Source organism: Glycine soja, chromosome 16 (genome assembly GCF_004193775.1).
Source record: "Glycine soja cultivar W05 chromosome 16, ASM419377v2, whole genome shotgun sequence".
In the NCBI taxonomy this organism is placed as follows: Eukaryota; Viridiplantae; Streptophyta; class Magnoliopsida; order Fabales; family Fabaceae; genus Glycine; species Glycine soja.
In genome coordinates this window covers 3785131-3849523 of record NC_041017.1, presented here as the reverse complement: position 1 = coordinate 3849523, position 64393 = coordinate 3785131, and the positions used below count along the sequence as shown (strand labels likewise).

The 64393-nt window shown below is 30.9% G+C and overlaps 6 protein-coding genes across 12 annotated transcripts; 4 read left to right on the top strand and 2 right to left on the bottom strand.

The window, feature by feature from the left end:
* Positions 1-4600: 4600 nt before the first annotated feature.
* Positions 4601-12427, top strand: LOC114389312 (casein kinase 1-like protein HD16). 2 transcript variants are annotated; one of them, XM_028349951.1, is made up of 17 exons: positions 4601-4733; positions 5754-6229; positions 6638-6763; positions 6865-6938; positions 7056-7125; positions 7206-7261; positions 7368-7439; positions 7552-7646; positions 7764-7830; positions 7909-8038; positions 8162-8380; positions 8478-8608; positions 9944-10118; positions 10233-10323; positions 10922-11079; positions 11169-11357; positions 11980-12427. In XM_028349951.1, the coding sequence occupies exons 2-17, from the start codon at positions 5813-5815 to the stop codon at positions 12037-12039; spliced, it is 2130 nt and encodes a 709-aa protein (XP_028205752.1). In that variant the 5' UTR covers positions 4601-4733; positions 5754-5812; the 3' UTR covers positions 12040-12427. The 2 variants fall into 2 exon arrangements, with proteins under 2 accessions (XP_028205752.1, XP_028205751.1); XM_028349950.1 differs by having other exon boundaries at positions 4620-5004.
* A 6478-nt stretch (positions 12428-18905) lies between these two features.
* On the top strand, positions 18906-21061 carry LOC114389633 (putative H/ACA ribonucleoprotein complex subunit 1-like protein 1). Its single transcript, XM_028350346.1, has 4 exons — positions 18906-19062; positions 19317-19465; positions 19586-19701; positions 20684-21061. The coding sequence occupies exons 1-4, from the start codon at positions 18906-18908 to the stop codon at positions 20847-20849; spliced, it is 588 nt and encodes a 195-aa protein (XP_028206147.1). The 3' UTR covers positions 20850-21061.
* A 10640-nt stretch (positions 21062-31701) lies between these two features.
* On the bottom strand, positions 31702-39534 carry LOC114389015 (glutamate dehydrogenase 1). Of its 2 annotated transcripts, none has more exons than XM_028349595.1 (10): positions 38964-39534; positions 35885-36007; positions 35643-35756; positions 34790-35011; positions 34501-34575; positions 34292-34408; positions 33369-33619; positions 33006-33081; positions 32835-32921; positions 31702-32139 (listed from the first exon to the last, which is right to left on the bottom strand). In XM_028349595.1, exons 2-10 carry the CDS (start codon positions 35990-35992, stop codon positions 31954-31956), a joined length of 1236 nt encoding a protein of 411 aa, XP_028205396.1. In that variant the 5' UTR covers positions 35993-36007; positions 38964-39534; the 3' UTR covers positions 31702-31953. The 2 variants fall into 2 exon arrangements, with proteins under 2 accessions (XP_028205396.1, XP_028205397.1); XM_028349596.1 differs by having other exon boundaries at positions 35885-36004.
* A 4309-nt stretch (positions 39535-43843) lies between these two features.
* On the top strand, positions 43844-44656 carry LOC114389112. The gene is made up of 2 exons (XM_028349708.1): positions 43844-44254; positions 44346-44656. The coding sequence occupies exons 1-2, from the start codon at positions 44099-44101 to the stop codon at positions 44451-44453; spliced, it is 264 nt and encodes an 87-aa protein (XP_028205509.1). The 5' UTR covers positions 43844-44098; the 3' UTR covers positions 44454-44656.
* Positions 44657-44750: 94 nt separating this feature from the next.
* LOC114389111 lies at positions 44751-49437 on the bottom strand. Its single transcript, XM_028349707.1, is given in 4 exon segments — positions 44751-45362; positions 45364-45498; positions 46003-46071; positions 48652-49437. Coding segments are annotated over 4 exon segments (906 nt in total). The 5' UTR covers positions 48892-49437; the 3' UTR covers positions 44751-44900.
* A 7639-nt stretch (positions 49438-57076) lies between these two features.
* LOC114389203 (adenylyl-sulfate kinase 3-like) lies at positions 57077-62159 on the top strand. Of its 5 annotated transcripts, none has more exons than XM_028349829.1 (7): positions 57077-57326; positions 58514-58703; positions 59734-59883; positions 60746-60864; positions 60943-61027; positions 61735-61781; positions 61884-62154. In XM_028349829.1, the coding sequence occupies exons 2-7, from the start codon at positions 58580-58582 to the stop codon at positions 61980-61982; spliced, it is 624 nt and encodes a 207-aa protein (XP_028205630.1). In that variant the 5' UTR covers positions 57077-57326; positions 58514-58579; the 3' UTR covers positions 61983-62154. The 5 variants fall into 5 exon arrangements, with proteins under 5 accessions (XP_028205630.1, XP_028205631.1, XP_028205633.1 ...); XM_028349830.1 differs by lacking the exon at positions 57077-57326 and adding an exon at positions 58135-58268; XM_028349832.1 differs by lacking the exon at positions 57077-57326 and adding an exon at positions 58308-58324.
* Positions 62160-64393: the final 2234 nt, after the last annotated feature.

Below are 64393 nucleotides of genomic sequence, written 5' to 3'. Positions count from 1 at the left end.
GATTTGGGGAAAAAAAGTTATTTATTATAATTTTTTTGGTATTCTATTTATTATAATTTTAATTATAGTGTAATTTATGTATTTGGAAGTATTTATTTATTATAAATTTTATTTGTATAAAATAAATATTTATTTTATGTAATACACATAAAAAATAACCGGTATCAAGTGATTCAAAACTTGCAAACACGTGAATTGCACCAATGTTAAATGGGTTTGATCCAGTTACCAAAATCTAACTAACTATTTTTAAATTCTTATACCAATGTGTCTAGCTCAATTTGTTAAGCATGAGTTGTTGTACATTATGTAAAAAAATACTAAAAAATCCAATATTAAGGTAATATTAGTTTTTCATTCAAAATTGTGTTGCTTAAGAAAATTCCTAGCAACTAATAAACTAATGACAAACAATAACAAGACTATCGCTTAACCTTTTTTTTGTGTTAACTACCACTCAACCTTATTTTATACAAGTGCCTAGTAGTAGTTATAATGACATATAAAAGAAGCCACATAAAAGCATATATTTTTAGTAAAAAATTAAAGGCGTTTAATTCAGTTATTTAGTAAGATGAATGAATTGTTGTATTTTTATACTTGTTTTTTATTCTAGTTATTACAAAAAAAAAAGTAGAAATCATATACACACTAGTGAAAGAGAATAACAATCCATCTATTGATAAAAAAAATCGTTTGAACTTTTAAATATGAAGTTTGAGAGTGTTTTTTTTTAGCTTAGATTTAAGATTTGATGCATCTATCTTTAACGAAAAACAATATCTCTTAAACATAATCATTATAATGTTTTGTTATATTTTAAATGTTTGGCAATTTTTTTTGAAAAACCATCATAAATAGAAAAAGGGAAGTCAATTGAAACACAACCTAGGTCTTACAAAAATTGTTTTGCTTTGTGAATCCCTACACCATAGCACCCGGCCCATACTTAGTCCATTACTATTTCTAGATCCCATACGTGTCAAACAAATAGAAGCATGGCGTTGGGCTGTCACAATTTGTCTGTCCTTAAATAATTTATTTTCAACTTAATCACGTTAGATATTAGATATAGTTGTACACTTGTACGTCTTTTACATTTTTAGTTTATTGCCATTTACACCGTTTAGAAGAACTATATGTGAACAATTACTATACTATCGTAATCATAATGTATAATTGTACACGCACCATTTATTTCTTTTTCTCTTGTGCTTGAAAGGTGCATATATACATGAAGAGACGTATTAAGTTTCTCCTTTGGTTTAGACAGTTTGCTTAACAAATCAAAGTCAACCTCTTTTGATTTGATAGTCCTAATCTTAGTCCATGGCCAAAAAGGAAAAGTGATTATTAATGTCAGGCTGGGTTTTATAATTCTACGATAGTATCTGACGAAAAATTCTTTTATGATAATGTTTTAGGATGTTCACACATTTTTAAAAAGTTGTTTTCGTTCAGTATGTGTCAATAATATTCATACAATGTGGTGTGGGGTACGTTAGATGTTTTTGGAATTCCCCTAGTTTTCCTTTTAAACATGATGGGTTTTTTTGTTTTGAAATTGTGGGATAGTTGTATATAAGAATTTGAATTTCAAATTTGTGTTATATTTATATTTTAAACTGTTTTATTAAATGCTCTGTAAAAAGAACTATTTTATTAAACGCAATATATTAAAAAAATCAATGTTTAAAAACACAAATATTCCTCGCAATTAAGGATGGAGTAAGGAGTAAGGAGTTTTACTTTGAGGGTCAATGACTAATTTACTTTAACTTTGACTGGGCCAAATAAAATTAATGACAACTAATTAGTAGGTTGAATCCACAACTCTTTCATCTTAAATAATTGCATATATAATTTACTGTTTACAAATTTAAAATTGTATAAGTCAATGAATAATTATATATATAAATTTAATTAGAAGATATTGATAATGTAAAATAAAATTCTAAAAAAATTAAAAAACTGTTATGTGTAGTAAGTCAATTAATTTCTGTAATAATTGTTTCAAAAGTAATATCTTTATTAATTTCTAATTCATTGACCATATGTTAATATTTAAGCTGATATTATATAAAAATTTAGCTATAAATATATTTTGAATGAAAATAAATTCTTAATTTCTTTGAATTATATAATAATAAAATAAATAAAATATATTTAAAGATAATAATTTTAAAGATAATATTACTAGTATATCTAACTCTTTGACCAAATAATCATATTTAGGGTGCTAATATATCAGAATTCAACTCTAAATATATTAACAATCAAATATTTTCTATTAATCCCTTTGAATGTTATAATAATATAATTTATTTAGGGATAATTTTTTAAAAAATTAATATCTATATTGATTTCAAATTTATTGACCATATAATAATATTTAGACTGGTAATATATCAAAACTCAACTCTAAATATATTATGAATTAAATATTTCCTTTTATTTTTTTTTGAATGCATATAATAATAATAATAATAAATAATAAACTATATTTAAGTCTAATAGTTTTAAAAGTAATATATATAAATTTCTAAGCCCTTTACCATATAATAATATATCAAAATTCAACACTAAATATATTATGAATAAAATATTTTGTTTTAATCTTTTTGAATGGGTATAGTAATAAAATAAGACAATGTATTTATTGATAATTGTTTTAAAAGTAGTATACATATTGAATTTCTAATTCATTGACCACATACTCATGTTTAGGCTGAAAATTTATCAAAATTCAACCCTGAATATGTTATGAATTAAATATTTTATTTTAATTTCTTTGAATGTATATAATAATGAAATAATAAAAATGTATTTAAAGGTTTAGTAAGGATTTTTATCTTAAGTCAATGACTATTTTTTCCTTTCATGTGTGGGTTGTTATAAATTTGGTATTTGAGACAATGGCTAATTTACTTTAATTTTGACCATACCAAATGAAATTAATTTTATTCTATTTTATTGACAAAATATATGTTAGATTGTAAAGAGATAAGTATCTCTTTTACCATCCTAAAAAACATATATATTTTAACCAGGTAAATAGGAATTATATTCAAAGTAATTAATGATTAGATTAAAAAGATGAGGAACAATTAAAATAAAGTATCATACTAATTACTTTTTTTTCTTTTTTATGTTTTTTTTTTGCTTGAGTGTATCATACTAATTACTGAATATAACAAATTTAGTATTCTATAAAAAACTGTTTTTTTTAGAGAGTGTAAAATAATATTCAAAAAGAAATGTAATTAATAACCGTAGCCTTTATTGCGTGAGTGAATGTAAATATTAGGTTAAAATGTAATATTCTTCTTCTTATTTTTTAAAATTTGTGATTTGAGTTTTTTTTAATTGAGATATTTTATTTATTAATTTTTTAAAAATATCATTTTTAATTCTTCTATTTTTCAATTAAACATTTTGTCTCTATTTTTTTAAAATTTACAATTGTAATTCCTCTTTATCAATTTCATACTTGATTATGTGTTTTTTTAATTATCTTTTTAATAAATTAAGCTTATTAACAATTAAATAATTTTAAAAAATATTGTCATATGAATAATAAATAGATTTGTGTTAGTTAAAGCTTAAAAATACATAAATTAATGTTTGAAATTATTCATAAGAACTCAAATTACAAATTAAAAAAAAATAAGAGATTAAATGTATCAATTAAAAAAAAATAAAAAAATAAAAGTGTAAATTTTTTAAATGTAAAGATAAAATGTCTTAATAAAAAATAAAAAAAACTAAAATTACATGTTTTAAAAAATAAAAGGATGAAAAATTAATTTAAACCTAAATATTATTACCCAAACGGTTTTTAAATTTTGTAAAACAAAATCCACGAAAACAGGTACCGTATAAAATTTAATAACAAAACGTACAAAATGAAAACAATTCTCACAAAATCTACCCCCCTAACTTTCCTTTTTATTTCATACTTTTGAACAAATTATTACTAATTGACTAAAGTTCAAAAACACAAGCAACATTAATTCACATCCTACAAATTTAATTACATCCAATTTATGATATTTACTCCTTCCATCCCAAAATAATTAGCATACTTTATATAAATCAGACAAAAACATTAAACAAATAAAAAAATAATCATTTTATAAAATTAATTTTATATTATCATTAATTTATTTACATATTTTATAATTTATTATTAATATTATAAAAGATATAAATAAAAAAATAATAAATGTTACAATTAAAAATTTAAGTATAATAATATTGTCAATTACCCAATCAGCTATCGTAACTACAATTCCAAGAAAAGTCAAATGAAAAAACAAGGAAAATCATTGACACCCTTTGTTTTTTTGTTTTTTTTTTCAAAGTAAAAAAATTAATAAAAAGTTCAAGTTAGATGGAGGATAAATAAATAAACAAAGAAAGATTACTATGAAAAATAAACAAAAAATATGTTTTTTTTACTGGAAATAAAAAAAAATTAGAAAAAAAAAAAATATAATATCCTTTTGGTTATTACGAAGCCACAGTTGCATGGTGCATATAGATAAACAGTGTCTCTCTCACACACACACATTGAAACAACACATTCACAGCACACCCCCCCACCCCCCACACGTACACAACAACCAACAACAATAAACTCACACCATTACCGCATTCTCTCTTTCATTTCAAAAAAGAAAAAAAAGAAAGAAAGAAAAAAAGAGGAACAGAGAGCGATAACCAAAGGAAGGGTAATAACCCACCCCATATCTCTTTTCTCTTCTTCTTCGGAACCCTAAATTTCTCTCTTTCCGATGACGACCATGATGCTTTCGCCTTAGTTTCGTTTCTTTGCTCTCTCTCTCTCCCTCTCTCTCTCTCTCTCTCACTGTTTCCAACGTCTTTTTCCTCTTTCCACCACTACGCATTCTCCGCGCTTTCCACTCACGATCTTCACTTCGATCGCGATTCACCTCCCTGATCCCTTTCTATTTTCCGCAGCTTGCCGGATCGATCTGTGAGGTTGTTTATTTTTCCTTCTTTTTTTTTTTGTGTTTGGATTATCTGTGTTTTTTTCATTCTAAAACTTTGTGGATTTTTTTTTGTGTGAATCGGTTTGAGATGAGTGTGTGAGATGGTGGCTGCTGGAATTTTTTCAACGAAAATGTTGAATTTTGAATATTTGTGGTTTTCGGATGATCGGATTGAAGATTGGTTGGTTTTGTTCGTTGAGTGTTCAATCTGGTTTTGATTTTTTTTTTTTTTGGTTTTTGTGGTGGTGGTGTTTCGGATGAAGCAATCGGTGGAGTTTGTTGGAATTTGTGTAATCTGTTTTAGTTATTATGGAGGATTAGGATAGGAACTTGGTAGTTTTTGTTTTCGATTTTTTTTGTGTGTATGTATTATTGGTTTTCTGCAAAATAGTTTAAGCTATTGACCGACAATGAGGATGATTTTAGAAGTGTGCGGTAAATTTGGAATGCAGAAAATGACGGTTTTCTATCTATGCTTTAAAGGACATTCTTTTTGGTTGTGGAGTATATTTTGCTGAAAGTAGAATCTTTTTTTTTCATGGTATCTACTGCTTTTTCAGTACGCTACTTTCTTTATGTTGTTATCTGAGGGCTAACTGAGGTTGGCTCCTTAGATATTTTTCTCGTGTTTAGATATTTTATTTCAGTTCAAGGTTTATGTTCTTGTTGCTGAAAAGGCTTATTGGTGAATGCTTTGAGCTCATTTTTGTGTTGACTTTGGTTTTTTTGTCATTACAGAGGAATTTTGCCATTATTTGGGGGTGACTGAAGTGGGCTATGATTTGAATGGAGAGAGGATGCCAGAGTTGAGAAGTGGAGCTAGAAGGTCGAAACGGCTTGGAGATCTTCAGCCTGGTCCACTGCCTGTTGATCAAGGAGAGAATTGGCAACAACCTGCTGCTCCGAATCGAACTAGGAGGAGAGTTGGAGGTGGTAGAGGAAGAGGTGGTAATGCCACAGCTGTAGGCAAAGGGCCATCACCAGCTGTACCCACAAGGCGAACTGCAGCTGGTAGAGGCCGCGGAGCAAGATTGATTGATCTGGACCCTGAACCTTGCGAAGTCTTGCCAGAACCTGTTGCTTTAGGGGCTCCGGAACCAGTTTACAATAACGTAGAGGTAGTGGCCAATAATAATATTGTGATGGAGGGTGGAAGTGGAGATAAGGTGGCGGGAGCTGAAGAAGAACCAAGCACAACTCCTGTCCCTGAGAGGGTATGCCCAAATTGCACATGACTTCTCTTGGATTGCATTATTGCCTTTCCCAAACATAACTGCAATTTCAATAATTATGATTGCTATCTTCGTTAATTTTCAATAAGTAACGATAATTATGACTGCTATCTTCTTTAATTTTCAAAAAGTATGCTGGGGTTGGGTATAATAGTTATACTATTTATTGCACTTATTGTCTTTTTTGTTTCTGTTAATGTGTTGGGTTTGGCTGTTCAGGAAATTTGAGTTTGTGATGGAGAATGTTTTAATTCATAATTTTAGAATAACGTTTATTATGTTCCACACTTATTCCAGACTGCATTGTAGTTGTTGTTTTTAGTTAATATAGATAGATTTGGCAGTACCTTACTTACCTTATCTGTGGTGTATATTTTCTCATTGATGCAGGTACAAGTAGGTAACTCTCCTATATATAAGATAGAGAGGAAATTGGGTAAGGGTGGTTTTGGTCAAGTTTATGTTGGCCGGAGGTTAAGTGGTGGCTCTGATCGAACAGGTCCTGATGCGGTTGAGGTATTATTAAGGATTCCAGTTTCTCATTAAGGTTGAATGAAGTATTAATGAACCTATACTGTATGATACATTGTTTTTTCTTATTTTAACTTTGTTTACAGGTTGCACTTAAGTTTGAGCACAGAAACAGCAAAGGTTGCAACTATGGGCCTCCTTATGAGTGGCAAGTATACAGGTAGGTAATCTGTTCTTTGTATTTAAACAACATTATCAAGAATACATGTTTTTTTTAATCTTCAGATGTTCTAATATTATTATCTAATTCTCACATTTGTAATTTGACATTGATAAGCACTCTGAATGGCTGTTATGGCATTCCCTGGGTTCATTACAAGGGTCGGCAAGGAGATTTCTACATTTTGGTGAGATATGGTTTGAACTTTACCATATCAGCATATGTTGATTTGCTCTTTGTTGTCTAAAGGAAAACAATATATTTCAGGTCATGGACATGCTTGGGCCCAGTCTTTGGGATGTATGGAATTCTGTTGGTCAACAGTAAGATTTGTACCCTCCCTTTTGTTAGTATAGGTTCACTTTTAATAGCTGCAATTTATTTAAACTCTTCCTATATAAGCCCCATTAACATTTTAGTTCTGGACAGAATGTCACCAAATATGGTTGCGTGCATTGCAGTAGAGGCAATATCAATTCTTGAGAAGCTCCACTTGAAAGGGTAAACCCTTGTGATAGTTTTTTCAATCCTGTCAACCTTTAACATTACCATTTATTTTGGCATGGTTGTGACTGACTAATTTTTATTAATGAAACTCGTATCATTGAATTAGGTTTGTGCATGGAGATGTGAAACCTGAAAACTTTTTGCTTGGTCAACCTGGATCAGCTGAAGATAAGAAGTTATATCTTATTGATCTTGGTCTGGGTATGTTGTCCATTCAAACCAGTTGTTGTTTATGTTGCGTTTAACTTTCTGCCTCACCACTTGGTACATGATATTTTCATGACTTATTAATGTCCATATGGCATGCATTGTCTTCAGCTTCTAGATGGAAGGATGCATCATCTGGTCTACATGTTGATTATGATCAGAGACCTGATATATTCAGGTTTGTATATTTTATGACTTGTTTGTCATGGCTATATTTTGCTTTTACATATTGATGATAATATGCCTTTTTGTGCAGGGGAACAATAAGGTATGCTAGTGTACATGCACATTTAGGTAGGACTGGAAGTCGAAGGGATGACCTTGAGTCACTGGCATACACACTAGTATTTCTCATAAAAGGGAGATTACCTTGGCAGGGTTATCAGGTATTTTTGTAGCATCTTGTTTTATATTGATTCCTTTTTTTTTTAACAGGTTTTATAGTGATTCTTGCTTCTTAGAAATTTTTTTTTATGACAATTTCTCCCTTCTTTTGGCCATATCTACAGGGTGACAATAAAAGTTTTCTTGTTTGTAAGAAGAAAATGGCCACTTCCCCGGAGTTGATGTGCTGCTTTGTTCCTGCTCCATTTAAGCAGTTTCTTGAAGCTGTTACTAATATGAGATTTGATGAGGAGCCCAATTATGCCAAGCTTATATCACTTTTTGAAAGCTTGATTGAACCATGCACTCCGTTGAGACCTATTAGAATAGATGGAGCTTTAAAGGTTGCTATGGTGTTTTTATTTTAGGATGTTAAGGTGTTATCTATTTTGTTTGATTACATTGTGTATAATAAGAATGCTAAATCTTTTTTACAAACAGGTTGGCCAAAAGCGAGGAAGGATGCTTATAAATCTGGAAGAAGATGAGCAACCTAAGAAGAAAGTGCGATTGGGGAGTCCTGCTACTCAGTGGATATCAGTGTATAATGCTCGCCGTCCCATGAAGCAGAGGTAATTAATACATCATTCTCTGTCTAGCTTGTTCTTAATAATGTTGCAGATTATTTGTTAAATCATAAACTTTTCTTGCTTTGATGCAAAAGCAGTTGAATGTTGTTGCTTGATTGAGGTGTTCTTTCTTTTTGCATGAAAAATGTGTTATAGCTCAGGAACTTTTAGCATTCCTGACTAGTGGGTTCGGGCTTTTCCCTGATTAGACTCACCTGTGAAGCCATAGGAAGTCAGCCATATAACAATGCACGTTGCAGCCTCAAATTCCTTCATCATGAAATTAGTCATCCTGCTTTACCTGACAATAGAAGGAAATGATATTGTTGCTTAGTTGGCCAATGTCATTAATTCAAAATAAAAAGCAAATATAGGAGTAAAAAGAGCATGCTGAGATGTCCGTGATAACTCATAGGTCTAACCTGACTTTTTTTTTTTTGGAAAGTTCAATAATCTAGTATTTAAGAACAAGTTGGAAGGAAATTTTGCAAATTAATGCTTCAAAATTTTTCTCCCTGAATTTTCATGATCATAAAATATGATTCTGTTACTAACCCCCATTATAATTTAAATGTTTAGAAACCTTTAATTCTTTAAATGAATTTACTTATTTTCAAACTACCTGATTTTGGGTTTGTGGATTTTTTTCCATCTGTATATATTGCTTTTATACTTATTGCACGACAATGCTCATTAAATACTAGTTTTAAAGAAAGCAGTAATGCTTTGTGATTACTAGTACGTGTTGTCGAAGTTGTCTTAAAAGGAGTACATGTATACAAAAGTGATTGCCTACTAGTATTTTTAGCCTGTGCATTGCACAAAATAAATGTTATTTTATACTACCAAAATTTATAATTTATAATAAATAAATAAATAACTTTAATATAATTAAAATTTGTAATAAATAAATATTTTTGAACATATAAATTATATTTTTAATTTATGATAAATAATTTATATTGTGATATATTGTTATTATCAATTATTGATAATTTCTTTTAAAAAATATTCAAATTAAAGTTAGAACTAAACATTCTGAAAATGATAGATTGATATTAAAAGCATAAGATCATATCTCAAATGCATATTAGTTGCATATTTGAAATTGATTTTTGATATTTTGTTATAGCTTGTTAAACAGTTCAATTGATATTAAAAACATGAGAATGGAGGGTGATGTTCACACTTCATGTGAGGAGTATTAAAATGAGAGCAATAGTGGAGCAATGATAGACTTAGACCTTTATATATAAGGGGATTGTATGCATTGGCTTATTCATTTAGAAACAAGTGTTTATTTTGCTTGGTCTTAAATAACAATTTCTCTGGTTGCAGATATCACTATAATGTTGCAGACACTAGGCTACGGCAGCATGTAGACAAGGGTATTGAGGATGGGTTGTATATAAGCTGTGTGGCCTCTGCAGCAAATCTGTGGGCTCTAATCATGGATGCAGGAACAGGTTTTTCTTCACAAGTTTATGAGTTATCCCCGGCCTTCCTGCACAAGGTGGGTTTTTTCTTCCTTGATTTATATAATTCATCTTTTGTTAAATAAATACGTATGAGTTAAATTAAATAATTGATGTCTTGGTGCTGGGCTGCTGGCATTTTGATCTCTCAGGACTGGATTATGGAGCAGTGGGAGAAAAATTACTATATCAGTTCAATAGCTGGCGCAGTTAATGGAAGTTCCTTGGTTGTCATGTCCAAAGGTATATAATATCTATAATTTTATGACCTACTCCTCCTTCACATACTATTGATTAATTTATTTTTGAAATGCCTTTGCAAAATCTCCTTGCTATTTTACTTGTCAATTGTCATTGCCACCATCACCTTCGGCACCCGTGTCTGATTTATAAAAATTTTATGTCCCTTTTTAGAATCTTTTATGCATAGGTGGTTTGAACTTTGAATAGATAATTTTTTTGTTCTCGTGGTGGTTGTCATGCCATTGGTTTTGTGCCTGAGAAAGTACAACTTGTAAGAGTACATCATTTACTGCAATTTGTTATTTTTAATGTCATTTTAAATTAAACTTGGCATTATGGATTATAGATGAAAAATTGATATTCTCCTTGTTCAATCTTTTTCATCCTTTATGCAATTCAATTGCTACCTAATGATAATGAAATTTTGTTGCGAACAATAGTTATAGCTGATAAAGCAAACTTTTTAAATTATTTTCCAGAGAGTTGCTTTTGTCCTATTATTTTAGCTCGTTTAACTTCTGTGATGAAAGGAACATCAACTGTTCTTCAGAATTTATGACTTTATATTTATCTCATGTTTGAATCCTTTACTTTATAGGAACTCCTTACACGCAGCAGTCCTACAAAGTGAGTGAATCATTTCCTTTCAAATGGATAAACAAGAAGTGGAAAGAAGGATTCCATGTTACCTCAATGACTACTGCTGGCAGTCGCTGGGGTGTTGTTATGTCCAGGAATGCTGGGTATTCTGATCAGGTATCTATATCTTTTCACCTTTGATTTTTGGTTATGTATGAATTTTTAAAATCCACATTGTTGAATTTGTTTTTGTTTGATGATGCAAGGTTGTGGAGCTTGACTTTTTGTATCCCAGTGAAGGAATCCATCGTCGATGGGAGAATGGTTACCGGATTACTTCTATGGCTGCTACTAGTGATCAGGCAGCCTTCATACTGAGCATACCAAAACGCAAATTACTTGATGAAACTCAGGAGACACTGCGTACATCTGCTTTCCCTAGCACCCATGTTAAGGTATTTCCATGTCTTTTGTCCTGTTAATCTACTATTGTTATGTTGGGAAGTATGCAGTTTTATCATGCATGTTGGTGTTTGCAAACCCATATTTTGGTTGGTTATTTGTTAAATTAATTAGTCAATCTTAATTGAGAATATTGTGAGGACTGATGGCATCTGGTTAAAAATTAGATTGAAACTTGAAAACGAATAAAAATATCTTAAATTACTATGATGTAAATCCTTTTTTTTTATGGCAAAAAGGGAAATAAAATCTTTGATAGTTTTCTATAGTATGCTACTGCTGATATTTGTTATCCTCTCGAAGTATTTAATATCTCTGATATATTTTGGTTCCTTTTCCATATTTTTTTTATTAATTTAATTGGAGAATCTTAGTTGATGATCTGATGAGTACTGATAGCTTCTTGTTTAGAATAATCTGTGTCATACCTTGAGAAGGATTTGTTAAAATAATACCAAAATTTCTGTAATTTGCAAATCGTGTCTGTTTTCATGGCTAGAAGTAAAGGAAAAGATAAAAATAAAATCCTGATTTTTCTGAGGTGTGCTACTGCTGTTGATGCTCTCCAGAGTTTTCCCTCCCTAGGTATTAATATATTCTTTGATGCCTTTGCAGGAAAAATGGGCCAAGAATCTCTACATTGCCTCTATATGTTATGGGCGAACTGTTTGCTAGCTTCTGTAGTGAACATTTGCTGTATCATGAAAAATGAAGCAAAATTATAGTGATGAGAATATTTCATGATTATTAAAGTTGAATGGGTAGGTTTGCTTTTGACCCCAGATCCCGTCAAAAAAATCCCCCCCTCATAAAAATTTCGTTATAATTGTATAAAGAAATCAAAAGGTAAAGGAGGAAAGGCAGAGTGAGTTATGCTGGTGGAAGCGATGATGATCTATTGAAGAGTATTAACGTCACAGCGTTGGCTATTTTGGCCATGTTTTCATGGTTGTGCTTTAAACAATTTGAGAATTTTGTATGTAATGGTATAAATTTTTACCTACATCAAACTTAAACAATGAATTCTAAGATATAATGATTTCTAGATTTGCAAGAGCAATTATCTGCGATCCTGGACCTTAGTGGTGTGGTCGGTACGCACTCTAAACGACATAATAATCAATGGGGGGTCATATAGTGCTCCAAAGGGCATTTTCTTCTTGAGTAGTCAGCGTGTGCTGTCGTCTGTGATTGTGTTTAAAACTGTTTATTATTGAATGTCCTTTTCCAACAGCTACCCTCTTCATTTCTTTTGACCGTGCTAGAGTAATGGACTATGGTGTGTGGAGAGGGTTAGGTGGAACCTACCTACGTTTGAAGTATAGTTTTATGACTACATTTAGTAACATAATGATAGGGTCCTTAATTATCCAATCTTGAAGGTGAATGTCGTCAGTTTAGCAGTTTTGTTGGAGTATTTGGTCTAGTATAAGCTACTTTGGAAGTTTTTCTCTACTAAATCATTTCCTTGTACGAAGATAGCTGGACCAATACTGAAATTGCAGTACAGCAGATAGACATAAAGAGAAAGTATGAGATCCCCAAGGGTTTCCTCACTCCCTTGGGATCCCTCCTCACTCACGCTGCAAGAGCAGACCTATTAGAATCTCAGTTCTCAGGATAACAACTTAACAGTAGTGAATTAATAGGTATATATAGATAGTTCTGTCATAATGACAAATGCCGCAACTAGACTATCTACATGAGGTTGCAGTTGGAGATCTGCATCTCTTACAATACTCTAATACCCCCTCAAACTCAAGGCGGGTGAGTGCTTGTTAAGGGCTCAAACACGTTGAGTTTGCCTCTTAAGTATAAAAACCTGGTTGGAGAGAGAAGTTTAGTTAGGGGCATATGTCCACTAATCAAGAGTAGAAATGTGCTAAACCACCAAGTGCTTTGCTAAAACCTTTTCTCAAACAAAAAACCATCAATTTCCATATTCTTGTTCTTGCATGGAGAATCGGGTTGTGAGCAAGAGCAACAACACCTTGGTTGTCGTAGAGTTCTATTGGAGTGGTGAAAGGAACACCCAATTTAGTCAACAGGGATTTATGCAATGACTTGGGCGAGGCTACTATATTTTGCCTATGTGTTGGACCTAGCCACAACTTGTTGTTTGAGGGATCACCAGGGAATTATGTTTGGACCAAAAAATATAGCAGCAGCCAAGGTGGACTTTCGGTCATCAATATTTGAGGCCCAATCAACATCACAAAGGCCTCTTATAGTGAAGGGTTGATCAGGAACACTGGTTTCAAATGCAAACCATGATGAGCGGATCCCTTTAGATACCTTAAAATCCTCATGATTGCTACCCCTTTAGACTCCAAGGGATTTGCCATGAATTGGCAATTTTTGTTGACAACAAAACTGATCTTAGGTCGAGCTATAGTGGTGTACTACATGGAATTAGAAAACATATCTGAACCCGACTTAGTTAATTTGGAGCTTGATGTCATGGGTAAAGAAATTGATTGAGCCTTGATCGTCTTTGTTTTATGAAGTAAATCCTGTATGTATTTGCTTTGAGCAAGAAGCATAGAATTATCTGGTAGAGTCTTAACCTCAATGCCCAAAAGTAGTCTAATTTCCCAAGTTGCTTGAGAGAGAAGGTGGTGACCAAAAGAGGTCAAAAAAGAATTGCTAACTACAATCATTGTTGGATCTTAGTGAGCTTTGACACCATGTTAGAATCTCAGAGTTCTCAGGATAACAAATAGAGGGAATTGAAAAATGATAAGAGGTTTTTTCATTAACCACTTACCAATAGTGAACAAATAGGTATATATAGACAGTTCTATCTTAATGACAATTGTCACAACTAAGTTGGAGAACTGCATCTCTTACAATAAGACCTATTTGACAAAAGGGTGTAAAATACCCAAGTTTAATACTACACAACTTAAGGAGATGCAAGATATGGTGGTGTATTGGTGTTAGAGACTACTGAATAACTTCGATGGATATAAATGAAACTTACAACATGGTCACACTTGAGCTTAAATGCTATAAAAAGGCATCAAAGCAAGAAGTGTATAGGGGTCAACGAAATGATAGAAGAAATTAAAATGATTGAAAAGAATAATACTTGGAAGCTTGTAGATTTCTCACAAGGAAAAGGAGTAAAATAGGTGTATTAAACAAAGCTCACCCTAATAGCTGAAGGCTACTCACAACAACCTGGAGTTGACTATAATGAAACATTTACCCTAGTTGCTCGCCTAGGCACAATCAAAACATTAATAATTCTCGTAGAACAAAAATGGTGGAGCATCTACCAATGTAAAAAACAAGACAATACATCAAATATATCCTATATAGTGTAAGAAAAAGGAATGAATTGTTGGTACTCAATCACATAATGAGTTTGTGCCTATTGAGCAAAGACTTTTGTTACATTATATAAGAAATGTATCAACTATTAAAGGAACAATCATAAAGTTCATGGTTAATATTGGTATAAAAGTTACAAAGATCTTAAGTTATTTAAAAGAGTAAGTTGGTTGATTCAGTAAACTTGGTCTGAGTGTGAAAGATATGCAAAATTATGTCTACTTTAATGGTTGAAATTGAGGTAACTTAGTCATTAGTGAATCTCATGAAGAGTAAATTTATACAAGATTCGATGTTCTCCTATAGTGTGTAGTTAAACCAAGAATCATGCTTGACTAATGTCTTTTGGAGAGAAGGAAATCTAAAGTTGATTATGATTTGCTTTGGGGATGTAGTGGTTTTTTACTCCACTTACCATACTAATAAATACAAAGTGACTTGTGCCCTTTTATTAGTGTAAATCATCATTGGCAAAATAGATGGTTGTTACTTTTGAATTTCAGTCGAGCTTATATATTGAGACATTGTTCCACACATTAAACTCCAATCTCAAGTATCGCTGATAAAAAAAAAACTCCAATCTCAAGCAAATTCCACGTTACTTCTTGAGCTTCTCTGTCTTGAGTTTCCAGAACAAGATTATAGAAACATTACGGTAAAGAAGCTAACAATTGTTCATTAAATTATTGTTATAGGTAGAGTATTCTTCCAAGGCCCCATTCATGTGCTCATAAATCTTGGACCTTGCATTTTTTTACCATCTTTTCAAGAAGTATTGGTCGGGTATTCTCTAAATGTGTATGAATGAGGAAATTTAAAATTCTGAAAAATTTTAAATTTCAAGAATTTTAAATACTTCAATTGAAATTCTTTTATTTTTAAAATTTTATGTTTGGATAAAAAAAATTAAATTCGAGAATTTTTAACATTTTAAGGATTTCAGGAACTTTCAAGTAGAAGAGATGATAAAATTAGTAAGGAAATACGCGAACATTTTAGAAGATCTTTTTGTAAGAAGAAAATCTCAATTTCCCACGTTTTAGAAGGAATTGAATTTTCACATTTTTAATTGTTTAAAATTTTGTTTTAAAATTCTAAAAATTTAAATTCTTGAAAAAAAACATCCAAACAATGAATTTTAGATTACAGAAATTCAAATTCTCTAATAAATTATTTTCTTCAATTAAAATTCTCTATCTAAACACATTCTTAATGTTGTAAATTCACAAAACTATAAAGAATGCCTATATAATCAAACTTAAAGGCACGTGGTTGGTAATTGGTATAAGTTATAAGCTTAATATTTGTTATGCATAACTTTACCAAGAAAAGTGTCTTTGAGCTCATTAATTTCAAATGACTAACATTTATTAGGCTTCGTATTTTCCTAACACATATAAAATTATTATAATTTTTTCCTATAAAAGTGACAAATGAGGGGAAATTAGTGCCAAACCATTATTTAGAAAGGATAATCATATTGTTATAAAACAACAACAATTAATAATTCGAGAAGAAAGACAAATTATAGAAATGTGAAAAAATGGATGTATAACACATTAAGAAGATAAAGAAAAGTAAAATAAGCAAAGGAATAATGGGTTGTCATCATATACATAAATGCTTTGATGAGGAGGTAACAATGGTTGTGTTGATGTGGAGAGGCAACAAAGAGATTTTTTTCCCCCAAATGGTCAATACTTGTTTCGTTTTGGGGTGGTTAGCATATAATGTTGTTTAGAAACACTGGTGAGGGAACAAAATTGATGATGGCTTACCACAACTCTGTTCCTAATGTTTCTAGCATTTAATTGTAGGATGTTTTGCTTTGGAGGACAAGTAGTCAATCTGGTTATCTAAGTAATATTTAGAAACTTGTCCTTTTTTATTGAATCAATCATTTTCTTTTATTTTAATTTAATATTATTCTATTATTTATTACTATTGTTATTTGAATAAGGTATCCAATTTTTATTAGATGTGTCCAACACCTAAGATTTAAGGTAGTGTCTATAGAAGTGTTACTCTTGTTTTCCAATACACATTTTAAGCGGTGCTCTGTTTAAGTTTTGTTACTTTTCTTAAACATATTTTAATGAGTAAATCAAATTTAAATCTTAAGTTTTAAAACAATTTAAAATCCAGTCTAAGCAGCCAATTTCTATCATAGTTTGTGCTGAAAGCAATGACGTAATTCTCACGTTGAAGAATTTGCTCTACAAATAAAAAATTAATTTTTATTCCAAATAATATCCAATACACCAAGCTTGTTTTTTCTCCGTTGTGAGTGGATTAATGACATTATTTTTTATCTATTACACATATATATTATTTTTTATCTATTACACATATATTTTATAGAAGGCAAATCTTTTTATTGCTTCAACTCATACTCTCCAAAATGTAGATTCAAATCTAATAGCTCCGAATAAATAAATATATGCATTAAAATATGAAGACTTTTTATTCCACAATGATGTAAATACTTTTTCATTATTTCATATACTAGGGATTTCATTTGAAAAAAAAAAGCTCTATATTAATGAATTTGAGTCCCCAACAATGGTTCACATGAACAAGATCTTGTAGCATTTATGAACGAGGCCCATATTTTGTCATTGATAAGAGATTTTTTTTTACCAAAATATAAATTGAATTGCAGTTTGAAGAAGGGGAGAGTTCTCAATTTGTGATAGATAGAAGAGAAATTTTTCAATCACATATTTGTCCTACTAAAATATAATTTCCTTGGACGTTTCTATTTGAGTGTATTGAAAGCCCAACGAATTGGACTTCCCCTATTGGACCGGGTTATTTACTTCACAGAAAATAAGCTTTTTCGGAACAAGAAAATAATACATATAATAAAGAATGAACTTCAAGACATTGTTCGAGTCAAAGATAATTACTATGACCAATAAAAAACTTTCCTACTATTTAATGTAATTGCAAATTTAAGATTCAAATTTATTATCACAGATTAAATTAAATAACTTCACGTGACTTGATTTGTGCATTCCATGGTCTTTTTTTATCGTTTTTTTTATTATCTATTAATTATTTATAGTTTAATTTTATTTTACTTCACAAAATTTGAGAGAGAGCCCCTTATTTTAAATGGGCCTCGGGTCCTATTGTATGTGGGAAATTGCTTCCTACACCCTATTCTATGCTTCTTGCACCCAATAGGAACCCTGAATGGATTATATTACCCTTCACAGCAACCTGCTGCCCCTATGTCCCAACCCACCTCTTTTTCAAAACCACCATCACCACCACATCTTCCTACTCACCTAAATCTTCATGACATCAAAACCCTTTACCAAGTAGTAGCGATCGTGGGAAAGAGGGGTAAGGCATTATTGTCGAAGACGAATTTTTAGAAAGGCATATTGCGCGTTGCAAGGACGCAATGATTGTGAGAGAGGAAGGCAACAACATCAAGGGGTGCCATTGAGGAATTTCATGGAGGTGTTATGGAATAACGAGAGCAAACCCACCCTTCCCTCTGCTTTGACCAAACTCATGTTTTGCTCCACCATTGCCAGCAAATGAAAGGTCCTCCCAAGCCTCAATCTCCCATTGTGCTTCTTAGGTTTGCCCTGAGCTTCAGAATCCCCATTTTCAAGAAGCAAAACCAAGCCCCTCCATAAAATATTGAGCACTTTAATAATGAAACCATGGTATTCATAATGAAACCAAACTCCTTCCTCCATAATAGAAAAAAAACATATGCATACAATCATTTTAGGATTATGAAATCTAAAATATACAAAAAAATAATAATTGACTTCCAGATTGCCCATTCCAAAATTATGCATACATAATTCTAGAACAAGTAATCCAAAATATATATAGGTTTTTGGATTACATATTCCAAATTTATGCATGATTTTGTGTATTCAGAATTCTCCAAATCTGGAACTATAACTATATCCAAAAAAAAATAAAAATTGAAACTCCCATTAAGGTGATGTTGGGATATTTATAAACAAGGAGGTGCAGTTAGAAATAAAGCATGCAGGAAGTAATTTTCTTCAATGTGTGCCATTTGGTCCCAAAATGCCCAGTAACGGCCCAAAAACGAAAGCATTCGTTTCCCTTCAAAACCCTATTTCCCATTGCGTTGCTTCAAAACCCTAAACCTAAACCCCCAAGCGCTGCATTGGTCATCCATTGTTGGAACATTCTCTGATTACCAAACAATGAGACCCCCGAGAGGCGGTGGACGCGGCGGCGGATTCAGAGGTGGCCGCGACGGTGGTGGTCGCGGCAGAGGTGGTTTTGGTCGCGGCGGAGGTGGTTTTGGTCGCGGCGGCGGCGGCGGATATCGTGACGAAGGACCACCCTCCGAAGTCGTAGGTTGTTTCTTCTTCCATTTTGAAACTTCAGAAGCGTTTCAATTTCTATGTTCTCTGTTGGGTATTTCATCAACCGTGTTTGAAGATTGAAAAAAAAATGTGCTTTGTGGTGTTTGCTGCTAATGACATGATTTCGTTTCTGGGTTTTGATAATTTGCAAGGAAATAACATAACTTTATCTAGCTTAGTTAAAAAAAGATTTTTATTTTTATTTTTGTGTTGTTTATCTTTTTAATTCATTTGGTGTATATGCAGAGGTGTCATCTTTTATGCATGCATGCGAGGGAGATGCAGTGACAAAGCTTACAAATGAGAAAGTTCCCTTTTTCAATGCTCCTATTTATCTGAAAAACATGACTCAGATTGGGAAAGTTGATGAAATATTTGGCCCCATCAATGAAGCTGTGGGTTTCTCTCATTTTTTGTTTGTTTGTTTTAACATGTTGGTTGCTTCTGTTATTTTTTTTGGTCTGTTATGGAACTGAGTTTTGATGTTATCTGGTGCTTCGTTGGTGAACATGCAGTACTTCTCAATTAAGATGATGGAAGGGATTGTTGCTACTTCTTATTCATCCGGCGACAAGTTTTATATTGATCCAAGGAAACTGTTGCCTCTTGCAAGATTTCTTCCACAACCCAAGTATGGTCTCTTTGCATCTCATTGCTATAAATTAACTTGTCTATAAATTATGTAATTAGTTTGCTCACTAAAAAGTAGTAGATTAAGATTTCTTCCTTATTTCTTTTTATGTTTCTGATTGCCCTTCCATTTTTTTGTTTGATTTTCATGTCCATCCTTGTTTTTGGTGAATATGAAAGATTTTTGTTTGATGGTTACTACATTGGTATCTTACATGTCCAATCATGTTTACTAAGCTTGCCACATTCATAAACTGTTTCGTATGCTGTTATAGTTGTCTGTGTTTGCTGTGCATGCTTTAACAACTTTCTTCTATGTGTACTTGTGTTTGCAGTTATGCAAACATCTGTTTTATGTTGTTGTAAGCATGTTATGCTTCTATAATACATAGAGCAACGGTTGTTTGTGCAGCTATAATGTTGAAAGTGAATATGATAGCCTTCCTGTAGTCTCTTGTGATATATATTTTGCTTAAAGGATTCTCTTTTGAATTCTAGATCCTAGTTTCTATCAAAGTGATTTATTAAACAAAATGTTACTGCTTTTGACAATGGTTTTTAGTTGGTTGTTCTTTATATCCTAAAAAAGAAGGGAAAAAGAACAAAAAACTCCTTTTAGGCTTTTTTAATTATGGTAAGCAAGGAAATATTAGCTGACAAATAATCAAAGCTGAAATTCCGTTCCTGATCTTTTCTATGTACACATTAGATATTAGATATGCGACTATTTTTAGAGCTGGCACTCCCCCTAAATATCTTGAATTTTGTTTTATGGAATTTCCCTTATTTTTGTATCAATTATGTGTAATATGCCATTGAATATTTTCGTGCAATTTGTTTATATCAAAATAAAATGCTTTAGAAATAAAAACATTGTTGATAGATGTTTAAGCATCTTTGCCAACAAATTGTTGATTTTTGGTGGCTTTGAATGGTATTAAAATGGTTGGTAAGTTAACATTATTTGTTGATTCTTGATGCAGGGGACAATCAGCTGGTAGAGGTGGTGGTGGAGGTGGTCGTGGTGGATTTAGAGGTGGCCGTGGAGGTGGTGGTTTTCGTGGAAGGGGGGCTCCAAGGGGTGGGAGAGGTGGTCCTCCCAGGGGTGGTGGACGAGGTGGTGGTTTCAGGGGAAGGGGGAGATCATAGAACAATTTTATGTAATGTTTTTCACATTGCTGCAGTTTTTCTCCTTTGGAGATAACATAGATGTTGAATTGACTTTTTATTTCTTATGCATCGAGTTCATGTTGGTTGATTATGTTGTTATCATTATGGGGAAGTCGATTGATTTGTGTAGTCTCTATAGAAATTGTGCTTGATTCTATCAATTAAAATCGAAATGGAAAGTGGAAACTGGATACAGTGTGCGTGTAATCTCTACTTAAGAGTTAAGAGGGGGAAAACCAATATCTTCAAAAATAATCCCTTAAAAGGACCTTGTGCGTCAAAGCAGTGTGAGTGTGTGACACGAGTAAAAGCATGAGGTAATGGTTGGTTTTATTTTTTGAAAGTAATTTTACTTGTGAAGGATTAATCACTTAATGGGATTCTATAATGACAAGCAGTGTTAAGCAATTCAAGTAGCATTATTTTGCCATTGGAGAATAACTTTTTGGAGTATGAAGAAATCATGGTTGCTATATAGAATTATCGGTGTTTTCTACAATGGGATATACTTATTTTAGAATATTTATCAATAAAATGTTATTTAATTACAAATTAAAACTAATTTATTTTTACAATGGCCTCTTCAATCATCTTTTATTTTGGTTCATTTCCCCTTTTTTAGGTATGATAAATTTTTCTTAATTTCTTATCACTTTCAATTTATTATTATCTATTTTTAACTTGAGTTTTAATATTTTTTTTTTAAATTACCCATAATTAAAAAATAGTCTTATATCAATATAATTTTTACTCAAATATAATTTTGATTCTTATAATTTTGTGTTTTTTTCATTTTCATTCCTATATTTTTTTTAATCCTTATAAAATATGTTTATTTTATTTTTAAAATACTTTTTTACTGTTCAAATTATTTATAATACTTTAAGAAAAAAAATATTATTTTCTTGCAAGGACTAAAATAATTTTTTTATAGGATGAAAATAAAAAAATGTTAGATTACAGTAGCTAAACATTATATTTAAGCCTATATAATTTTTAAAGGCTAAAATATGCTCTTAGTTTTTTATTATATTCAGTTTAGTGTTCTTTGTTTTAAAAGATTTAATTTAATCCATTAGGTTTATAAAGTGAGTGAAAATGATTATTTTAAAATAATTATTATTCATTTTGGAAGGTTATAAATATCATAAAATAAAATGGACAAACTAAATAACTCCTAAATTTATCTTCTTTTTTTTTTTAATTATATCTCTTAGGCATGAATTGGTTGAGTGGAGGAGAAGAGAATGAAATAAAATTGAGAAAATATTTAAATTTAAGTTATAGAGATGTATTTGATTAAAATGTTAAAAGAATATTTTGACACAATTTTTTTTTATAGATTTTAAAAGACTTATAAGAATGTAATGACTTTTAAGATTTTTTTAAAAGACTTTTATGATTAGGATTTTATAGTTCAGATTTTAATAGATTTCTAAAATATAAATTCATAAAATTTGAAAGAACATTGTGAATTTTTAAAATGTTAAAGGACCCCTTGAATTAAAAAAACATTCAAAATTATTGATAAAAATTCATGAATTTTGTTCACCTAACACTTTAAATAAAATTTATCTTATACAAAGAAACTTAGATATGTTACATATCAATTTTTCCTATTATATTTACAAACACAATAATTTTTTATTTTTTTTTATCATCAATCATATTAATTGTATAGAAATATATATCACAATGTTTACAAGTAACATGCATACTTGTAGGCATTCCCAATATATTCATAATTTATATGTATAACCATGTTCTCAAGATGTCCAAAATTTAAAGAATAAGGAAGATTTCTCATATCACATGTTCTAAGACATGTTGACTATCAGTTGAAAGAGTAAAAGAAATTATAAATGTCTACCACTTTCAATAAAGAGATAAAGAATTATGTGTGACGAGAGAAGAAAAGCATGTCAATTGGAAAAAAAAGAAAAGAAAAAACAAGTCTTATGAAATCTCAAGGGTTTTAATGAAATTGTTTAATGTGTATTTTCTATTAAAAAGTTTCATGATGAAATCCATTAAAATCATCTTAAGAAGAAATCCATCAAAATTTGTATACTTTTAAATACTAGAAGACTTCTTTTTAAATTGTAAAAAATCTTAATTGAATACCAACAAATTTTATTAATTTTCTTAAAAAATCCTAATAGTCTTAATTGAATACCAGATGATTTATTTCTATTATTTAAAAAACTTCTTTATTATTAATGGTGTCATGTTGAAAACTATGGCCAAAGTGACTAAAACATAGTATGGATTTGGAGTTTTATTAATGGTGTCATGTTGAAAATTGAATGAAGATGGAATTAATGGTCTTTTCGGGGGTAAATTGCTTTAAATTTTAAAATGACTCGGTTGGAGTGGTCCTTGTCATTAAGACTTATGTGCAGATTGGCTAAAGAAATTTGTTGGAGGGCCACACAACAGTCTCATATTCTAAGTCTGCATAAATATATTTAAATGTACATGATGATGGTGTGATGATAAGGTGTCTCAGTTCATGTCTTAAATATATGAATGAAATCAGATTATGTGTGGGGCTAGTTTTTTTCATTATTAATAACTATTAATAGTAGTCAGTACTCATGCATTTCAAATTCTTGTTTGTTAAGAGGTTTAAACCACCTGATCTGATACAATGATTTGAATGTCTAGTTTTCTTGATAAATAGTTAGTGAACCCTTATGCAGTTCAATAGTAAGTACTGTCTGCTTTGGATTTTTTTTCAAGCAATAACAGTTTCACTCTGATCCAAGGAGTAACATGATTTACCTTTGGTGAGCTTTGATTAATGGAAAATGGAATTGAGTTTTGTAACTAAAAATGCAGTAGATTGACTAAGTTTGTCTGTTGTAAACTATCATTTTTATTTTCTTACTTCCATAATATAAAAGTATGTTATTTAACACATAAAAACAATTATTTCTGCAGAACAGTTGCTTTGGATCATCTGGGATTGGATCACTTGCTTTCGACATATTTTCATGTCTTCTCAAGATATTTCTGTAGAACAAAAATATATTTACTTGTGCTGTGATATGATGTTCTGTAAACTTGTTTGATTTGTTAATCTGAATTCTCTGTTGCTTTATTTTCTAAATTGGTTTATTCTCTGTTAATCCGATTTCTCTGCTTGTTGTTTTATGCAGAACAGGCTCTAAGTTAATTTGAATTCTCTGATTAATGCTACCAAGGTCTTAATTACTTTTCTGAATTTTCTGATTTGTGAAGGATTCACTTCTCTGATGTGTAATCTGAATTTTCTGTGCAAAACTTGAATGTCTTATTTACTTGTCTGTTTTCATCTTGGATGCAGGAATTTAACTGGACTGCAAAATGGTAGATCAGGAGGAGCAAGTGGCAATGCTCCAACCCCACCACCAGCATTAGAGGGATTTGAAGGAGTATAAGGACTTTACCAGCTCAAACTCTTGAAAGTATCTACTAAGAACCCAAAAATGGAAATACACAAGAAACAAAAAACTATTGTCCTTGAAGAACAGAGTGAAAGTGATCGCCATAGTGCTATTTCATTCAAGCCTGTGGAATTTAGCCAAGAACTCACTAGATATAAACTTGCTAAGTGATAATTGTTGATGAACTTCCTCTCAAGTTTGTTGACAACTTAGGATTTAGAGAATTGTTGGGTACTGCTCAACCTCGATTTAAAATTTCTACTCGTGTCATTGTTGCTAAGGATTGTATGCAAATTTTTATTGAAAAGAAAGTGAGATTGCAATCTTTTTTGCCAATGAATTATCAGATGGTTTCACTCACCACTGATACTTGGACTTCTATTCAAAACTTGAATTATATGTGTGACTGCACTTTACATTGATGAGGGGTGTGAGTTGAATAAGAAGATACTGAGTGTTGGTTTGATTGGTGATCATAAGGGGGGAACCATATGGAAAGCTTTAGAGAAGTGTATCAAAGAGTGGGGGATTACCAAGATCTGCACTGTGACTATAGATAATGATTTTGCTAATCAGACGACTTTAGCATATCTAAAGAGAAATTATGACTGCTTGGAACATATACTCCTTATTGGGTGGGGATTACATGCATGTAAGGTGTTGTGCTCACATATGGAATTTGATTGTTTGTGATGAGATGAAGGAGATAGATTGCTCTATTGCTAGGATAAGGGCTTCTTGTAAGTATGTAATGTCATCTTCAACTAGAATAGCTTGTTTTAAAAAGTGTACACTAGAGGCTAACTTAAATGTTAAACAATTGCTTGTGCTAGATGTGCCAACTAGATGGACTTCAACATATTTGATGTTGCAAACTGCTGAAAAATATGAGAAGGCATTTAGTTATCATGATGATAATTCCTTTGTACATGCTCTTGATGTTTGATAATTGTGAAATTTAAGTTTAATTGATAGTCAATTTTGAATAAAAAAGATTATAATTTCTTCACTTTAATGTTGTTTTTAATGAAATAATGAGGAATTTAATATCATTGTAATTTTTTACCAATAAGATTCAAAAGAAGAAAATTGTGCTTTGTAAGAAAATTGATGCAAAAACTTGAAGAAAAAAAAAGTTGAAGATTGGGAGAGTTCACTTAGTGCACAAGAAAAACCCAACACGTCTCCTCACTTAGCGGTTAGCTCACGCTTAGCGCGAAGAAGACCCACAAGAAAGTCCAGAAGGCCCGCTTAGCGCAAGCTACCTTAGGAAGCAAAAAAAAAATAAAAATACACCGAGACTCCAAACCCTTTAATAAATACATCCTAAGCTTGAATATGTCAAATAGGGGAAAACCTCTCTATATCAATTATTCCCTTCTCTTCCTTTATCCATCCCTTCCTTTCTTCTATCCACATCAACCCCATGTAAAGTCTCTCATGGAAATAGAGACTAAACTTCCATTGTTGGGAGCGTGATAGACCTAACTCTTGTAATGTAATTTTGTACTATTGTCTATTTAATACAATCTCGTTTTTATTGCTCTTTTCTTGTGCTTTATTGTTTATTGATTATGGTCTAATCATCCATCCATGTACTGTTTAGGGATAATGCATTGAAAAATGGTTATTTTCTAAAAATTGGGAAATGACATCTAAATGAAATCATTGCTAGAAATAAATTGATATTTGTTTAGCCTATTTTATGCATCTCTAATCTTATTGAAGTGTATTATTTTTATCTTTACAAATAAATTTGGGAGAGAAAAATAGATAAATCAGGCTCTTTAAGCGGGAAACCAAAGATAAAGTGTCTTAGTAGATGTGGATGAAATTGGGATAACATTATATAAAAAGTATTAACATTGCATCACAAGTAGTTTTGGCATGCTAGGCCAACATATTTCCATTATGAATTCATCTTTTTATCATTATTTTATCTTTTACTTTTCTTATCTTTTACATTAAAATCTCTTATCTATTTTATCTTCTACTTTTTTATCTTTAAATCTCTTATCTCTTTACATTTTTATCTTATCTCCTACCTCTCCTAATCTTCTATTCTAAATTTCTTATCCTTCTTATCTTTTACTTTCTTTAAATTTTACAATTCTTCATTCCTTATCTCTTTTATTGCTTGAAAATTGGGTTCGCACCAATCTAAGCACAAATAAAGTTTATGTGGACTCGACACTCAGACTTCCGTTTTACTTTACTACTTTTTGATAATTTTATATACTTGTCAATGAGTTAACAATGTTGAAGGAAGACCCCTGATTTTGATGATTGGAAGCTTCCTCATGTCTTTATGCAAATTTTGAATATTTTCTATGATGCTCCACTTATTTTTTCTGGATCAGTGCATGTTACTGCTAATTGTTTCTTTACTAAGTTAAGTGACATACAAGATGTATTAGTTAAATGGATGATTTAGTGTTGAAAAAAATGGCTGAAAATATGAAAGCAAAATTTGACAAATATTTGGACATCGATGGCGGGAATATAAATTATCCTGTGGTTGTGGCTGTTTTTCTTGACCCGCGATACAAGTGGAATTATATCGAGTTCTATTTTAATTCGATGTATACAAAAGAAAGGACTGTAGATGTATTAAAAAAAATTAAAAACCTTCATACATAAATTATATGATCAGTACGTGGAATGGCATCCTGTTCCTATTGATACTCATGATGTTAGTAGTTCAGAGAAAAAAGTTACTCAAAGTTTGAGGGGTGGAGGTGGAAGGGCTAATATCATGGATGAGTATAAACTTTGGGTAAGGAAGTTACAAGGTAAGCTCCAAAAGAATGAGTTGGAGAGGTATATGGAAGATAGGCCCAAGTTTGATTATCCTGGGTTTGATATTCTTAATTGGTGGAGAATAATGACTACAAGGTATCATGCTTTTTCTCGTGTGGCTAGGGATATATTAGCCATTCCAGTGTCTACAGTATCATTTGATTCTGTATCTAGCACAGGAGGTTGTGTTCTTGACCCATACCATAGTTTATTGAGTCCTAACACTGCAGAGGCTTTGATTTGTCCACAAAATTGGTTGAATCCTTTTACTAATGATAGTGGTCTTGATCCACAACTAGTAAATGTGACACCTCTACCCCATACATATATGTATTAATAATAAAAGGAATGAAAATTCAAATATTAATTAAAAGTATTTAAAACATTTTTTAAATACAAGTCTTTCAAAAGGGTGAAAGGCTCACATTCACCTTTCTAATATCATAATAAAACTTGTCTAAATAAATAATAAATTCACTTTGGCTCAAAACAAGGTCGTTCAAAACTTCATCCAATTATAGAACCTATGTCTTAATGTCACATCCTATCAGAGCATTGTATTCCTATGTCCTTTAGCATGAGGTTCTTCATAGTCATCCACCTATTCATTTGCTCCCACGAACACAAGGTTTGAGATCATCACAGGATCCAAACACAAACAACACATTGGAGTGAGTTATCACATTCCTAACTAATAAAGAAACAAGACAACTACATATACATATCATATAAATAAAATAAAACTTACTTAAACATAACTCACGAAATTCCACCACTTTGTCATTCCAAATTCACTTTTCAATCATCAATTGCACTTTTCAATCATCAATCACATTAAACAAAAATCACACACTCCGATTAAGACATAATAACACATCAATTTCATAATAAACAATTAGCAAGTGTATGCAACAATTATGCTAAGACTCAAGCCTATATGCAATGTGGTACTATGTTAGTGAAAAATCACTCTGGGACACTTAGGAGTACATAACAAGACACACCATAAAATGACTATGTCAGGTTACTCTCACTAAGTAAAATCATAGGGAGACCAGTCAGGGTCACGCTGTTTTGCGAGAATGCTCCAATCATGTGAGATCGGCACATGCTTAAAGGAGCACTCAAACCAGGTGACCCCCAAGGCCTACACTCCGAAGAGTCCGTCAGGGCCCCTCTCTCCTAATTCAGGTCCAACTCATAAAATCATTTTTGCAAGCAGACATTGCTCATGAATTATACAATACCCACAATCTCATACTCGTGTTTTAAACACGTTTAACACAATTGTGCTACAATTTAACACTGGTTCTTGAATAGGAAACCTACATTTTCTCTTTAACACTAGTTTCTAAATAGGAAACCTACTTTTTCTCTTTAACACTGCGCATCAACACTTTTCTCAAGATAACACTAGTCGAATTATTGTACAATTCATAGCTTACAACACAAGTAATGTCACATCAAGTGTTAACCATACACTTATTCACAACCAAAACTCATTCACAATTTCACATCTCATAGTGTCACAATTCACCATCACATGTCTACATGTATCTCACAAATTAACACATGTTCAACTTTCCACTTATACTTAATCTCAATAACAGTATTATAATCTCAAGGCAACATGTTATTCCACAATTTATCACATATTTCATTTATAAGCATTGCTCATGAATTATACAATATCCACGACCTCACACTCGTATTTCAAACACATTTAACACATTGCGCTATAATTTAACACTGGTTCCTAAATAGGAAACCTATACTTTTTCTTTAACACTACGCATCAACATTGGTTGGGTTATTGTATAATTCACAGCTCACAACTCAATACACATATCTCAATACAAATGTATCTCAAATCTAACCATAATATTCTCAAACTCCAACACTTGAATAATTTTTGGAATCACACTATAACAACACTACAGTATTATTTACATAAAATATTAATATAAATAAATATATAGCTAAATCTATATATATAAATCAGCAACATACATCATATTGGATTATGAATTTCAAATAAGCTTTCAATGTACCAATTCTAAATAATTATATGAACATTTTCCCACATATATAAGTATATACGAATTCATATATATTATCTAAGAATACAACACACAGTCTACTATAAATCTTTGGTCAATTTCAAATATAATATTAATTTTAAACTATAAAAAAAACCTAAAAAAACATGAAAAAGGAGAAAATACAAAATAAATATCTCACTCCTTTTTACACTAAATTTCTAGTTACTTAATTTTATCAATTCACGCTAATTAGACAAAGGTTTAATTTATAGGATTCACACTCAACATAAGGACACATCAATTTCATAGTAATTTCTCATAGGGACATTAATTGGTTTATCAAATGCATATAATTCACACTTATAATTATAAGGATAAAATAAAAATTGCAGAAACAATCCAAAACCCATTCCAATTGATACTCTAAGGATCTCTACACATGTCCTCACTAATCCCCAATTGATAATAACACATCCCTTACCTCTAAGCGGGCTCACGTGTCTTTCAAAAAGGATAGCAACATCTCTAGCGGTTCCTTGAGATTCCTTCAGTTTTTCCTCTGACTGTTCTGATAGAGTTCTCAAACGTCAGAAAGGCAGAGAAGGGATCGAAACCTCCATATGTATTGTCTTTGTGCGATTCCTTTTTCTCTCTCCGTGAATATTATCTCGAAAATCCCAACGGTGAAGGTGTTCGAAAATGAATCGCGAACCACATATAAAAATTTCATGAAAATCCAATGGTTCTCAAAATTTGGATTGTAGTTTTACTGGGATGGTTTTGAGTTTTTGCGGGAAAAGAAAAGGTTACGATGTGAAGTGTATTTCTCTCAGATCCAACATGATTTCAAAATTCCCAACGGTGAGATTGATTGTAATTGAGCGGCGAACCATGTGCTTAAATTTCATGACAATCCAATGGTAAATGAGTCTGAAATCATCATTTTTCTGAGATAGGTTTGGTGGGTTGCGAAAAAAAGAAAGAGTTTTAGGGAGGGGAGAAAAAACGAATTGAGAGGATGATCATAAAAAGCTACCGTCTGACCTAACATATCGTTATTTATACCTAGGTACTCACAACCTATTATTTACTCTATTTATTTATTTTTATTATTTTATAAAAACTAAGTCTATTTTATTCATATCAAATAAATAAATAAAATATCATTTTTATTTTCTCTCAAACCATTATTTTAATTAATAAAATTATTTCTCCTTATTTATTTAATTATAAAAATCTCATCATTTTTCTAAAATTTTATTTATTTATAAATAAAAATTCTTTTTAAATTAATGTACGAAAAGTGGGATGTTACAATAAATATCTTGGAATGAGTTGAATAACGTATAGTAGTTGTTTTCTTTCTAGTTTCTAACATCATTTCATTTTGGCATTTAAATTTCTTTCATGTTTAACTTTAATTATGTATTTCCTCCTTTTATTAGAGATGTCACGGATTACAACCTTTGCAAGAGTTGATGAAATTAGAGTTGCAAGTGCCTTTGAAGTCTTAAAGTAAAGATTTTACTCACAAATTCCATATTTTAAGTTCTTTAAACATATACTCAGTTGTAGTTTTTTCCTCAAACTACTACAGGGATGCTTTGATGAAATGAACTGAAGGAGGAAAGGAGTAGAGGAGACTCATTTGATAGTCACTAAGAGTTTATTTTAGTTTGTTCTTTATGTAATTGTAACTATTGGATTTGGACATATACTGTGTATTTTATTTTAATTTGTTATTTGGGAAATCTATATTTGTACTGTGTATTTACTTGTGCTTACATGCATTTGAGAAGCCTTTGACAAATGTCTTTTTTTCTTCTTCTTCTATTTCGGTTCCTATATTTGCTTGTATAATTTCTTTGTATTTGGTTGGGTTTTCTTCTTATTGTTATGGATTTTTCTGATTTTTCCATTATTTATTAATAATTTTTTACTTGACCCGAACCAATCTGATAGGATTTTTCCATTTAACTCTATATATTCTGTATTTCCAAACAAACTCTGTATATTCTTACATATATAGAGTTTTGTGTAATTAGTTAAAAATTTAGTTGATAGTTGTAAAATCAGTTGAAAGTTGAAAAAGTTATTAATAGTTGAATTCTAATATAAAATTTGTTAGGCATTCTTTGAACTCCGTCAATTAAATGATATTGTTATTTACTAGAGTTTTTTATTTTTTATTTTTATAGATGAAATTATTTACTAGTTTTATAGAATATAACACTTCCAAAAGAAAAATAAATAAGTTGATATTAGATAAAATTTACGAAATATATAGACATATATAACGTTCCATCTATAGAAGAAACCCTAATGCTATTACTTTTATTAAAAAAATGCCAGTTTAATCTTTTTAATAACCATCAAAGTGTAATTTCAAGATTATAGTTAATATTTTTTTAAGGAAGATTATAGTTAATACTTTACGTTTATAAAACATGAGATTGAATTATGTGACATTTTGAAAATCTACGCACATATTTTTTAATATTTAGTGCAAAAACAGCGATTGGGATATATATTAATCCAAGAATGGTAGATGGAGTCCTCCCCTTTGATAAATCAGATTTTTTTTTTCAAAGCAAAGTGACATTATATTAAAAAGCGTGGCTGTCACAAGAAGTGGCATAGAACCACACATGTAGTTACAAAAAGATTTATATACTATACTAATTTATTGAAAGAAAATTTGGCGTGAAAATACGATTCACCCAACACATTAGTTGAAAGCAACAAAAACTTTGTGAAGTGTTGCTGAGAGTGGGAGCTCTTTAATTAATTTATTGAAAGCAGAAGCAATGGATGTCAAGCTTCCCAGCCCCTAAGGACAGTAGCACGTGCGACACGGTTAACTGCCAGGGTGAAGGCTCCCATACGAAGATCACATTCATGGGTTTTGCACATTTCCTTCACATCTTTGAAACCTTTGGTCATGTAGGTCTTTAGCTCATTGTTCACTTTCTCCTCATCCCACATGAAACCTTGGATGTTCTGTGTGTCACAAAATCACCAACCATGTAAGGGCTACATAGGGTATATTAATTAATTAATTTGTACAATAAGGATGCAATTCCTCTAAAATGAGCAATTTGCTTAAGAGGATAAATAAATAATTTCACTTATTGATGATAAATTTAATGGTTGATATTACATCTACATGCATAACGAATCATCAGTCCATTTTTTCTTTTATGGAAATCCTTTTTGGGAGGCAATAATATTCGAGTCAAAATTAAATGTCAAATGCAAATATTTTCTTAACAGAGATTCAAATCTTAATTTACCACTTGGCTATGTTTGGTAGGCCTTTGAAGAGTTTATAAGCTACTTTGACCAAAATAAACTTATTTGATACACAAACTTATTTGGTAGCTTATGGAAAATAAATTAGTTCATAAGTTACTAACTTCTTTTTCTTCTCAATTCTATCCTTACTATTTCATTTGAAATTTCTTACTCTTTTATCCCATTTAAAAACTTTCTTTTTTTGTTTCCTATTTGAAAGAATTCTTGTATCTAATCTTACATTCTTATTTGTAAACCATACATATAATAATCAACTCATTAATTGTCATTATTACACCTTTATTTAAGGTTAGAAATTCTTTCAATCATATAAATTTTACAATTATTTATTGAATCATTCTTTGTGAAATCATATGATTCATTAAATAAATAATAGTTACCTGAACCCACTCAAAGTAGCTAACTGTAACGCCTCCTGAATTTGCAAATATGTCTGGGAGGATCACAACCCCTTTCTTCTTCAAAATCTGCAAGTTAGGAAGGTAGTTAACAATAGTGCATTTCTTCTTTCTTGTTTGAAGAAGGGAAAGGAAGAGAAAATTCAGACTAACCTCATCAGCTTCTGGGTCAGTTGGGTGATTAGCTGCTTCCACAATAAATTTGGCCTTGATTTCATTTGCATTTTCCCTTCAACCATACCAAAAGATGAATAAAATTATAAAAGAACAAATTAGCTTTAGACATTTTCCTTATTATATAATTCAACTTTAGAATATTGCTTATATCAGGAGACAATTACTAAGCTAACAAAGAAAAAGGGGTGGTTCAATTTTATTTTTGCTTTCAAAGTAAGCTATAATGATGATGGTACTGTGCCATCATGTAGTTTGTTAAAATAATCAAATATTTTGAGGTGTCCCTTATTTGCCTGAGTTGAGAACAAAAGAATTTTGTAGTTAAATTAGGAAAATCACCTATTGATGACACCCCCAAGAGCTGCTGGGACTAGAACATCACAATCTTCAACCAATATTGAGTTAGGGTCTATTGGATCACTACCATTGAATCCTTTTACTCCCCTGTGCACTTTGGAATGCTCAAGTAGGCTTGGGATGTCAAGACCATTGCTGTTCTTTATGGCTCCAGTTATGTCACTCACAGCAACAACTTTTCCACCTTTATTACTAATTAATTGGGCAGCCCATGACCCTACATTTCCAAAACCCTGAAGAAATACACAATATATGAGTTTATGTCAAATTCATCATAATACTAAATTCAAGAACTTCTTTCAGCAGTTCTTTACCATCTATATAGCTAATGCTTCATTCTTCTCCTATAGGCTGTAGTTAAAAACAGAAGAGTAAAAGGGTCCTTCCAACCTTTCTAATTGACTAATTGTTCTAACTTCCTTCCTCCGGTTTTAAATATAATAAAAAAAATGTGTTTTAGTTTTAAATGTAAGCAAATTTCAACTAATTTTACTTCAGTTAATGATTTTATCTCTAAAATACCCTTCATTTAATAAGGGATTTAAATTCTAATGACTTCTTATTCTTGATATCAAATTTCAATCAAAGACAATTTAGGAAAATAACTTTTAATTGAGATTGATGGAAATAAATGTTATTAATCAGCTTTCTTAGTTAGTGTGAAACAATTTTTTTTGTTTATATTTAAAACAAGATTAGTAACTATTTACTGTAAATAGCTTGTGACTAACTACTGATATGTGGGAATCTCTAACAAGACAACCCAAAGTTTCATTTGTTATTACTACCACAATCATGTCTTCATGGACCATTACTTTGAACATCATTTTAAAACTGGCATAATGCATTATTCATTCACTAGCATAGAGATCAATTGGAGTAAATGTACAAGACACAACAAGTACCTGTATGACAAACCGTTGTCCAGATACACTCTTCCCATACTCATTAAGCAAAGCCTCTGTTGCAAAGAGGACTCCTCGTCCTGTAGCCGCGTCTCTACCGAGAGATCCACCAAGATCCTAGTTTGAAAAAACATAAGGGCAATGATATATTAAGCATATGATTTGATTTCACTTCAATGGCCATTGAAATGAAACAAACAATTACTTACTATAGGTTTTCCAGTCACTACTGCAGGAGAGTAACCGTGGAATTTGGAATACTCATCTAGTATCCATGCCATGGTCTACATGCGTAACCACACAGTAAGATAATATTGAATTCCAAAAATCATATCAACATCTATTTTTTTTTATTGGTAGGAATTGAAGACAATGTCTGGGGATTTACAATCAACATGTATTTAAGTCAAATATAAATTAACAGTAACATAAAAAGTATATATAATCTTAAACAAATAGCAGCAGATTCAATTCTAAATCTGTGTAATTAGTACTGACCTGTGGTCCTGTTCCCATATCAGGTGCTGGCACATCTGTGTGAGTTCCAATCAAATCATGAATTTTTTGTGTAAAAACTCTAGTAAGTCTTTCTAATTCAGATATACTTAATTCTGCTGGGTCACACCCTATCCCTCCTTTGGCACCACCATATGGTATATTTGCTACAGCTGTTTTCCATGTCATTAGTTGTGCTAAAGCATTCACTTCATCAGGGTCAACCTATTTATTCCATTAAATGATTCAGAGTGAGAACCGAGAATCTAAAGTACACACCATATACAAATATAAACAGTTCCAGGGACTGGTTCACAGAAAAGTTGTAATTTGAACCATAGCTTTTATCTTTTATCAAACACTTAATTATGTGTTTTTAGTCCTTCAACTCAGGGGGTTTGTTCTTTTAGTCTCCCAAACAAAAATTTAAACTTTTTAATCCCTCAAATTCGAAAAACATTCTTTTTGTCCCTTTCCTCAAATAAAAATTCGCAGATTTTAGTCTCTCAAATTTTGGCAGTGATTAAAAAGAGCATTTTTTTTTTTAATTTGAGGACTAGAAAATGCAATTTTTTATTTTGAGGACTAAAAAAACAAATCCCCTAAATTGAGGGACTAAAAGAAAATTAAGCCTTTATTAAAGATATGGCTGTTCAGAGGAATATCCCAACATTTTCTTTTTATTTCTAAGTTATACAAAAAATTAGGGGAAAGAAATCAAATGATTATTGTTGACAAAAATCTGATAGCAATTCAGTGCTGGACTACTTGTTCAATCAAAAGAATGCATGTCTTTACCACAACCATAGATAAAAACCTTGAGTAATTAGTAAATTGAAATTTTTTTAGTGTTAACCTCAGGATGGTATCTGATTCCTCCTTTCATGGGGCCTCTGGCATTATCATGTTGAACCCTGAACCCTACATAAGATTGCAAGGTGCCATCATCTTTAGGTATGGTACATTCAACCTGCATTATTGTGAAACATTTATTTAGAACTAGAGTTGGTGAACTATATGAAACAGTATAGTGAAAACAAGTAAACTAATTTTGCCAGAACAAGGACATGAAAACACACAAGAAGCAATTTTACGTGCCTTGATTTCCCTGAATGGAATCAGTAAACTTTTCTCAAGCTTTGAATCCAATCCCAGAAGCCTAGAGGCCAACTTAAAGTTCCTGTTGGTGGCTGCTAGTGCATTCATTGTTCCCCTTGACTACTAGAAGGAATAACACAATATTCAATCTTTTAGCCAAAGATATCCAAGATGTGGAAAATAGATCTTGCACTGTTACTATAATTGAGACTACAGAAATTGTATGGAAGATGAAAATAGATCTATTAGAGCTAATATTTATATTAAGATATGCATGCAGCCAGCTAGAGTCAATGTCAACAATACAAAATAGACTAGTAGAAGTTTGGTAGAGCCCCTTATAATACAAGCAAAATGGATAAGTGCCAGCAATGTGCCATATCATGTGGATCAATGTCAGCAATTAGTCATGAAAGATTAAGATGACAAAGGCAAAAATAAAACATGTTATCCTCCTCTCTCTTACAAAGTCTAAATATAAATTTACTTGTGTTTACACATGAGGCATGGTTTTGGTGACACTTAATCAAGGTATAAATCATCTAGTTGCCCAAAGTGCATTATTCAATAAGAGTAGTAGAAAAGATTACTAATTTTGCATTAGTAATCTTCACTAATGAGTGTACCTGTCTTGTGTTCTAGCTTCTTTCACATCTATAAGAAGAAAAAATAGTTACAGAAATCTACCATGCTCCTTGGGATGAGAATACAGATTTATTATTCTCATGTTCTGTCAATTCAAAGTTAATGTGTTCAGGAAACCTTTGTTATACTTTCCTGAAATAGCTTATGAATGAACTGTGTAGCCAGTGCTGCCCCTTATACTATTGGCACGTTATGGGGGTACTATAGGGCAAAGACATTGCTAATAGACACAAAAAAAGAATCTTTGGAAAACCACCTTTCTACAACATCAAGAAAGGCCAACTGCATTGGAATCTCTATGAAATGGAAATTGTAAGAATTAGAAGTTTCCCAAGTGGCTCCAAAATTATCTGAAGAGGCAGTATCCAGGTGAGGTAGGAAGCAAGATACTTTTTTTTTTTCCTTACGGCAAAGATCACGGGTGTTTCTCAATCTATAGGTATTGCTTGTAGTGTGCATCACTAGTGCTGATTCAAGAGAATTTTACATACGGATTCTCCCACTAAATAAATCGTTCCTCCACATGTAAACACTGAAATTTTTTACCACTATACCAACTCTTTGTGTTGGAAGCAAGATATTCTTAACAAATGATACAAAATTGTACCCTCTATAAGCAAAATTTTGTGTAACTGGTCTGACATTTAATTATGTTTCATGCACATATTGGGTACAATTAAATTCATTGCTTCCACAGCTTCGTAATTGTGAATTACTATTATAGAGGCCACGGATGTGTAGGAACATAATTATGCATTTAGAAAAACACATATTTCACGGCCTTTGTTGCGGATCGTGACTCGTTTCCATATATTATATTTTATTACAAGTTCATAAATTATTTTTCCGAGTACTTGCCTTCCATGATGCCCACTAAATAGTATTGATGGTACAACCCTTTTGGCTATGCTTGTCCTTCGATCTTTTTTCATAAAGGAAGCAAGTTTTGCTCTTTCTTTCCTATTTTTGTTATAATATTTAAATATAAATGAACCTCCCCCAGTTGACAACTTGTTCTGCTTTTATATTTAGGAGACAAGTTCTGAATCCAATCTAAATTACTCTTAAGACTTTGTCACAACAATCATCTTAAAAACATTTTAAAAAATTGTGAGAGCTACAATTGGGTAGTGTGAAAGAGAACACGCAAAGCCAGCATGGCATTCACTACTTCAACTACTCAAATTGGTAGTATTTAGTACTTAAAAGAAATGAATAAATATAGCCTAAGTTACAAAAATGAAAAAAAAGGCTTACCAGAAAAGGCTAACGTGATTTGTGACTGTATTCTAAATTGAAAAAAAAAAAAGCAGATACACGCATTTATCAGCGGGTAATTCACATTTTGCATCATTGATGAGGTAAACATATATATAATACTATATTTCATCCCAAAGTAAATGTTTGGCATGCCATATTGCACATGTGACTGCACAAAACGGCATGGACTTTTCTTCGAAACCCCATATCAGCATCGAACTAATTATTAACTAAAAATGCAATAAATTGAATAAAATGATGGAAAAAAAAACATCATATCCTCTTTCTTCTAAGAGGATTCCAAGAAAACACAGTGGTTAGGTTATCCAAAGTCTGTAGTATGATTATTCAAAGCTGGAAATATGGGCTTAATAATCTTTGACACCTCCCTTACTAAGTTTATGACTTTAATTAATCCTTACTCATATCCAATCAGTTTAGGTACACGTCGTTTTCGTATCCATCAATATATGGATCCACCGATCCAGTTAAAATTATGTAGACTTAATTTTATACCATAAACTTAAAAGTCCAAACAATTGCAGTTTTACTGGCTATGCTCTCGGCTAACTACTTTGAAAGAGTAAAAAAATAGACCATCTTGGTATATTCTATAAGAATCCCACTGTTAAATTTATATAGAAACAAGTTATTGTGTGATGAATAAGCAAGTCATATGGGACTAAGGGGATAGTTTAGATACTGAATGCAACACGAGTCATTTTAATAATATGCCACCAAGAGATTCAAGACATAAAAGTAAGATATTCATGGAATTCTGATTGTTCATATTAAATAAAACAAGACTTTTTGCTTCAATTTTGGTCATCACTTAACACTGATAATCATCATGATTTATCCAAATAAATAATGTCATCATTATCATGCTTATTGGACATTTCTAGCTAGGAACCAGTAAAATAGTAGTAATCTTATCACTTATCTCAGCATCATGATCCAGAATCCCTGACTCTATATAAGTAAATAACATAATACTGAAGGCAAAGAGCAACTCATTCTCTAGTTGAAGACATTAAGTTCTTTACTAGCATCGAATCACAAGATTCCAACAGCAAAAAAAAAAAAAAAACTGGAGAGAAGGAATTAAAACAACCAAATTTGTTCAATCCTGTTGCTAACATTTCACATAAAAAAAGTGAATTGAGAAACTTACCAAGAATTGGAGCAACAAACTAGTGTGAAACTGGGTTGGAGTTGGAGCAAGCAAGTCAAGACTCAACAGAAAACCAACCCAAAATATAAATAGAAGGAAAAAAAGAAAGACAGAAAACCGAAAACTAAGGAAGAATCAGAATTGAATTCCCAGAGGAATCTAATTCAATAGAAAAAGCAAAATTCCTGCGGTGTTTGCAGACACCCCAAATATGCTAAAAACACTCAAATCAACAACTTTGGTCAGAACTCAGAACTAACAATTAAAAGAATATGATGCGTATGTGAACGAAAGATAGCAGATTTGAGGTCCTTTCCTATATCCCACTAGGCATTAGATAGCATATATCTTATATCTTAACTCAGAAAACTCACTCTCCACCATTGGTCCCTAAAACACTGACACACAACACACTTGAGCATCACTCCAGTTCACTATTACTACTAGGCTCAAGAGGAATGGTACAATATAAGTATAATAATAATAAACATTAGGAAGCAAAACGTGGTTCTACTGTCACTCATAAATGGCTATAAATATAGATGGTTTCATTGCACACGGGAATCCAACGCGATTCCCACATATATCACTCTAACCAATCACAACCTCAACCCCCCATTCATGATATTATTTTTCCTATACTTTACTTCTTTCTAGAATGGTAATTACACATATATGGCACTGCTACAAAGTCTTGTTACTTTTTATTCCTCTCCTTCCCTACGTATCTTTTTTTCCTTTATGGGATACAACATGATTATTTTTATTATAGACAATCATATTAGAACTAAGTAAAATTATTATGTACAATAAAGTTATTTGTCTGAATATTTAATTTTAAACATAATTAGAATGAGATTTCTAATTAAATTAGAATAATTTCATATCAATTGATCTATTCACTCAGATTTTTTTCATATGTATTTGCTACCCCACTAAAACAATGACCATTAATCTTAGAACTTTTCAACTTAGCTCATCCTATAGAAGTCTTATTTTAATTTTTTATATTTTTTAATAAATCCAAAATAGTCATTTCATCTATTAAATGTCGATAATGAGACTTTTGAAACAATAAGGATAAAAAAAGAAGACCAAAATGATATTCTAACCTTTAACATTCAACAAAACTTAGATAAAGTTTTTTTTTAAGTCTGAACTTTAATTTTAATAAAAACTAAATATGTATCCGTGCATCATGTGGATGTTTAAATATTTTTTAATATTATAATATGTTTTAATTACCGTGATTGAAGAATAAACCATTTTCTTAATTTCCAACTCATTTAGTATCATCCAAAATATAGTAGATGAGACCAGATAAAGGTACCACAAGATTAATGAAACCCCCAGAGGTGGACCACCTCAATTTATCGTTCCAAATATAGTTTTCGTTGAATTTATGATATCCATTTCCTCTTTTTCAACCTCTGCACTTAAAAATTCTATCCTGTTCCCTACTTTTCCTCTTCATTCAAAATACATTAATTAAATGGACACGACTCTCTAAAATCGCAAATAAAACAAGCATAAATTTGCAAAAGTCAGTATTCAGATAAGAAATATTGACACTTTACGCATCAAAAAGTTCACTTAATTGGTGTTGCCAAAGATCATAGATATCAAAAAACAAGAGAGGAGTATCATAAAAGTAGCTCATTCTTTTTGTTTTTTGAGGAAAATAAATATATACAATGATATTGTGCAAGTGCTCTATTTATAAAGCTAATTATACTCACAACATTTACCAATATAAAGACTTTTTTCAATGAATAGTTTGTGTGTGTTTTAAATGCTTTTTGAGTTATAAGTTCTGTCTTCATTCAAATAATTCTTCATATATAACTCAATTCATCTAAACTTTTTCAGTAAAAAAATGTTCAAGGTAATGATTGGGTTCTTTTGAAATTTTAAAGTATTAGTAACTTGGATTAAATTATAATGATGACTTATACAGAAAATCTGAAATAACCTAAGTTAACATGCTCTGTGAATTTTTCCTATAATATGATCAAACAGACAAATTATATTAACTACTGTACTTACACCTTACATTTGAGGTGGCCAAATTAACCTGAGCTTGAAACATTATTTTATTTTATAATTAATTAATTGAGACCAATCATCACTAGAGTGTTTGAACACTACACTTCAGCATTATGTAGCACATCCTTTCACGACAGGCACAATTATTCGTGTACATTCATTACACAATTATATATTTTGAACAAAGTATATATATCATTGAAAAGAAAAAGAAGAAAAAATGATGAAAACAACCTCTCTTCTAAAACCATAATGTGACCTAGACAATAATGTACGTATTTCAATGGCGACGACTGTGAAATTGCATATAACGTCCATTGACCAAGCATATAGCACTTTCGAAAAGCTTTCAAAATTCCACTTGAAGCATTTACTATTTTTTTTTTTTATAGATATCCCAATACTATCATGTAGGGTGTCAATAACATGCTACTGATGCTAGGCTGCTAGTACAAGTTCATTCAGAAAATTAGCACACAATAATTTGGGGAGATGATAATTGAAAATTTATATAAAAAAATAATTACAGGGATAATAATAATAATTATTTTTTGTATATATTTAGATTGTATAAATGAAAATTCAGAAAAATTTGGTAAAAGCAACCCTGACGTGTAATAATTGATTAATTAAGAAAAAGAAAGAAAGAATATTCTTAGTGCTAGAGAGCCAACTACATGTAATTGTCTGAAGTAATAACAGTTTCTACTTTCTGTGCCTCAATCAATTAGGCATGATTCAAATTTTGGTTTGTGTATTGAATAAAATCATATTGGGAGATGAATATTTACATTATGTGGTTATCAAGAATCAGCATATGTTAGCATGACGATTCCACTAACAGAAAAATCAAGAATGAATGACATGTTGTTTTGATACAGACAATATACAAAGGCTTGCAATTAGCATCCAGGCTGCTTTTCTATACCACTCAAGACCCGACCATTTTGAATGATCACTTTCCAACTTAAAAATCTTCATGACGTGTTGTTTTCTAGGCGTATGTGTATCTCCTTAATTATTATTTTTTTATATTTTCTCCTTAATTAATTATAAGATTTTTAAAACCAATTTATGTCTCTTAAAAAAAATAATTAGTTAAGTCAATCACGTTCAACATTCAATATGTCAATTATTTATATTATTATTTTAATTTTTTTTATCTCTTTATCGATTTAATTATTTTTTATTAATACTTGAAAAAAATATTTAAGTAAGATTATATAGGAAAAAATAATTAATTTATATAGAAATTTTAAAAAATTATAAAAAAGGATAAACAGATTTCTAAATGAGTGTTATAATTAAAAACACAATAAGTATATCTCTCAATTAAAAATTTGCATTTGTGGAGAAGATTCACATTACACCAAATTTCTCTAGCCTTGCCAAATTGAAAAAAGCATATAAGAAAGAGATAAAAAAATGTTAATATTCCTTAAGAAAGAATCAAAGCGGAGCTTCAAACCAACGTGTCATTGGTTTAAGCAGTAATAATAAATTTGATTCTGTTAACCAAAATTTTGAATTTGAGTCATTGGTTTAAGTAGGATTGAATTTGATTATGTTAAGTAAAGTTTTAAATTTAAGTATTATAAAAGAAAAATGTGATTAAAAGAAAGATATATTAAACTTGACCTGCCAAATTTTTTGACTGAAAACAATTTTTACCATAAATAAATTTAATCTATTATTAAGATTATAAGTAATTAACAATTATATAATTTCTTCAAATAAAAATGTTTTTTCTTTATTTTAATTATCTAAATGTGATTTAAAGACATAAATTTATTACTTTTATTTTTCTCATAAATAAGAACACACACATACATGAAACATATTTGGTAAGATTATCTTTTTTGTGTGTTAGATAAATAAGTATTAACTATTAAATATGTCATATATTAATAATCAAAATTAAAACATAATAAGTTATATGAGATTTTTAAAAAGTTATATGATTTTTTTAAGTGATATTGAATTTTGATCATTTTTAAATGATCGTATGATCATAATTTATTCTTCTTACTCTCATAAAAGTAACTTTCTCACTATACATGTCTCTTACACACATATCCAATGATAGGTGAGAGAAGTTAATTTTGACCATAAAATCATAAATAAATTAATAAGATTGTGATAAGATCATGAATTCTAACAACATGTGTTAGAGAAGCCTAATTCAACAATGGGCCCAATAACACGTGCAAAAGTAAAAAAGATGGAGTCTTTAAGTTCTACGAAGGAGAAAAATAATAATGGATTGAGTTACATTGTTAAGTTATGAAGAAGTGAATAAACTTAAAGATAACGAAAAAGGTGTTGAGGTGTTTATTCTTGGGTTCAATAGCTATTTTGTGTTGGAATTCAAGTATTTTGGAAGAAGACCAAAAGAGAAATATGGAGGGATGCATTAATAAACTTTGCTTTAATTAATTTAAATATTGACAAACAAAACATAACAAAAAAAAAATCATACGAAATAATAATACCAGAGAATTAGACAGTGGATTAGATTTGGTCAACTTTGGAGGATCTAGGAGATTTTCCTTTGAAACTAGGAGGGCCAGCTCATGCATAATATATAACGAAATACTGTTGTTATATTTGTATATATTTTTTAATTTTTAATTTTATTTTTTAACCCAAAGGTCTCATTTCGTTCACCTAAGTGAAGATTTTCTTGGAACAAAGATAGTCACGAATCGCAAACTGAATTAGTCTCTAATCCAGTGAGTTTGAAACATCTATGATCTCTCTAATCCAAGGAAAAAAAAAATATTTGTATATTTTTTTCTTTATCCCAAGGTTGTAAAAAGTCCAATATGCACAAAGGGAACATTTGACAATGTAAACATCACTGGTTCTCAAGGAAAAAGTCACGAAGACACAGACAACGCAGCGTGCCTTTCCTCGCTTTTACTCATTCATTCATTGATACAACAAGATTGTCATATATAAACAACTCAACCTCCACATACTCAAAGCACAAACAATTCTTTACTTGCTGCTCGGGTTGTTCTCAATATTCTCTCTTGCTTCCTGACTTCCTATCACTGCAAATTCAGTTCTTTGTTGCCTTGCAAGACATGTGTCCTCTTAGGTTCATCCTGATCTTTTTCTCCACCATGTTGGCCGCCTATATTGCATGGACCACCATGACTTCCTCACCAGAGATTGATTTCACCACCCAAGACAGAGAAAACAAAGCCTCCTCCAACAAGGATCATTTCAATTTCATCAAGGTGCCCTCAGTTCCATATTCTTTATACAATTCACCATCATTCTTGATTTTCTAGATTTTGATCCTGACTAGAATTGTTGCTTTCGTTTCAGATGATTCAGAATGGATTCTGGGTATTCGTTGACATGGCCAGCGGGGGATATCTATGGAGGAATTTGAAGTCCAGGAATGATGGTGTCCGAGAAGTAAAGAGCTCTTAGAAGTTGGAACTTTCCAAATCCCAATCTTGATTGTTGTTGCAGAAACTTACAATTCATTGTTTTATTTTCACCCCCCAGTGTGAAGAAACCTGTAAATTCTTGTCTTTCTTTTGTTTTCCTGCTAATACATGATAGGTAAATGGGGAAGTAACTTGTAGAATTCAAATAATTTTGCAAACCAAATTCAGTGTTCATTTTCCAAAGCCTAGTGTCTCATTCTCAAGACTTTTTTCTCCATTCTATGCCAACTACTACAGCACACAATCACGGACAGGATTGAAATTTGCAAATTCCAACTCATCAACCGTTTATGCACTTCATTTATAATCAATAAATAACATTTATTTACATTTAACAGAGTATATTATAATGTACAAACACCATAATAAAGAATATAGTCAGATCTACAGATTCAGAAGAAATGCTAGTTGCAGTGCGGGAATGTCTTTATATTAGGTCAGATTGTAGCTTAATGGACATGTAGAGAAGAGCCAATAAAGCACCTTGGGGAAGTGGTGCATACCTTGCGAGGTAGGAGCCAACCCATATGGCCACCACAACAAATGCAACAACGGTTTTCCCGCAAACCCAACTTGCAACTAACAAGCACAGTGTTAGCAATATGCCACCCCTCCCACCCAAAATCCATGTTATTATATAGCCCATTTTATAGCCGGTGTCTAACTTCTTATCAAACAATGCTGTCAGACTGCTGAATGTGAGTGAGAAGCGGGATCCAGGTGTCTGAAGCAAAAATAATGACACGAATGCTGATCTAAGCACTTCAACTAAAGAACCCCTCTCTTCATCTAAATCTACTACTTCGTCTTCTTCCTCATCTGTTTCACTGGTGTAGTAGTCCTCATTGACATTGTAATTCTCCCACTATCTTTCACTATCCATTTTTTTTCCTCAGATGGTCCCACCTATAGAATCTAGCCTGATCTTCAAATTCAGGGCCGTAACTCCATTTTTCTCTGTAAGGCTTGTGACCGAATTGAAGTTCTTGGTCATACTGAACTCTTGCTGCTTCATTAGATAGTACCTGTTTAACGAATAAAGAAGTAGATACTATCATTGGATTTCCACAAGTACATGTGCTCCAAAGCACAAAAAAGCAAACCTTATATAACAGAAGAAATTCTGGGAACTTCATAAAATGTTTCAAAATTCAAAACGAATTGCAACAAAATTGTAGGAGGAAAAAGTTGCCTGCACTTTGTAGTAGTTTTATTTTCAATTTGAAAACTGAAAGAGATAGCAAAACCACATTAGTTTGTTTTTGACCCTTAGGTACATTTTCGAAAACCATTAATTGAATGCCAATGTTTTTTTTAGGGAAAATTGAATGTCAATTAGTTACATTCTGTTTTGTTTATTTAGTCTCTACCAAAGAACATTGTTGTGGAACCAGTAGAACAGCAAAGTGTAACTGTAGGATCTCTATTTAAAAATGTAAAACTTTTCCTTTCCCCAGAAAAATGAAATTAAATTCCTGCTAAGAGCAACTATTTCTATACATCAAGAAAAGTTGAATACAGTTACTCACTTTATATGCATCATGGATGCTCTTGAATAATTCAGCAGCCTGTGGATCCTTGCTAACATCAGGATGATACTGCATTCACAGCAAAATTACAGACAAGATTAAATGAAAAAGTAGCATTTACAGAGTGCGATACCAAATATAGTATCACTTCTATAGTTGTTAGTATAGTAGCATTTACAAATTCAAATTTTCCAGAAGAAGCCTACTAAACTATCATCACAGTTTAACAAATTCCATAGATGCATTTGCCAAAATGATGATTAACAATGTCTGCTGACTAGGAAGTGAGGGTGTGAGAGATACAACAGCAACAACAAACACAACAAAGTCTGATTCCACTAGGTGAGGTCGGCTATATTGATTACACAACACCATTCAGCTCAATTAAAAACCAAAGTTTCAATAATCTTATTTACCATGAGATCCCTCTTAAGCACTTCCTCCCTGAGTAGTCAATCCTGGATAACGGACGACCCCAAAACCACTAAAGCGGAATAGCAAAAAGCGGGATGGCCACTAGGTGAAGTTTAAAAGAAATATACATGTTTTTTATCATGCATGCATAAAAATACTCAATAGAAAAATTACACAATTAAAGGTGTAGCCATAATTAATAATCAAAATCCATTGTCATTGTCGCTAACATTCAAATCCAATACTAATCAAAGACTAATAATCAAAGTAAGTATGCTGACTAGTGCTTATTACAAGTGATTCCTTAAATAGAATCACTATCTCCACTTCCAATTTCTTCCTCATCTCTTGTTCCCCATCATTAAAGATATGTTCTTCCTCCTTTTCCTCTTCAATAGGTGCAACTGTAGTGAGTCTAGTATGCTGTCTAGTGAGTCTAGCTGGATCACCAACCCCAATTGCATCACCTACAATTCCCCAAGTCAAGCTATCATCACCAAAGACTGGTTCATCTTCAACCACTTCTCCATCTTTACCCCATTTCCCCTATCAACCACTCATTACAATCATCAATATTGTCTAGGAGAATTAGATCAATTAAATCCTTGCTGTCACAACAGTCTTTAAGAATTTGGTTGTCCACAAAAAACAAGTCTTGTAACTTTTGATGCTCAAGCTTGCTTCTCTTCTTAATGAATCTGTATTGTAACTTTAAAAAAATAGTTTCATAATGAGCTCATATCCTCAGAGTCACAGTCACAACACAAGTATATTATAATTTACTAGCTCAAATGTACTCCAATTGCACTCAAACCCTGATGAGCTACATGTTAGGCTTAACACTTAATTGCAATGGTTTGCAAAGATGGAACATGTTTTCCATAAATCCTCCACCATCCGACTGCCAAGGATTTGTTGTCTCTCAGCTCTAGTTATTCCACCAGTTGAGGTCTTGCCACAAAAATCACGTGTGACAACCTTTTTATTGTTAATTTCCTTCAAGGAATTCCATTCCCAAGCCATACCTCAAGACTGTCAACCTGGTTGGCGAAGCACCACTCTAGGGAATTGGTTGTTTAGTTTGTGGTTGAGAATTTATGATGCCATGGTGAAATGAGGAGTGGAATAGTGAAAAGAGAGTGAGAGTAGCAGTGAAAAGAATTCAGGAGAAGAAAATCAAGAGGTCCAAGGGAGTTGAAGACTAAACATGTTCAAACTTCAAATGGGAGGAGACGAAAGGTCTTGGGATCAACTTAATAAAACTAAAAAGGGTGCCAAAAAGACATATAAACCAGAAAAAAAGGAGGGGGAACAGTAAAAAAAAGGAGGTAAACTGCACCCGCTTTTGCCCACCACGGCAAACCTGCAACATTACACCCTCTTGCATCGTGCCACTTCTAATTTTGCGACCACTATTCGCTATTCGCTATTTGCCACAATAGCAACATAACTTCCTCCAATGTCATTCATGGCCTCCCTCTCCTCCTTCATAGGACTAAAAACCATACAATCTACTCTTCTCACAGGTACCTCACATCGTGAAAGATGAGAGGAATAAACCTTGATCATGTAACCATATATTGATTGTCAAGATTGTTTTAATTAATTCGAATCTCCATTCATTTCGATTACGGTTGGGGTTCGCTCCTTTCTTGCTCTCATATCTGACAGTGATTATGCCCTAAGAAATCCATTTCAAATAAACCATCAATTTCATCCTTAAACTATTACCCTATCTCCTAAATGGTCTCTAAAAAAACCTATACAAGTAATCTACCAAGTATTAAAAATCATGCTAAGTAGTCCCCCAAATATTGAAAAAAACTTCAAATTGATCCTTGAACGTTAGTAAAATATATCAACTTAGGAAGTAACAGATAGATATTCAATACTTAGCTGACTACTTATATAGTTTTAAAATTTTGGGGACTACTTGGGAGAGAAGATAATACTGGGTTACCAAATTGGTGGCTTATTCAATCCATTTCCATTTCTATCCTACACATCCAATCCACCATGCACAACAAAAATAATTCCAGAAATTGTCAAATAATTAGTAACAATTACAAAATACTGTAATGCCAAAGAAAACAAAGAACCAAAATCCAAATAAATTCACATTTCCAAATTCTTAGGTTTTCATATCAAATCGGGAATCATCACAGCTCGTAGCATATTACAACGCAGACTCAGAACGAAACATCAAACAAGAATTCGTAGGAAATCGAAGAATACCTTGCGGGCGAGGAGCTGATAAGAGCGTTTGATTTGGACGGTGGTGGTAGTGCGGGCGACGCCAAGAATGGCGTGGTGGTTCTGGCCGCCGTTGACGGCCGCGGACGACCAGGAGGCCACGACGAGTGGCGACCGCCGGCGAGGAGGACTGGCCCAGGTGGAGGGTGCGGCGGAGTGAAAGTGGGCGGCGCCACCATAGCATGCGACGGATATGGGTCCCACCAGAAGGTGCGATTCCATTGTTTAAGCACTGGGAACTGTTAACCGAGTCCTTCAATCATATGACGGGTGTGCAAAAAAATGGGATTGGGATGTACAGGATTGTAACCAACTTGACCAGACGCAATTTTGTGTTTAAACCGAGTTGCAACAAAAACCTGTCCCAATTTAAAAATAGTTTGGGTTTAACCCACCCTGATTTTCCATAGGCAACAAGTTACTTGAAGTGCACACTCTCGCATTCGCAATCTCACCCACTGCCTCTGGTACATCTGAATTAGATATATACTGAAGAATGTTAAAGATACTGGATTTGGATGCTTTGAATTGGTAGAAGCTAGACTCAGGCCGATTCTCAACTCTTGCAAGCATGACAAGAGATGTGTTTGACATACTTGTCTCTCTTGTGGCCTCTGAGTCTGTCTTTAGTGTCGGAGAAAGAGTTCTTAATGTGTATCGTGTTCTCTTACACCTTAAATGCTGAAAGCACTTGTTTGTACATTACATTGTATCAAAAGAACATCATCACCACCACTCCAAATGAAAATGAGGAAATTTTGGAGTTTGAGAGAATTGAAGAAGGTAACAAGATTTTTTTATATTTTTAAAGTAGTTTTATGTACTTATTATATAATATGAATGATAACTAAAAGATTTTTTTTTGTTTTTTTTTCACAAGCGGCATTGGATGTTACTTATTGAGTCTCCTCAATCACTTGATGATGATTGAAGAATCAAGAACACTTTTTCTTAATCTTTTTTAGTTATTAAGATTACTACGTACTCAATAATTTGGAGTTTGAATTTTTTGATTTGGATCTTTACCGTTGTTGAACTATTAAAAGGGTTTTGCAAATAATATTGTTATCAATTGACACAGTAATTCAAGACAATCCAACAATGATACCCCCACATTTTTTCTAAAACAACACTAGTATTAAGTATCTTAAAATAATAGTTTTCTCATAGATATTATAGCATTATCACACATGCCTTTCACATAGCAATAATTAATCATTAACAATATCACAATCAATTTACCCAATACTAATCAATCAAATTCTATAGCATCCAAGTGTTATGTGAAGATATATTTCTTTTTCAAAAAAGTTATCTCAATCTCAATAATATGAAACACTGACTCATTCTCATGTGGAGACATATTCCTTTCTCGAATAAGTTACCTCAATCTATGTGGAACACTAGTATCAACTCAATCTCATACTATCAAGCAATCATATATCAAAAACATGATATGAAACATATTCAAATTAATTAAATCAACCAAGAACCTATCACAATTTCATCTATTATAAACACACGCCACACAATCACGATCCATTTCAATCAACCTTATAATTATTAAATCACAAGCATCAAGTAATAATATATAAGTATAATAAATTTTATATTAATAATAATACGAACAATAATTCACCATGAACAATGCAAAAAATATATTTTCACCTCAATCAAAACTAGCATAAATAAGTAATTCAATCACATTAAATATAATCCAATTATAAAATTTATAATGTTACTAACCCCAAATTCTTTGTCCTGAATTCCAAAGAAAATCCTTTAAGAAATATAGCATAGATGATTTTAAAAGAAAATAAAGTGTTTTATTCATCTCTTGTAGATCTTCTTAAGTCTAGACTAGATGTTTCCACAACTTATTCTATAGTCACAAAATATTCATGTTTTCAACTATTCTTATCTCACTTTCTTCTTCTTTGTTTTTATGTCTCTCTCACGTTGTTTTCTATTGAATCTTCTAATTTCTATTTATACAAATTCCTAGCAACTTAATTATCTATTATTTATTGCATTTTATCTTACCTATAAGATAAACTAATATCTTATCTTAATTATCTTAAATATAAATATAAGGTAAGACTAACATATTTAAAAATAGAAGATAAACCAAATGTCTTTTCTTATGTTATCTTATCTAAACTATATATTTTCTATTATTGTCAAATACTTCATTTGTTCCTATATAGAAGACCAAATTACTTAATTCATTAAGATTAATGAAAGTGATTAATTTAGTTGATAACAATAAATATGTCTTGAACTTATAACTTTTTCCAAAATTATCATCGTCATTAATACTTTTCTCTTCTAATGGTTTGTCAATACATTCATTTTTTTCTTTTAATGAAGGATATTTGTAGTCTAAAAATAATTAATCAAGAAATATTATGGATTGAGTGTTATAAATAGGAGTAGAGGGAGTATATGTGTGTGTTATCTTATTTTGTTTTTTTCTTTTGGATGTTACAAGGATCAGCTTCGTAGTAGAGGGTCTTCATAATTTTCAATTGATCAATGGTCCTTTTTTGTTGTCGAAAATACATTTCATTGTGGTGAGATCACCTCTATAGCTCTTAAATCTTTGGTGATCAAAATTTGTTTTTGTAACATCTAAATTTACACAAAATCATAAAAAAAATATCTTTTCAAGTTTCTAAAACTAGTTTATACCATTTATTAAAAAAAATTAAAATTATGAACACAAATTCTAAAGAAAAGCTATGATAATTTCTGACAAGACAAAGTGTGAAAAATAATTATCAATTGGCGACCTAACACTGGGTCATGCAAGATTTATTTTATTTTATTAGATTAAAACGTCATTTGACGTTGACCCATAAATCTAAAAAGAAAAACATCATCCTCGTGTACGCATGAATCACATTTATGATTTGAAAATCTTACCACTCTATCTCTTAGTAAAGAATGCACTCCTCACAATCACTCATTGCACCGCCATCCCTCAACAATGAAAGATGCACCAAACTTACACAAATGCAACAAAATTGCAAAAGCCTAGAACTCGCAACATTTGTTGTTCTGTGTGGTGCAAACATTTACCTTCGTCTTTTATTTATGGTATATGCTTTGTGTTTTTATAACTCTCAACAAACATTTCACTCTAATTGAACTAACATGCACATAAATATCCCTTTCTCTGCTTTCTAATTCTTATTTTTACAACAAACATTCAAATCCTCCCGAGCCAAATTTCAAGGTGTTTTTTCACTAACTAAAATCAAAGATAAATCAATTTTATATTTAAAACTTGTCGTTCATGGATCAATAGTGCATAGGTTAACATGCTATTAATTCATTTTTGGAGACTAGTTGTTTGCTTCTTATGTTTTTTATTTGGATAATATACATATGGATAATAATTCACATTTAACATTCTCCTTTAAAATTTATTTGTTTTTTATGTTTCATATTTGGATAGTATACATATTGCTTAAAGTAGCCTGAATATACACCACAATGTTTATTCCCACTAATAAATTTTGAAGTTGGATATATTCCACACCCAAAGCCTTTGATGAATTACCTTAGAACTCCACATGAAACATAATGAAAAAAAAACTATACAAGAAATAACTCCTGGAGCCTAACCAACCTTAAATAGTGTGTTACAAACTAAAGATATGGTAGAAAGTGTGACATTGTTTTTGCAAAAATGGATGATTAATGCTTTGGTGCCTTTCAATGCAATCAATTCATCCTATTAGTAGCCTATGATTAATGTCTTTTTTTAGCATGTGCCCAAGATATAAAGGTCCAAATTTTCTTAAATGTTTGTGTTTATTTATTAAATAAGTGGGTTAATAATGTGAAGAAACTCTTTGAAAAGTACTATAAGGTTTGGAAGCAAACTGGTTGTACTCTTATACTAGTTTGTACTCTTATGTTAGATAAGTGGATTAATCGTTGCAAGTAAACTGTGATTAACATTTTAGTTTATTGCTATAAAAGAACTATATTTTTAAAGTTTGCGGATACTTCTCATTCTTTTAAAATGGTAGAAGATTTATATAATATTTTAAAGGAGGTAGTATGTTAGCCTTGGAGATATTATTCACTTAGCCATAGATAATACTGCAAATTATGTTGTTGCTAGTAAGTTATTAGAAGTTCAGTTCTTGAAGTTATATTGGTCTCCTTGTGTGGCACATTGCATTAGTTTAATGTCATGACAATGGAAATTAGAGTAAATATTGTGTTACAAGCTTCCAAAATTACCAAATGCATATATAACCATTGTGATTCATTGTATTTGATGAGAAAAATGAGAAAACATACTGGTGGAAGGAAAATGCTTCATCATGCTCCAACCAACTTTACCATTAATGTCATTGCATTGCAAAGTATATTAGCTGAAAAAGATACATTGAGAGCAATCATAACTTCTAGAGAATGGACAAGCTCAATTTATATGAAAGAAGACAAGTAAAAAGATTTGTGAAACAAGTTTTAGATTCTAGGTTTTGGAAAATATGTGTTGATAATGTGAAACTTACTAACCACTAATGTATATATTACGTATTGTTGATAGCAAAGATACACAAGCTTTGGGCTTTCTTTATCAAGCCATATCTAAAGTTAGGGAGGAGATCCTGAGGAAGTTTCAAAGAAATTAGTAGAAAGTGAAGCCTTACTTGGACTTTTAAAACCTTGGGATTCATAACTTTGTAAAAATGTTCACTTTGTTGGTTATGGATTGAATCCATCTGGTTGCTTTAATGTTCAAGAATTCAAAAACCATAAAAATTAATATTTTAAAGAAAAAATAGATAGTATTTGGAGGATTTTTTAAATTATATAAAAAATTATATCAATTTTTTACTTCATGTTTATAAAAATCTAAAATCAATGTCCACAGCATATAACTTATTTATTCATAATAAAAAATATAAGATAATTGAATATGATTAGTTTTCAATAAAGTATAAAAAACTTTACCCTATAATCAAATTGAATGATTTTTTTTACCTTTAAATTTTTTTCACTCTTTGAATTCATCAAAATACATAATGAAAATATTCATAAATAATATGAAATTTATTAAGCAAAATATATTTGATTTTATTTTACTTGAATTGTTCAATTAAATTATATTTAAATTTAAATAAAATTATTAAATTCATTTAATTTTATTTATTTACATAACACTCTAAAGATAATTATATGTAAATTATATTTTTTGATTGTATTTAGTTTCAATATTTAGTACACAATTTCTATAAATTAAAATAAATAAAATAAAATAAATTTACTTAAATAAATATTTATTTTTCTATTTGATATTTCAAATACATGATCATGCTTTGTTTGAAGAAAAGTAAAGATAGAAATGACCCTATCAAAGAAAAAAAAATACATAAATAAAAACTAAAAAAATAAAAAAGATTAAACTTTGTTTTTAATAATGTAGCATAATTTTGAATTTTTTTGGAAGATTTAAATAATATGTAAGGGTATAAAGAGAAAAAAAAAGTTATAGATCTTTTTATATTTTGGGAAATTTGATCTATTTTGATAGGTGAATTTTGTGGATAATAATATTTAAAATAATTTAACCAACTCAATTTATGTAGATATTAAATAAAAGTAAGATTTAAACAAAAGAAAATTGATGGAGAAAAAACAAATTTACTTAATTTTAACAGATAAAAGGACTCAATTAAATTTAAAAAATTGAAAGATTAAAATTGTACCTAGAAACATAAAATAGACTATAAGGATAAAAATTTAAAAATAAATATGTTGATCTAAAAAATATGTATACAAAACGGTCATTGATTTATGAAGGTAATAATTCTATTTAAAAACTTATATAATTACTATGATTACGGTAATTGATTTACTAATAATTTACTACATTAATTTAATCTAAAAAATAAATGTTCATTTTCTGTTTTCTCATAAAAAAGAAAACAAATGTTCATTTTTTTTTTTAAAAGAAATATGTTTATTTTTGTATTAATATAATAATTTAAGAACATAGGGACATTTCTGCTTTAAACAATACTACCGTAATGAACTTTAAAGTTTTGGGGAAAAAATTTTTTGGCTAGTGTGTACACTTGGATCTTAACTATAAGAATTTTTTTTATTCTCAAATATAAGAAAATAACTTAGGATAAAAATTATTTTAAAACGGAAGAAGTAACTTTTTTAATGAGTGCGAATTACTTAAAAAAGACTTATATTTATGAATAAAATAATATAATTAATATATTATAAGTAAAATTGAAATAGCATTAAATATTATCTTTATTACGTATAATATGTATAATTAAATTAATGAACATTTAAATAGTGAATTTATTAAATATAATATTTTTTAATATTTCATTAAACATGGAGTATATATTTAAAACGAGTTAATTTTAATATTCATGAAAATCCCTAAACATTAATTTTTTCTTAAATATAAAATATAACAAAATTCAATAATATAGTTTTTTAGAGGAATGAAACAGTTAAATATTGTATTCATTTAATGTAAAATATATATTTATTAGTAACTTTTTTTAAAATATACAAATATTTAAAAATTATTTGAGACAAGAAACCAAAACATCAAGGAAATCCAATTCAGTTGATTGGGTGAAATGTGTGAGTGTTATATTATTCTTTATTTCTATTGATAAATAAAATAAAATAAAATAAAGAATAAAATTCACATTTTTGTGTATGAATTAATTAAAAAAATCTTATATTTATGAGAAAAAATAATATAATTAATATATTACGAGTAAAATTAAAATAGAATTAAATATGACCTTTATTAAATATACTCAAATCAATAAACATTTAAATATTGCATTTATTAAATATTTCATTAAGCATAGTATAAATTCAAAATGAATTAATTTTGACATTAAAATCCTTCAACATTAAATATTTCTTAAATGTAAAATATAATAAAATTAATTAATATAGTTAAATATAGTATTCATTTAATGTAACATATTTATTAGTAACTTTTTTAAAATGTAAAAAATAATTTAAATAATTAATACAGACACAAAACTGAAATGAAGAATAAAATCCACATTTATGTTGAAATAGGAAAAATTAAAGGATAAATAATTATTTTTATCCTTAAATGTCTAATTCGTTGACAACTACATCCTGAAAGATGAAAATACAAATTTTAGTTTTCAAATGTATAAAAGATGTGATAAATATATTCGGCGGTTAACTTTCGTCTATCACCGTTAATAAAATAGTATACGTGACACATAGAAATGAATTTGTCAATGCAATAATTGTTAATGTGTGAGTTAATGTGTGATCATACTGAGTAGATTGGATGAAAATATTAATAAAATACCATTTTTTGACATGAATGTAAGTAATTTTTTGTTAGACAAAAAATGTCAATATTTTTTATTGAAGAAAAATATTATTAATTTGTTTTGGACCTAAATGTCAATACCTTCCATTAGACCAAAATGTCACTAAATTATCATTATTGGACGGAAAAATATCAATATGTTTTCATTGGACTAATTTATTAGACCCAAAATTTCATTTCATTTAAGGATAAAAATATAATTTTAGGGTAAAATTTTATCATTTTTTATTGTTACAAACATAATATTACAATAATCACTTAAAAAATATATTGACAAATATAATAATAATAATAATATTGATTATCAATCATAATTTGTCTATCATAATAGAAATTATCCAAAATAAACATTGTAATAATATACCAATCATTACAAATATTTCTAAATTATAATAATTAGTCACAATCTACTATAAATAAAAGATAAATATATCTCATATTTCACTTCTTCGAATCTTTACTATTTTATTAAGGTGATGTACACAAGTTAACGTCCGGATATATTTGTGACACTTTTTACATTTTTGGAGATTAAATTTTATATTTTCATTTTTTAGAGATTCATTTGTTGGACTAAGTGAGAAGATGAAAAATCAAAAAAATATTATATAATAAATATGTCCTTATATCGACAATTAAAAATGATCACGTTAATAATTTCAGCGACAAATGATCTATTATAAACATATTGCAAATTACATATTCAAACGACAAAAATGCTCATTTACCAAAATATAAATGAAAATGGACTAAATTGGATGGAGGGTATGTACGTACTATCACTATGTAGGGTTGGTCCGAATGACATACCGTCGGCGCGTGACTGAGTGGGGGAGGGATTAGGGAAGAGGAAATTCAGTAGAGAGGACTGAGTTTAGGTACGGTTCGGTCGGAAAGAAATGAAAAGGAAATGAAATTTAATGAATGTTTAAATCAAAATAAAGTATAAAAGTCTGAGATTTATTTTTTAACGTTTTTTTCTTTTTTTTTCCCGTTATTTTTCTCTTTAAACGAACGAGAGCGAGTTTGTCCACATTCATTCATTAATTACCATCGGTTTCCTCGAACGAACAAACTCATAGACAACCTCAAACTTCAAACCCAGAAAAAGAAAATAAAATCAACTTTCATTCCGTTTCTTTCTTTCTTTCCCTTTGCCAAATTTTACATTAATTACATGACATGGCATAATACACATCACACCACCCTCTCTCTATATATACCGTACCTCTCAGATTCAGACAGAAACTCAATTGCTTCTTCTTTTTGTTTCCTGGTACTCACTCTCATTTCATTCTTTTCTCCCCCTTTGCCTTTTCTATTTCCTTTTTATTATGTGTCTCATTTTCTTTTTTGTTACAAACCAGATAATTTGAATCATCTTTTTCTGTGTTTTTTTTCAATCCTTGATGATAATTAACTGGACATTGTGATGTAGAGGCATTGATTTTAGATGGATCATGGTATTTCAAGGAAAAGGGTGGGTAGAGAATCACTCACTGAATTGAAAAATGTTTTGTTTTTATAAAGTGATGACATGGAATTGGAGTGTGTGGCCATGCCAACTAACCAATGCTTTCTGTTTTCTTCTAGAAAGGAACTAAAGCCTCTCCATGGGGACTAATGGGCGTTGTGTTGTTGGGCCATTCCACATTCATTGCCTTTTGTCATCAAATCAATCATCGAGTTTGTTGCTTGTAGAATTGGCATGCATGAATCATATTTTAAAAGAAAGTAAAGGGTCTACATCTAGTTAATTTTATGAATCTTGTTTGAGAATAGAGTTTTTTTGTTAACATGTTATAGGTGCGAACGATCAGCCAATTTTTGTCAAAAACTAATTTCTGTCAGGAAATATGGCTCACGTGGGATCTCTTTTCTTAACAGCATTTTTTTTGTTCTGAAGAGATTTACTTAAAAGGATTCGAGCCCAATTTTACTCGGAAGTGACTTTTTGAAATATAATAGAGTGGGTTTTGGTACATATTTTGAGGATTTGGATAGAGTGAGAAGATACTACTTTTTTATTGTATAAGGACCCACCATGATTGGTTATATATGGTCTAGGGGTCACTTGTTATATTTAAAATTAAAATTGAGTCTTTCTCTTTTCAGTAGAATCGTGTCCTGATAGTCAAGAATAGTAGAAGATCCAAATCCACAGAAGAGGGTCTCATGACTCATCCTAAACTTTATGGAAACCTTTAATATGTACAATGTATGTAGACGCTATTTATGTCAAAGAGGTCATGCTTCTTTTTGACACAAACAAGTGTGAGTGGTGAGATCACCATTCTACTGTATGAAATTGAGGCATGTTGTCATGCTTTCAATTCTGTGGCCTGCACTGCTGTTGTAATGCTTGCCCTGATGAAGCACTTACCAAGTTTCTTGCACGGTTGTATTACTACCATCATGCACTTTTTCTATTCTAAGATTCTCTTTTATGTTTTGATCCTGCAGTAATCCAGGAAATGAAATTGCTAGCTTAATATTGATCTGTAGAGAAGACAAGGGAACTTGCTTGCTATGGCAACTCTGAGCAATTCAACTAATATCTTTTGGCAAGATTGTCAAGTAGGAAGGCTTGAAAGGCAGAAGCTACTTAACCAAAAGGGATGTGTTGTATGGATTACTGGACTCAGCGGATCAGGTTTATGTTGTTTTGTTAATGGCTTAGTGCTTGCGATTTTTCATCATTGTTTCCAGATATTCAATTCTTTTTTGGCATGGAAAACATCATATTATTGCTGTTTGTGATGCTTATGCTTTTCATCATGCTTTAGTTGCTCCTTGAATTTAGGTTTTCTCTTTAACTTGACTTGATCAGCAGGTAAGTATTATCTGTCACATTGCATGGTAATTTACCAAACATGCTTTCAAGTCTGCACTCTGTTTTCATTTGTAATTCATGTATCTGTTCTACCAAAGAATGTAATGTTTACCCACTTTAATAAACTATTCCCTTCACAAAATGAAACAAATTGTCTACCTAATCTAGTCTCAAGTTTATTAGTTCAACCAGCTGAACTGGTTCAATCCAATCAAAGCATATATGCAAGCACTGGACATTGCTAAGTACAGACAGCTTTCATTGACAATTTATGGTTGTCATAGATGATAGGATATGGAAGGTATATGTTATTTGACTAGTTTTAACATTATGCAGACTATAGAATAAATTGGTTAATTAAGGTTCAAACACTTGTGCATGTATATTTTCTTAAAACCTCTGGAAGAAGAAAATTGGGACCTTATAGTAAATTTATAGACAAACTAGAAAGTTTGAAAGAAACTTAAATACAAATGTTTTCCGCTATTTGGATTCTGGTAATCATCCTCTGCCCTTAGTGAAATTGGCCAGTGTGCAGATGGTATACTCCCTATTGTACCTATGGTTCTTCATTCATTTTTTGGGTTCAGGGTGACTTGTCCTGAATTATTAAACGGAAAATGGGGGGCATAGAGTCCAAGCTCTTCCCAAAATGTTGCATTTATTCCATCTCATGCCTTTCAAATCACATTTAAGAGATGCTGCGTTCCATGTTTTTCTTTTGACTCACTCATGAACTATAGGTATGTAGGATACCAGTAAATAATGCAGTCGTTGAAATTCCTTTGAGTAAGTTTATGCGTAAGGTGCCTTTGACATGTTGTATTGATTGCTTTCTCATACTGTTCAGGAAAAAGCACATTGGCATGTTCCCTAAGCAGAGAACTGCACTCAAAGGGAAAGTTATCTTATGTCCTTGATGGAGATAACCTTCGACATGGACTAAACAAGGATCTTGGTTTCAAAGCCGAAGATCGCGCTGAAAATATTCGCAGAACTGGTAAGCTTGCTCCTGTAAACAAATGCTTTTAGTAAATGCAGTAACAAGAACTTGATAGTCAGTTTAATATATTAATTATTTGGTTATGTGGCCGAGGGTAGATATTAGAGTGATATTAGTCTATACCAGCATGATAAATATTACATTTTTGTTATCCCTTGGAGCAACCGATTGATAACTGTTCATGTCTTTTTGCTATGAAAAACTGTGTTGCTGAATGATTGAATCAAAAGGATGGAAGGTCTTCTATGATGTATTGCTTTATCATGACTTTTTTGGTTTGCTGTTTTTCTGAACTTGAAATATGGTAATATATATCTATTAATTTGAGTAGATATTTCAGTAATGTAGGTGGTGTTTGCAAAAGGAAGTATAGGCAAATTGTTCATACAAAGTGGGAGCATATTACCATGCCACGTCCAAAACTGATATTTGTATAAAATTATGCTGTTTACATACAACATGAATCTGATCTTAGTGATCTACATATATGGCAGAAATAGATCATAGATGTTTTTTGATGAGTCAACTGTACTTTGGTTGCATCAGTTTTAAATCTAGCTGCTGTGTATTAAAAAATCTGATGCGTATCAACTTGGTTTTACTGATCAGAAAATTATTTAATCCAGGAGAAGTGGCAAAACTGTTTGCTGATGCTGGCTTATTTGTATGAAATTATGCTGTTTACATACAACATGAATCTGATCTTAGTGATCTACATATATGGCAGAAATAGATCATAGATGTTTTTTGATGAGTCAACTGTACTTTGGTTGCATCAGTTTTAAGTCTAGCTGCTGTGTATTAAAAAATCTGATGCATATCAACTTGGTTTTACTGATCAGAAAATTATTTAATCCAGGAGAAGTGGCAAAACTGTTTGCTGATGCTGGCTTAATATGTGTTGCTAGTCTGATATCTCCTTACAGAAGAGACCGAGACACTTGCCGTGCCATGTTACCTGATGCAAATTTTATTGAGGCAAGGCACCATTAGGCATTTCTTATCATTTGTATTAGTTGGTTTATATGATATTTGATAGTGGAATTGTATTTACAGGTTTTCATGAACATGCCTCTAGAATTGTGTGAGGCACGAGATCCAAAAGGCCTCTATAAGCTTGCTCGTGCGGGGAAAATCAAAGGTGTGTTATTGTAATGTGTTTCACTTGCGAAGGCTTTGTCCCACCCTTCTAAGTAAACTGTAATTGACACATAGCTAGAAAGAAAATAAAATGAAGGAAGCCCAAAATTAAGTTTGTTCTGCATTGTTAACTAGGATGGGAAGAATGCATATTTCAAGGAAGCATTTAACCCTATACTTTTTTTCTTGAGCCTGTACATGATGTTAAGAGTTAATAACTAGTTTGGTTCCCAGATCCTTGTGGTTAAGTGTTTTAGGTTGAGCATATTTGGCTGTTGGCCATGGTATAATTCAGTAAGGGTAGTTTGTCTATGAACTTATTTTCAAGGAGTGTGGAAATTCTTGTTTTCATAATAAAAACTATCTAAAAAAAATAAGGCAGTAGTTAATTGGTTTTGTTGGGTACTTTCTGGAACACCAGAGGTAAGATGACTTGTAGTTTGGCTATGGGTTATAACAATGAAATTTGAAAATCAGTCTCCTTGGTCAGAGATTTGCTCCTACAACCAATGTTGCTAATTGTTGACAGAATTCAGGGCTTGCATTGCATCTGAAATATATTTTCCTTGCATTATCTTCATGCTTCTTGTTTGACAACTTTCCTTTATATCCAAACATTTGTAAAACATTGCTTGAATCATTTCTTAAATTCTAACTGCTGATTTTGAATTCTACCATGTTACCTTTATGAACTGTGAAATTGCACAGGTTTTACCGGCATTGATGATCCTTATGAACCACCCATAAACTGTGAGGTATGTGTTCATGGAGCTACTAAAGTTGTTTACACGTTTCTTTTGCCGTGTATGGTGTGTTACGTACATGTATGTGGTTTAACATGATCATCTTTTTTTCAGATTGAAATAAAGCAGGAAAATGGGGATTGTCCAACACCCACTTTGATGGCTGGACAAGTAGTTACTTACTTGGAGAATAAAGGATTTCTTGAATCCTAGGGTTTTTAAGTTTAATCACATTTGTAATGGGATTATTCTCTCATAATGATGTTTCTTCTAAATGAAGTTAAAAAAGGAATCCTAGGAAGTGCAGGTAGCAGAGTGGTGAGAGGATAAATGGACTGATAAAGTTCATCAATCATAAATAATAATTAATAATTGTTGCAATTCATTCTATAGGTTGGTCAAGAATTTCAGCGTATTTTTCAGCTTTTGATATGATTGTTTTCTTCGCTTTGCTGGTCATTATGGTCCTAGGAAATTCAGTTACAAAGGCTGAGACATATACTCATGCTTGTCCGTTAATTGTAAATTTTCGTGCACCTCTAAGAATGTTAGTGCGTTTGGATAACACACAAAAATCAATTTTACTCCACAAAATCATGGTGACACCATCAAAAAGTAGAAACAAATATTTGTTGCTTTGTCTTTGCCATGAAAATTTAATTGATTTTTTCCCACATGAATTTAATCCAAACACACTGTATTGTTCAATCTGCTCTCATCTACAAATTTACCAATCCTCTAAGTCCCTGAAGATTCTGTTGTGTACAGCAGTCTTTTGTGTCACTTGATATTCAGAAACCTTAATGGAGAAATTCATATGGTGTGTTGAGTATACACATAGGTCTCCCATAATCTAATGCCAATCAACTAAAAACACACAATGCCTACTTTTGAGGGACAACGCATGTATTTACTGTTTTAAATATGATGTAGATTGATGGGTTATTACAATGTGAATTTCTTGCAAAAACCAAGAGTGGAAGTTAGTATAGGAAATTGCTTTTGGGTGGCATATTAAGTGCCTAATTGGTTACGTGTCCTAGAGACCAAAACGCGAGTGATTGATAATTGATAGAGTTTAATTTGTGTTAAGACCCAACAGGAAAACAATTAATACCAGTTTTTTTTTTTTTTTTTAAAGAGAACAATAATATGGTTAATTTTTGCATCCTTCTCCTTCTCATTAAACTATGCAAATATTTTTTTTATATAAAGTATATTAGTATTTCAGCTTGTGCACAAGATAAATTTTTATTTTACATAGCTAAAATTGATAATAAATAAATAATTTTTTAAATATATAATTATATTAGAATTAAAATTTGTAAGAAATAAATATTTGGGAACATATAAATTATATTTTAGATTTTATGATAGAAAATTTTATATTGTGATTCAAGATTATTTTTAATTATTGATATTTTTTATAAAAATGTAATTTAATTTAAAAATAAAGATGAAATGGATAAACTGAAATAATTAAAAATATTCAGAAAAATTCATTGAAGAAAAAATTTTAAAAAAAATTCACTGAAAAATAGTTGTTGTAATATGTTTTGTGTTCTTCAAATTTTTAATTAGATATCTATTTATTTGTTTTAATTGAACTCTTGAATTTATATTTATTTTAGTCGAATTCTTGAATTTATAGTTATTTTTTCATTAAATTCAATGACTTAATTAAAAAATAAATACAACTTTAAGATTCAATTGAAACAAAAACAAAATTCAATAACCTAATTAAAAATTCAGTGGAAGCAGTACTTAAATCATAAATTATTGGCTTTAAGAACCCACAACAAAAAATGTAAAACTAGAACAAGAAATATAAGTTGGAATTCAACTAAATCCATTTTGTATTAGTATTTTTTAATTTATTTTTATCTTTTAAATTTATATAAATTTAAACAATAAAAAGGTAAAATGGCATAGTCCAAATCCAAATAGTACAATAACTAAGCAACCTAGAAGAGCATCAGTTCCAATAAACAGAGGCGAGTCTGAAAATAGAGTTTGACTTTGATGTGAATACGGATCAAGGATCAAGGACAGGGTAAAGGGAGAAGAAAACGACCAAGTAGCGCAGTAGAATAGATCAAGAACAAGGCAAGGATGGTGCTGAACAGCAACGTGGTGCCGAGAGTGGCGCACGCATCGGCGCATCTTTGCCAATTCATTGCTTGCAATCCCGAGAGGTTGAGCAGCGACGTCGTTTTGCGCCTCCTCTTCTGCCTCCCGTTCCAACGATTGTTTCGTTCACTCTCTTCTTACCTTGCCTATCGTCATCCACACTCCGATTGAAATTCCAATTCCCATTCATATCCCCCCTCTCTCTGTATGTACCATTCTTTATTCTTGTTATACATTTGATTTGACGCTGTTTCGTTTGCATTGCTGGATTAATTTTGTAAATTCCACTTTTTTTTCTAATCATAATATTGTTACGGAAACTGAAGATTAATTTAATTTTCATTGGGATCGTGAGCGTGTATATAAAATGAATATTTTTTTTTCTAGTTTATTATGCAGTCAATCACATACGAGATTCAAATCTTAAACTATTAATTTAATTAGTTTTACTTTTTTATGGAGGTACTATTATTTTTCTTGTGAGAGATGAAACC

What these genes read in the sequence shown, in the direction of transcription:
- LOC114389312 (XM_028349951.1), top strand. Translation starts at nt 5,813, where the DNA reads ATGCCAGAGTTGAGAAGTGGAGCTAGAAGGTCGAAACGGCTTGGAGAT. An exon ending in CAACTCCTGTCCCTGAGAGG is followed by an intron (nt 6,230 to 6,637) that starts GTATGCCCAAAT and finishes TCATTGATGCAG; the next exon opens with GTACAAGTAGGTAACTCTCC. An exon ending in TCTTATTGATCTTGGTCTGG is followed by an intron (nt 7,647 to 7,763) that starts GTATGTTGTCCA and finishes CATTGTCTTCAG; the next exon opens with CTTCTAGATGGAAGGATGCA.
- LOC114389633 (XM_028350346.1), top strand. Translation starts at nt 18,906, where the DNA reads ATGAGACCCCCGAGAGGCGGTGGACGCGGCGGCGGATTCAGAGGTGGC. An exon ending in ACCACCCTCCGAAGTCGTAG is followed by an intron (nt 19,063 to 19,316) that starts GTTGTTTCTTCT and finishes GTGTATATGCAG; the next exon opens with AGGTGTCATCTTTTATGCAT. An exon ending in AGATTTCTTCCACAACCCAA is followed by an intron (nt 19,702 to 20,683) that starts GTATGGTCTCTT and finishes TTCTTGATGCAG; the next exon opens with GGGACAATCAGCTGGTAGAG.
- LOC114389015 (XM_028349595.1), bottom strand. Translation starts at nt 35,992, where the DNA reads ATGAATGCACTAGCAGCCACCAACAGGAACTTTAAGTTGGCCTCTAGG. An exon ending in TAGTGACTGGAAAACCTATA is followed by an intron (nt 34,409 to 34,500) that starts GTAAGTAATTGT and finishes TTTTCAAACTAG; the next exon opens with GATCTTGGTGGATCTCTCGG. An exon ending in GCTACTTTGAGTGGGTTCAG is followed by an intron (nt 32,140 to 32,834) that starts GTAACTATTATT and finishes TGTGACACACAG; the next exon opens with AACATCCAAGGTTTCATGTG.
- LOC114389112 (XM_028349708.1), top strand. Translation starts at nt 44,099, where the DNA reads ATGTGTCCTCTTAGGTTCATCCTGATCTTTTTCTCCACCATGTTGGCC. An exon ending in ATCATTTCAATTTCATCAAG is followed by an intron (nt 44,255 to 44,345) that starts GTGCCCTCAGTT and finishes CTTTCGTTTCAG; the next exon opens with ATGATTCAGAATGGATTCTG.
- LOC114389203 (XM_028349828.1), top strand. Translation starts at nt 58,580, where the DNA reads ATGGCAACTCTGAGCAATTCAACTAATATCTTTTGGCAAGATTGTCAA. An exon ending in CTGATGCAAATTTTATTGAG is followed by an intron (nt 60,865 to 60,942) that starts GCAAGGCACCAT and finishes TTGTATTTACAG; the next exon opens with GTTTTCATGAACATGCCTCT. An exon ending in AACCACCCATAAACTGTGAG is followed by an intron (nt 61,782 to 61,883) that starts GTATGTGTTCAT and finishes TCTTTTTTTCAG; the next exon opens with ATTGAAATAAAGCAGGAAAA.